Source organism: Haemorhous mexicanus, chromosome 3, assembly GCF_027477595.1.
Source record: "Haemorhous mexicanus isolate bHaeMex1 chromosome 3, bHaeMex1.pri, whole genome shotgun sequence".
In the NCBI taxonomy this organism is placed as follows: Eukaryota; Metazoa; Chordata; class Aves; order Passeriformes; family Fringillidae; genus Haemorhous; species Haemorhous mexicanus.
This window is the reverse complement of record NC_082343.1, coordinates 107,093,348-107,165,436: the sequence shown is the minus strand read 5'-3', so window position 1 is coordinate 107,165,436 and position 72,089 is coordinate 107,093,348. Positions and strand designations below refer to the sequence as shown.

Sequence of the window (72,089 nt, the reverse complement as noted above, 5' to 3'; positions counted from 1 at the left end):
CTCACACTGACATCAGGCTGTTTGTGACCTTGTCCTGCTCAGGGCAGTGTTTGGCTTCTTCTAAGGGAAAGAACCTTCCTTGCCTTTACCCACCAGCTCCTACCCCCTGCAGTCTCCTAGCAAAAATGATGGATTTGGAGATTTCAAAAACTATAGGTGTTAATTTACATTTTGTAATTGCCTAATGTTGTGGCTTTTCTGTTGTGGTGTTGATATTAGTATTAAATCTATTGTTCACTGGTTGCTGATTAAATGTTGTTAATAAATCAATAAACCATTTTTATGGTGAATTGGTTTAACCAAATGAACTGAGCAGTTTTCCCCAGCGTTGTTATTGCCAAGTGTCATTAAGTTACCACTGGTTTGAGGCCACTCATGTCTGTTTACAACTCAGGTCCTCAGCAAAGAGGAGCTTCCCTCTCTTCCCAACATGCAGAGAAGTGGCCTCATTTTCAAATTCAGCTACTTGGGCTTGTCAATATAATAAACTCCTTGTTGTCTGATGTTGAGAAATTCTCCCTAAATACAGGAAGGCTATTTATTAGTTTTTTCTTCCTAATGACACTAAAAATTTAATAATAATGGTGGTATGTTATACAGCAATGATGATTTTATTAAGACAGACAGAAATAATCAGTCTTTTTGACACATATAGTACAAGCAAAGAACTTCTATTCATCAGAGACTACAGAGGAAAAAACTATTCTGTGCTAAATTTACCTTAAATTTTGGTCCACTTAATGTCTTTCATCAATTTCTATTGTCTTAGTTTAACAAATGGAATCATAAATAATGCAATCTACATCAACTGCACTTATTTGCAATTAGATTTTTTTTTGTTCTTTTTTTTATGAATATTTAATAAACTGTGTAACCTTGATGGAAGGACTACAATTTAGGAGGCCATAATGAAAATGTAGAAAGTGTTGCCTTGTGAGCTCAACTTCTGGTTTAAATTAACATCCAGTAAACACTTCTACACAATGTTCATCTCATCAAGTCTAAGATTTTCCTTTTCTAGAAGTGCATGGGCAATTTCAAGATATGCTTTCTACTTCAAAGGGACTGGATGCTTTCTTAAGCTTCTATTGATTATGACCTAAAATTTTAGAGTACATATTTTAGGCTATAGGTTTTAAATTTTTTTTTAATGAAGAAGTTACTGCTATAATATGTATTTAGGATGTGTGATCCCCAAAATAAACATATATACCAGTAGCTATGAGAACAGTGATTCACTTGAAAAGTTTTTGCTTCTTGATAGACAGGAAACACCTACTGAATAGTTTTGTTTGATTTTCTTGTTCGCCACAGTAAACTTATTTTAAAATACAAGATCACAGGAGAATATAACACACTGCTAAACATTTACATTTACCAGTCATTTAAAATACAGTAAAGATAAACTGCAAGACTATTGTCAAATAAAAGAAGTACTTATGAGAGATATTCTTCTGGCAATAAGAAAAAACTTGTGACTGAGCACTATTCAATCAAACTAAGGCTTAATTCTGAAATATGTGTGAGACACAAGTGAAGAGAGGCTCAAAATTAGTTGTAAAATTTCTAGCAAAGGGCCTAGATTCTGGTGTGGGCAACAAAAGAAAGCATTTGTTTTCTGACAGCCTTTCTTTTCTGTACCACACCAATACCATTACAGCTGCAAACACTGGGGTGTAATTGTTGCTTCAAACATAGCTGCTCCATTTGGAATTGGATTATTAAATTACTTGTTTGGTATTTGATCATAGAATAGTTTTGAGCTTGCTGCCATTTCTTCTGTTTTTCTTATCAATGTTGACACAGGAAAATATTTATCTTTGCTAAGAAAATGGAAATTATCTTGTGGAATATAAACATTACTGCTTAATATATGGTTTCAAAGTCTTCGTAAGCAAGCTATTACTCTGTATTTCATTTCAGAGTCAAGACAAAATATAAACAGAAATAAGCATGTTTCCCTGAAGCTGGAGCTGTTTTTAAGAATGTTCTGACTGCAAAGATGGAAACAACACTTCGAGTATTTGCACTGTAACTGTCTTCAATTAGTGTTCGAGCAAAAAAAAAGGGAAGGGAGGAAAACCGATTGACTTGGCTGAGTGCTATTGTATATTTTTCTTCCAATTAAAAATAAATCATAAGTAAAGAAATGATTATTCAAAGGGCAAAGAGAAATAGTACATCTCACAAAGCAATCACATACAGAAGGTGCTTTAAGAGAAGAAGAACAAGTTGATAAAGTTCAAGTTGAAAAAGTCAAGAGCTCTGATTCACTGGTCCTGGGTTACCTCTCACTTTGACTTGGAGTCTGCACACAGAGCTGCTGACTTACACTGCTGTTACTGAAGGATGGTGACAGTGAGGAAGTCCCTGTTGCTGAGCATTTGAAAAAGGAATTTTTACTTCTTTGTCCTGCTAACAAATACAGACCACCGGGGTGCCTTAAGCAGATACTTCATCCAGCTCTCCTGTAGTTAAATGTGATAGTGGCCCTACATGCACAGAATTTGCCTTTCCAGTGTAATTTGGTATTCCATGAAAAAGTCTGAAGGGGTTATTAACTTATTCATTTTATTTCAATGAAAAAAGCTTTCAAAAGAAACTGAAAAGAAACTTTTTCAAAAGAAACTTGAAAAGACAGGTTTTCTAATCTGCAAGCTGTATAAACAAGCCCCACTTTTTCTAGGTTCAGTAAAGCTATATATATCAGAAATATAGTAGTCTATAAAATACTAGTGCTGAAAGATTTGCTTTTCACAAAGCAGAATTTTAGCTGACTTATTACAATTCAGTGGATTTTGTCTTTTTCATAAACACCACTAAACAATGTATACTCATAAGCTGTAAATTGTCATTTTAAAAATTTCCCTCCTTTGGCTGAGACTATGATAGTTTTCAAATAATCAGGTAATGGTTTTTAGGTTAGCTTCTTCTTTTACTGGAAAAATTCTAAAGGGAAAGAAAACAAACAAATACTTGCAACTTACTTCCTTTTAAGTTCTAGCCACATTCCAGTAGCACATTACAAATGATTGACATAATTCAAAGAGTACCAGTAAAATCAGTACATGAGAAATAAATACTGTAGACATTTTAACGTAATGCTGCAAACAGGCAGTCTTTCTTAGCTTTTGTTTCTGCTGCAATCTGGAAAAACTGACATTAGTATCAATGTATGTATGAAGTTTCCTGGCCATGAAGTCAGAAATAGTACAAGCAATAGCTCTTTGATTTTTATAGCATCAGAATAATTATCTATGCCTTCGAGACTAGTCAGAATGGAATCACAAAGGAGTCACTAAGGTTGGAAAGGACCTCTGAGATCATCAAGAGCAGCCACTAGCCCAGCACTGACAGGTGCACCACTTAACCATGCCCTTCAGCCCAGCACGGGCAGAGTGAGCTCTGTCTGAGCCAGCGTGGGCCAGCTCAGCATTATTCAGCTGCAGGAGCTCAGAGAACAAGATGGACTTGATGTCCTGAGCTGGTTCCAGCACACCCACAGCTGAGCTGCTGCTGTGCCTGATCGAGTCCCCCCAGCCAGGGAGCTGTCTGAGCCATGCAGGACAGGGCAGCCCCCAGCCCTGAGCAGAGCTGGCTCAGCCCCTGCTGCACCCTTGGGCTCTCACCCAGGCATTGCACTGGAGAGCCTCCACCACCCTGCAAGACTTCCTGCTTTTCTCACACCCTGTGTGAGAAAGCCAGCAGGAGTGGCACTGATTCACTGATCTTTCCCAGGAGCTGGTTGTGCTCTCACAGTTGTCGACTCCTCAAGAGCCCCCAGGAGCCACAGTGACCATGCTCCTTCTGATGTGCTCTTTCCTGTGGGAGTAGCAAATGCAACACCACTTTATCTAATATTGCCACTGAACACAGCAGTGATTCCCATTAGTTTCAGTCAGTACCTTTGCACCACTGGACAGGCACACTTTGTGAGATGGCCATGGACCTATTAGATTTATTAGACTACTCCATAGCTTTTTCCCAGCCCTTATATTTAGATTTCCTTGCAAAACAAACTAGGACACACTGCTCTCTGGTTACACTCAGGTGTCATCCTCATCCAGATGGCTGGAATGGTCCAGGTTGCAAAGCTGAGCATCAGAGCCAATTGCAAAGCTCTGAGGCATATCTGTCAACTTACCTGACACAGCCTAAGGGCTCGTGGCATTGCTTACAGTGAAAACTATAATTTCTGGACAAAGACTTGAAACCTGGAGGTGAATCTCACTCTTGTTATCACAGGTTGCATTATCATGGTCAATCTCTGCTATTTTTGGTCACTTCAGCACTAAGAGTGGATAGGATGCTGGACAGGCTGAGTGAATATTAATTAGGTAAGTTAAGAAAATCAGATGTCTAATATTTACTTAGAAAATGCAAGTTTCTAAAACAAGTGCACTAAAGCAAGTGACTAGAACATTAGGATGGCATAAAATTACCACAAGATTTACTTTGTAAGTTTTTGTAGGGCACGAACTGGGAACTGCAGTAAAAGCAGTACAGAGAGGACCAGCCAACAAAGTCATGCTGACAGGGCTAATGCAGTAACACTTTTCAAACTACAAACATTTGGAATAAAAATGGCCTATTCCACTCCTTTAAGCACAGCATGTTTTGCTCTACAAATATCTTGAGCTTTGATTTAGCAAAGCATTCAGCCATGTTCTTGCCTCTAAGCACAAGAGTTAAACTCTGCTCGCCACATACTAGATTTATTATGCTGCAGGTCTGGAAACTCATGGCATTTGACCCTGAAATAGAAAACTTCCCTGTGCTCTGGAGAAGTCAATCATCGATCCATCAGTCAAGACATTTTAACATTTTTCTTCTTGTTGTTTTGTTTTGGTTTTTGTTTGTTTGTTTGTTTTTTTGTTTTTGAACTGATTGAGCAAGATGTACTTCTAGGGGTAAAGTAACCTAGTCAGTAAAAATGAGCAACTCTAACAAAATAAAGTCAATTGAATACCAAAGTTATGGCTTGGCAAAAATTATTTTAAACTGGTGAATGCAGCACTCCTCTGCTGTGGCCTGTGCAGATGATGCTACAGATTGCCAGTGTGGTTCAATCAAAGCCAGCAGAGGTTTTTGTGTATAAACCCGGGACCAACGTGGAGGAGAAACCAAACATTTTCCAGGAGGCAAAATGTTTCCTGATCATATACTGCAAAGAGCAAGGAGGAACAGGAATAAAGAAAAATTAACACTATAACCTGAACAAGCCCTAGAAACTTACTCTGGGAAAAGAAGGGAGGATTGGGGGCTAGTCTTGATTAAAAAGAGCCTGTAGTAGTGTACTCTGCTAAGATACCCTATTGATTCATTCACAGTGAGTTCAGATGGAAAGGGACTCAGCATTTCTTTCCCAATTAACATCAAAGAATCATCCTGAGCAATTGGCACAGCCCTAAAGTTCCTGCATTTTTGGTTAAGTGTTTAGATCAAAAGCAATCATTTAAAGACCTCTGACTATGTTCCTGTTCCTTATCCTTCTCTGTCTCTGAACTGACTGCACAAAACCTCTGCATTTAGGTTTATAATCAATAGATTTATATTTAAATCACTTTTGCCCTCCCTAGTCTCATTGCATTTTAATACTTTAAAACCATTAAATTGATCATGGTGGAATCTCTCATCATAAAACACTCATTACTTTAAATACATGTGTTTCATTTAGCATTTTAGAGCAATCTCCATCTGCTGATTTTTCAGTGGTATCTATTTCATTATCTCCATGCCTTTCCCTGCAGCCTATTTTATAACCTTCCAATGTACTTGAAGAACAAAAAATGCCCTAGGTTTTTATTTCACTCCCTTTATTGAAAATAGTGCCATTAGCTGTCCAGATTGTCCTTCACTAAGCCTTTTTACTACAAATTATGAAGCACTTCACTAATAAAATTCACATTATGAATAAATGCTACATTCTATGCCATACCATTACTCTGTTCACAAATCTGGCCTTCTTTTGAAAATCCATAAATCTCTTATTAAACCTCACTGAAAATAATGGCAGGTCCGAATTCCATATTGTTTATTTGCCTTCTAAGATTTGCACTTTCTAAAATTTCTTGAATCAAATACGATAAATAACACAGTTCAGTATCCCAAGTGATGCAAGATTAAAAAGTTGTAGTTGCTCTAGAGCAAGCTGTCCTCTCTACTGAGACTCTCAATACCTGAACACTGTTGATTAGGGCTCTGAGAAGTGAAACAGGTGAGTAAGCAAGACATATTTAGCATAGGAAAATAAAGCCAGCAGTGGGTTTAATACTGTCTGTGTCACCAAAGCAGATTAAATTTGAAGACAGACTGCAGTTGCACATGGTTCTTTTCTTTCCCCTCAGCTCTTCTCATTTGGAAGCACTAATCAAACAGCAAACCCTTTCAAGCATTTTGCACTAGGAGGGGGACAGTTTCATGTACCATAAACAGTATGCCTATCCCCAATTTAATCTTCTGGCCTGTTCCTTTGCTACTTTAAAGAGACATCATAACTGCAAGCATGCCTTTTTCATTTTAAAGGCTTTAACTTGAGTATGAGATTAGTAGTTTGGGGAGTTTTAATCAGTTGAAAACAGAGTTGGGGGAATTAAATCATGTTCATAAATACTGACAGAGAAATCATAGATTATTACACTAGAACTTGACCTTAGAATTAAAAATAAATCTGTGCCAAATGTTGGTGTGAAGACTGAATATAATCTAATTCAACCTGAATATGGTTGATGGACCTGGCATTACCCCACAGGTAACAATTGTGTCTCACAGACCAGGCTAGGAAACTTGTTTTTGCTTTCAAAAGAAAATTGTCCATTTATCACACTGAAAATTCTTTATGGTTTAAACTTTCCAGCTAAGCAAGGTTTTATCATGTTGAATCTGTCTAGACTATCCTTAGTGCTATTGCCGGCACAATCGACATGATTATTTTTCTTATTTATCCTGAAGTTATTTTTAAAATGTTTTCAGTAAGACGGGTCAATTATTTCTGGAACAACATCAGGGACTGCACTGTCTTCTTTGTGGTTCTCCCAGGCTCTCTGCAGTCCTGGAACTGAAGCAGAAATTTGAATGATGGCCCACTCATATTTTTGACAGATGCAGTACATTTGATACATTAAGGAATATTTTGGGATTGGTAGTCTATTTAAGGCACTTGCTATTAAATTGTCATAATTTATCTTTGATAGTCACACAGTGTTATCTACAGTCTGGAAACATGTCCTGGCTTTGGAAAGCTAACCACTGACCTTTTGGCTCTGTCCTTAGCCTAAGACTTCAAGATATTTTCACCATTAAATTGCCAGTTTATCTCCAGTGTTGCAGTGAGATGGGCAGTGTTGGAATGAGATTTCTTCTGCCTCATGTAGCCACTTGAATTTACTCATCTAGTGAAATCCAGTCATCTGGTTCTCTCTAAAACTACCACATAGAGTTCAGAAACTCCAGGGAACAATCAACTGCTTCCCAATGTGCTTGTGCTCACTGTTATGCCAAGTTATCTTGTGGAGGGACCTGCCTAGCTTAGGCTGAACCCCTGACTTTGAAGCACTGTTTTACATGAGATGAATCATTTCCCTAATGGAGAACATCCTCCTGAACTTCAGATGCTACAGCTAAAAATGTAGAGACTTAATTCTATAAAGATACTTGCACTTGCTGTGCTGCAGCACCTCATTTTCCATTGTCTTTGCCTCAAACAGAATTTCCAGCTTTGATGGACACTTACGTTTTTTCTTCTGTGTGTTTGTTTCAGTAGCTAACTGAGAATCAATTTCATCACCTACAAGATGGAGCTTACACAAAGCAGAATGCTGAAGCTCACAAGAAAGTAAAATACTGGCCTGACCATGAGATCTGATGAGCCCATGGAAATTCAACCCTTTCATCCTATAAGACAGAAAAGGTTGGCAACACAGCATTATATATGACTAAGAGTTTGGGTTTTCTGTTAATATTCTACAAAGAAACATTTTAAAATAATATTCTCTCTTTATTTCTTCCTATTAGAAACAAATTTCTGATCATTTGACATGAGTTTATTTCAACCTGACCTCTCCTAAACAAATGGGATTTGTGTTCACATCTGTACACACTAGATTCCTTTGAATGTACTGCATGAACAACAGGCTGACACAGCCCACTTGGATACTTGTGAAAAGTGACTGCAGCTGTTAAAGGACACATTTATCATCCACTAGTCCTGTTGTTTGGATGGTCTTTGCTCTTACATATAATGCAGATTCAACAGGCTAGCATGATAGAAAAATTAGACATCTCTTTTAAGCCCTGCAGAGCACAGGATGAAAATATTTCTATAATTGTAGTGCTGAAATCAGAGGCTTGGAAAATTTAAATACAAGAAAATGTGTAGATGAGTGAGAATTCACACAAATTGGATGCAACATAATTGTATTTAGTGGTAATCTCTATAGACCTTTAGAGGAGAATGTGATGTTACCTATTCCATAGGAATACTAAATATCCAACAATACTTCCAGTCCTAAAATAATATTTTCTCTGAAATCCCCAAACATGCCTTTTCTTCCCCCCATCATCTCACAATATGGAATATTAGTTGTGAGCTGGTGACTCTGCCCTGCCTCTGACTAAATGCTTGTGTCAGTTTGTGTGAAAAAAAGAGCAGCTGTCCTAAAATTAGTATTATTTAGTATTTAACTAAGTCTTTATGAAAAATTCCTCATTTGAGTTCTAGCAGGTATTTGAAACATAAATTAAAATATCTCCCATCTTCCACTCCTTGAACTTCCTCTTCTCTGTATCTTCAGCCAAAAGTCTTGGCAAGCTGATTGGGGGTTTCAGAGGATATTTGTGTGGAGCAAGTCACTACAGGACAGCCCTGCTCCATGTAGTTGTGTTTTGACAAGAGCAAGCTTCTTTCTCGTGCCAGGTAGCACATGGACAAGCACCTTCAGAGCCCTCCATATGTATAACCCCAGGTATGCAAACTGTGCCTGCCACCAGCCCTCAGTCCTGCCTCTCTTGCTGGAATTCCCAACGTGCTTGGCTCAGTGTGCCTGCCCTTGTCCATCACCTTCCTCTTCACCCCTGGACACTAAGAATGAAGCTGTCCCTGGGGCACTCTCCCTTCCTTGCTCATTGCAATGAGGGTATCAGTCTGCAAAGGCCTCTCTAAGACTTTCTGCAATTCCTTTTCTTGCTATTCCCTCCTTTTTTCCTTCCTTTTCTTTGGAAAGACTGAGATGCAGAGTTCAGCATAAATAAAATAAGCTTGTTCTACAGCAAACAAATCAACCAGCCAGTTACTGCCACCAAACAGGTCAGTGTGGTGGTTAATGGTTGGGACAAATACAGCTGTTTGAGAATGGCCTTGCACTGGGCCTGGGGAAGTGCTAAGCAAAATAGCTACAGAGATAGAGGAAAGAAGAAGCACCTGTGCACTCTGGATGACCAGACAAGCATCCCAGATTACAGCATCCAAAGCAGTACAAGTGAAGAGCCCAAGGGTCAAACAAAAAGGAGTCTTCCCAAGCTTCTTTCTGGGAAGAGCCTTTAATAGTTGCACACATATCCAAGGCTGGCTGACTGCTGCTTCTGCCACCCAAGAGGAATGTTTATGGAAAATAAAAGAGGCCAAAGTATAAGGACCAAGGGATGTTCAGGGTCAGTCTGTTAAGCACTAAAATGTTCCTCTGCAGTTCTTCAGAAATGGACCAAAATGGCACTGGTTGCCTTTGACATATGCCTAGGCAGGGTGCTAAAAGAGAACACATATCAAAGATTTCAGATACTTCTTTCAGCAAGGAAATAATTAAGAATACAAAACCTGCACTCTCCTACCCACAAACCTGTGCTCTATGATTGTTATTTCAGTTCAAGCCTCTGTCATTCCTGCCCCTGGCAATCAGATTATATCAGCAAAGAAAATAATGAAAAGGAAAAGGAATGTATAAATAATTGCCATAAATTATATATTGCTTTTTTCTCTACAGAATTATCTGACACAAGACTCAGTACAAGTCCCAGGTTTGCATGTCTTAAAAAAAAGCTTAAATGCATTAAAATTTTCAACAAAGCTTGGACTGTACTCTCAGGCTAGAGATCAACTGATAATGTACAGGAAATGGAAAAGAGGCACCTTTATCAACCAGAGCTTTCCTCTGGGAAGGAATGGTGGGGTTTTATCAATTGTTATTCAGAGCTGTAGATCAGTTTAAGTGCTGTAATTGAAACCATCATGGAATTATCTATCCAAAATGTACGTAAGACAGTCATTTTCTGGGTGGGGATTTCCACATACCGAGAGAAGTATTGGCTCCCAGCAGAGTCTCTTTAGTTTATAGAAGTATCCATCTGACCCAAGATAACTTTGCCTAAACACAGCTGAGCAGTGCCTCTTCAGACCCTGTGAGGTGTGCAGGGCAGCCTATTGGCCCTGGGTCTCATGCATTTCTGCCAGCCCTAAGAGGACATTTTGGAAGAGGAACACACCTCAAACAGTGGCTGCTACCTAAATTTAGGCACCTTTTTTATTTAGGATGAGCAGGGCAGGTTTCCAGGCTCCATTGACAGTATTGGCTGGGTCTAGCATCCCATGAACTCTTCCCTCTTCGTCCATCCCCAAGCCCTCAGCCTTGGAAACAATAACTACTTACCACAGAGTCATCCCTCTTAAAGGGAAAAACAGTCTCCCCCATGGACCTGGTGTCACAATTTCCTCTGGTTTCTCCCTCCCCTGTCACTGGCTTGGCATCCCTCGTGGCCACCCCTCTATCCCTGGAGGCCAGGCCCCTCTGCCCTCTCAGCCCTTAGCTATGCCCCCCACCCCTTCCCCTTTTTAAGCTCCCTGCTCCACGTGGTTTTTCTCTTTCCCCGGGTTTGTCCTTCAGCGACTGTGTTACTCTGCTGGAATAAAACCTTGCAGGAGAGCCTTTCTTGCCTCTGTCACTGAGCCAGCTGGGGTGACTGTTGAGTGGAGGTTTGTCTGCATTGCCTGAATGCTCTCTCAGCTTGCCTTTCAACAGGAGAGGTGTGCTGGGGACAAGAGATAGGCAGCAGCACCTACCACTTTAACACCCACATTTTTAACTGGGTGTCCTCTGACCACACAAGACCAGCTCATGTGCTAGCACTCACACATAAATACCTGAAGTCAGATACAGTATTCCAAAGCTAAATCCCACCCCAATCACATCAAAAATCCAATGTCCATAGCAGGAACTGCATCCTAGATTCGGGTCGTTAATATCTGTGGCTCTTCAGTATTCTTGCTGTAATGCCCTTTTCATTTTGATTGAGTTATTCTGCCTCCATGGCCGGACAGGAAGAGTGTTGAGTTTTAGGGCCCACACTTCAACATGAACACCAACAAGGAAAACAATATTTTTGCAGCTTTTCTAGCTTTCATAACACAGTACTTGAGAATCCCAGAGTCCTTTTTTACCAATTTTTTTAAGAGGCTGACTGAAAGGGGGCAGCTTCTGATTTTATTCCATTTTGAAGAAAAGTGTGCAGCTCAGGGGTCATATTTTGAAGGTAACACCATCACTGTGGACACACATAGCCCAACTGAAATTTTTAAAGCACCTCAGACTCTAATTTCAGATGAAAAATTAGGCTCTTTGTGTCTAAGTGCTTCTGAAAATCCCACTAGGGTCCCATTTGCTGATTCATTGCCTAACTTGCTTGTGAATTCTGCTATGGCTCATTCAAGGTGACATACAACTTTTGAATTCTACTTTTCATCTTGTTCTAGCTCACTTTGATTTTGGTCACTGATCTTTTTCGCCCCTGGCCCCAAACCCAAACTCATCCCTAAGGTCCATCTGGCATGAGTGCATCACAATGTGATGGGGTCTGGATGATTTGTTGACCATTTGCTGTTTTCCTCTGTGTACAGCAAGACCCAAGAGGCTCCTCCTCACAGCCCTACACTCACTTTGCATTTTTGCTATTAAAAATATCCCCACAGTCTTAGTACTCTGCTATGGGTTATTTATATTTGAATTAAACACTTAAAACATCCAGGTGAAACAGGTACCGCAACCTTTCCAGCCAGCTGCTGAACCACAGTTTCACCAGAAAACTAAGGAAAAAAGTTTATTAATATCCAGCATAAATATTTCTTTCAAATATAAACAATCCCTGTTTTCTTCTACCAGTAAGATACTTGGAAAATAATCTATCACTATTTCTTTTCTAACCACTTTTTCCAGACATGGACACAGCCAAAAATACTTTTTTTTCTCTTAAGAAAATAAATCAATTTCCTCATAGCTTTAAGCTGATTTGTTTGTAACAAGCAAAGTTGCTGTATTTTACATATCCCTGATTTAAAACTTGGGGGCAGGGGATAAATGAACGTATAGTAGAAGATGGCACTAATAAATGAGAAATGGTTTAATCCACCAATTAGATACCAATTTCTGCCAGGTCATCTCAGGAGATGCTGGCCTGCTGCCTGCAAGCTACTTCTCAAACACCTTTGACAATACATACAGAATGATGAAGCTTTCAAAAAGAAAATTTCTTCTGAATGTCAGGAGGGACTAATTTCCTCAGTATCCTGAACAATTTTCCAAAGCTGTAAAGTATTTTACAGGAGAATTAGCTCATAGCTGTGCTGTGATTTCCCTAGCCAGTAAATTCAAGATCTATCTCTGCATTTTAAAATGTTTTATAACAGGAAGTGAACTCTATAATTCATAATCCCTTTCTGTCCTTATATGAGTCTAAAATTCAGCTCCTCATCTTTTCTGAGACAGATAAGCAACAGTGAAATCAAAATAAATTTTTTCATTATTTGTAAGAATTGTTGTATCCTTAGAAAGGTTATCTAAAAACAAAAAAGAGCTTGTGGGTTACAAATAGTTTAGAAAAAATAATGCAATCCACATACTCAAAAGACAAGTGATACACCATATAAATGAAAATTCCTGTTGAGAAACTACTTGAGCTGCTGCAGCCAGCTTTAGACACCAACAAAACACTTGCTGATGAAAAAAAACATATCAAAAACTTGCTGGGTTGAAGGACTTGGAAGAAGGAGTACAGATATACTTCAGATAGCTTTTGCCACTGTATCAGTAATGTTGACTTTCTTTCTTTTGTTGGAACTGCATGTGAAACAAGGATCAGAAAAGAATATGTGGCTTCCGTGATGGAAATGATTATTCATTTCATATTAACAGAGTGACAGCTGATTTTGTGGAAAAACAAAAAAGCAAAAGAGTCACAAGAGAAAATATGATCTTTTTTTTAATGAAAACAACTTTCAGAGCAAAAAACCTGATCAAACAGGAAAATGAAACAAAATTTCTGACTTTTGAAAAATAAAAAGCAAAATATATTTCCCGACCAGCTGTGATCAATTCAGGCACACAGATAGTGGTGAATAAAGGAATATATGGCATTACTTTGTGAAATGCATTACTTTCAGGAATGATAGAAAGACCACCTTAGGCCTTTTTAACAGATCTTGAAAAAATATACATTACTATAGCACTTAATATTAGACATAATTTTCTCTTTGTTGTATATTGTCATAGAAGTTCTGTCTTAAAATGTACATTTTACCCTGTTTTCTTTAGGCTTAAAAAAGGATTTGCCAACAATTTTACTGAAGAAAGCTAAAGGAACAGTTAATCTTCTGTAACACATGGCATCTCCCCAGTGGGTCTGCTACTGGGAAAATGCAATGCTACCAAAATAAAACAAATCATAATGGCAAATTTGTGCAATCACACTTCTTATTTTTTCTGCATAAACTTCTTTTTTTTCCTGTACAATTACATCAAAAGACATTTTAGACTTTTAGGGTATTTCAAAGGGAAAGCAGAAAGAAGAACCCAATTTCCTCTGGCAACAAACTTTATGCAAACCCTGTCTACCAACACTTCACCTTACCTCCCCAACAAGAATTCAAACTAGCTGCTCATCAATAATTAAATGCTGCAAGGTGGAATGGCAAGACCTGTTAAAGCCTGACATCATGTTGCTGCCATGTAGTAGGCACATAAACAATTCCCTTCTGCCATGGCCCCAAAATGCTATGAGATTCTTGCAAGAACAAAGTTCCTGGTGTTGCTATTAATATAGAGCTGAGTAGAGCCAAATGGGCAGTGTAGTCAGTATGTGGAACCTATAGAATATGGCCAAAACAAAGTTGAACCTGAAAAATGCTCTTCAGCTTATATAAATTATATAGCTCCAACAACTCTAAAGATTTTACAAACTTATGTCAAATCCCACTTGTCAACCAACTGATCCATAATGCTTACCCACAATCTGTACACTTCCTCTAAAGAGTAAAAATTGTGGATGACATGCAGAGAAAATGCATTAAGCAGTAAATAAAATCTATTGCTTGACAGATATTTTCTTCTTACACATAATATCTAAATAAATAGTAACATAAGAGTCTTATTCTCTCCAGGATTTTCCATGCAAATGAAAGAAAGATATATGTTACTTGGGTTGTTCGGAACATCCAACAGCTCTGCAGTTTGCCAGCAAAGCGCAGCTCATCTAGCGGGTTCAGTGAGCATTAACATTCATTAAAAAGAATAATGAAGTGATATAGCCCTGATTTAGAGGTCTGGCAGGAAGATGGTGGCAAGAGTCAAAGCTGGTCCCAAATGCCCTATCTTACTCCTGACCCAAGCAGGTAGGTGCACGAGCCCAGAGCTCGGTCCTGCTGTTCAAGTCTGCTCCCCAGGAAGAGCAGTGGGGTCAGGCTGAGAGCCACTTCCATCTTCGGGATTTTCACTGTGACTTGAAGTTGTGGCTTGCCATGGACTAGATAAGCTGCTTCCCTGGCACACTGGGGCCAAAGTTCTAAAGACTGGGGAATGAGAGGCTGGAGAGCAGTGCCATGGAAAGGGACCTGGGGGTCCTGGTTGATACAAAGTTGAACATGAGCCAGCAGTTCCCTGGCAGCCAGGAGGGCCATCCCTGCCCTGGGGGCATCAGGGACAGCATGGCCAGCCGGGCAAGGGAGGGGATTGTCCTGCTCTGCTCTGCACTGGGGCAGCCTCACCTCCAGTGCTGGGGGCAGCTCTGGGTGCCACAAGGTCAGAAGGATGTTAAGCTATTGCAGAGTGTCCAAGGAAGGCAACAAAGATGGTGAAGGGCCCTGAGGGGAAGCCGTGTGTGGAGTGGCTGATGTCACTTGGTCTGTCCAGCCTGGAGGAGACTGAGGGCAGACCTCACTGCAGCTACAGCTTCCTTGGAGGGAAAGAGAGGGACAGACACTGACCTCTGCTCTGTGGTGATAGTGCCAAGATCCAAGGGAATGGCGGGAAGTGTCAGGGAAGGTTTAGGTTGGATATTAGAAAAACATTTTTCACCCAGAGGGTGGTTGGGCACTGGAGCAGGTCCCCAGTGAAGAGGCCACAGCACCGAGCCTGACAGAGCTCAAGGAGCATTTGGCCAACACTCTCAGGCACAGGGTGTGACCCTTGGGGATGGGGCTGTGCAGGGCTGGGAGTTGGACTGGATGACCCTGGTGGGTGCCTTCCGACTTGGCAAAGGGTGTGGGCCCTTGATTCTCAGTAAGCAAGGTTCAGCCTGGAGCTGGGCACAGAATCTCTATTACACACCAGGGGATACTTGTAGGCCTAGGATATTGTTGCACCCAATAAAGATTCTTAGATGGCAAGCTAGAAGTCATTTTGCTCTCAGGTGCCCTGAATTTCTGCAGCAAAGTTTGTAAGATTAGCTGGGCCATGAGTGACACCAAAGCTCTCTGCCTTGAAGATGAAGTCACAGGTTCCAGTCCCAGCCCTCTAGCACATTTGTTTATTTTATTCACTGGCTGTTTAATATTTAATATATAAACACTATTTAGGACAAGAACAGGGATTCACAATTTATCATTTTTAGGCAAATCTCCTCATAACGTTATTAAAGACTTCTGATGTTCTTCTGTTTTCTGGCTTTTTTAGTGGCTCTTCATTTCTTTGCTGCACAAAGGGGGAAGTGTCTCACAGATGCCAGGATCATCTCTAGTTTGGATAGTTTCCTGATGAATAGTTTTGAACTTCTTCAGCGTTAAGAGGTTCGTGTGAGGGTGTTGACTGGCCCCAGAGTGAATTACCCCTGGCACCTGATCCAGGTGAACCACAAATTAAGTGATTTCTCTTTCCTGTTAATTAATAAGATGGTCTCATAAAAGTAGGTGATGCTTTTTTTCTCATTTTCACAGATATATCATAGGTATATTTTAAATACCTTTGACTGAGTTTTTCAAGAAACTAGATAGCAAAGCAAAACAAAAGATCTCTGAGCTTGGACTCAGGTAAACCACAGAGATGAAGGAAGGAGAATTTGGTGGGATGAACTTCGGATACCTTTGCAACTTCATCAGCATTTGCAGACCTGAGGATTTCTGATTTTTCCTCCTTAGGTGACATCCTAAATTCTAACTACATGCATTTTTAAAATTCAGTTGAGAAGTCTTCAGTGATCCCATGTTCCTCTGTCTCAGTTTTCATGTTGCATGTAGCACCATTTCCTGCTTCTGGGTGGAGATTTAAGAACAACTACTGAAAATTTGGAAGCTTTTGTTGTTTTAAACATTTCCCAGGATGCAATTTTCTTTAAGCTTGCTGGAGTTTGACTGTTGCTGCTGTTAAGTTAGATCAGCATCAGCAGAGAACCCAATGGGAAACTGGGTATGAAGTTTTCACTCAACCAGGAGAAAAGAAAGATTGAAAATGAAGCAAAGAACAAAGAATGAGAGATAAAAGTGAAGGAAGAAGTGGGGTAGTTTTTGTCTTTCTGAGTCCTAGAAGCTCATATCCACAGCAATAACTTATTATTGCAATGCTTGATTTTTTTTTTAGATGGTAAAAAAAAGTTTCCTGCAAAACTTGACTTTTTATAGTACTGCTTCAAGTGGGGTCCTTAATTTCAGTTGGAAATATAAACACTTATTGCAGTGATTGCATTGGAATGAAAAATTGAAAGGAACATGAGATGGAAAAACACAAAATTTGTGTTAGGAATCCTCAATTGAACTGAGAAAACAAAGTAGCAGAAGAGATCACCTGTTCAGTATCTCAGTCCTTACTGCTGGTAAGATGCTGAAAGGGTCTGAAAGCAAATTTTTCCAATTTATTCCAGCTGGATGATAAAAGTACAGCCTGTATAGAAAGTGTATTTTACTAGTGCTCATTAAAGGAACTGAATTTAAGAATAGTGCTTTGGTCCTGCATTTAAAAAACAAACTTGAGAAATGTTTCCCACATGTAAACTGATAGGATTGTACTTTGAAGAAAAAAATCCCTCCCAAACTAAACCAAAGCTGTCCAGTCCTTTTCTAACCTGAGGTTAGAGGAATATTTTTTGTGCTTCTCTGAGATACATTACATCTAGGATTCTTTCCCCATTTTAAGTAAGGGAGGCTGGAAGACAGTCCATCTGATTTAAGCTATTTTACTGGGAATTTCTGCCATATTTTGTGCATGTTCCAAGTAGCAGTTGAGATATAAATAGCAGAATAAACAAACAGCTGCGCAAGCAGAGTTGAAAAGTCAAAGACCAACAAGATTATCAGTAGTTTCTGCAGTACTTCCAGACTGCTAACATACCAAATGTGATATCGTGTGACAAACAAATTCTTTATTGCCAGCAGCTAGATTTGGCATTTCTTCATTCCCTACTTACTCATTCTGAAGACTTTTTCTCCATATTTTCATCCTGAAAATAGAGAAAATGACATTAAAACCACTGACAATGAAAATCCCATGGTTTTGTTCAAAAATCCTGGCTTATACTTTGAATTTCATTTGCTTTATGGTATATTTATAAGGGCAGTTATATGTTGAGAAATGAAAGTCCAGTGGTAAAATAAAATGTCCCCTCCCTTCCAAATCTACCTTTTTTTAAGTAGTGGGAAGATGTCTTTTATCCAATATTTGTGTGCAAATACTGTTCATGATAAAATAATGAGCAGGCATAAGACTCTCTGTATCCCATATTTGATTATGACTACTCATTTGGCATTTCTTCCTGACTATAAACACTAAGAAATAGACAATCCTGCATAATGAAACAGCTAGAATAACGAGAATGCCAGTCTTTTAATGCTCTCTACAAATGTAAATAAGTTAAAATGTATTTACTGATTGCTGAATAACTACCTGTCTTCACTGGGTTTCAATCTGAGTTTATGTCCTCTAGTTCACAGGAATTTTTTTTTTTATTAAGCTGAGTCAAAGCCTTTTGGTTTTTAATGGGCTATAGTGTATGTGACCAAAATGTTTAGATCTGTTAACATTTTCCAGAGCTCTGGTTCAGAAGATGATTTATGATTCTTACTTACAAGGACCAAAGTCTCTGCTGAAAGTACTGTGAAGAATCACATTCACTTTAATGTCTTGGAATTAAGCATAAAATTGAACTTCTTTCATTTATTTTACTGCCACTTTCAATAGTGTAGTAGCAGCATCTGAATGCATTGCATTGGTGTTCAGTCATTAATGTGCAAAGGAAGTTAAAGTGTATTTTAAAGACTCATTGCCCAAAAGGAATTTTTAAGCTGTTTTGAAATTCTTCATGTTTTGACATTATTTATATGTTTTGACTTATTTATTTCAGTGGGAATGGCCATTTGCCCTTTAAATGTTCCAGTCCTTTTTAGAATCCTGGTAGTTCATTTTCTAACTTGGGTGTAAGTCTCCTCTGATTCAGGTTCTCCTGTCAACATTGAAGTGCTTTTTCACTGTTGTTTTCTTGAGTGACGGTGGCATTTGTGAATCCTGTGAGCATGACTGCAGTTTGAAATTGGAGTTAATCTAGGAACACTTATTCTGCTACTATTAAACCACAGTCTCATGGGATGAGCTGAGAGGAAAGTACAGGATGCCCAAAACATTTACTATATTGGACAAGAAATTGGAGCCCTTTGAGCTCTTTCCAAGTACTTGTGATGTTTGACCTATCCATTAGTCATATTTGGTCCGTGATCTCCGGAGTATCCTTTATAGGAGGTGAGCTAATAACCACAAGAGATGGATAGTCAGCTAAAACACTTTAAGGGATACAGCCTATCAAAACAAGATGGAGTATCTCTATATTAATAGTTTAAGTAATACACTAATATGCCAATTACCAATCTCAACATACTGTAGAGAGGGAATGGGTATCATTATTCCCATCTGAAAAAAATGATATCCAGCTTCCCAAGGTCACCCATGCCATACACAGCAGAGTTAAGAATAAAACAAAGGTCTAAGAAAACATTGCTTGTGATCAGCCAACAACAACAGCCTCTGTAAGAAACTACTTACTATCTAAAGAGTTAAAGGCATGGGGGAAGGAGGGAAGCAGAGCAGTGCAGAGAAGGGACAGAGAAGCAAAATGAGGTGACTTCCCCAAGGAAATTCAGTGACCTGAAATTCAGCGACCTTCCTTCAAGGAAATTCAAACTCAGAATTCGCGTGCACCACTCGCAGTCCTGTTCACGCCCCCACTGGGACATCCATGGAGCAGTGCAGAAGAATGTGTTTTCCTGAGTGTTGATGTTTATGGCACTGAATATCCAGGCCATCAGATGTTTTAGAGGACTGTCCTAAGACAATGTCAGGCAAGAGCTAGAAGATGTTTCCATTACTTTACTTGAGGTCCTGTAAATATTATTTTTCATCCCAGTCTCTTTGTGCTAGTTGCTATTCCCCTCTCATTGTCAAGAGCTTTCCTCTCTCCTCAGAAAATACTGTCAGTGTGTTCTCAGCTTAGTGTCTTTCACATTGCTTCTGAGACTTTTATTACTTAGAAATACCTTTATAAAATTGCAAAACTCCACTCAAAGCTTTTCTTTGCCAGAACACCTTACAGTAGTTAACAAACAGCCTGCCCTTTTTAAATCTTGCTGCAAAAGTAAGTGTTAAAATATTTATGTTCTGTCTGTGCCTAGCTGTGGTCCCCAGATTTATAAACACTTCATACAAGACAATCCAGGTTAAACAATAGAGTATCTATGGACTATTGAAATACAGATATGCATTTGTTCATGTTTCTCTCTCTATAAATCAGTTTAATCTAGAACATGATCTTTGGATGCAGTCAGCCAAATATGAAAAGAGATTTGTGTCAAAAGCACTGACTCAAAATCGTTCCTCAGCCCTTACTGGGCAGGATATGCCACTGAGAAATGAACAGAACTTCAAGAACAAACAGTTTCCTCAGGTAACAAAAACTTGGCAGAAAGAATCAGTATGGGGTCTGGTTAGACCTGTCAGGAGAGCATTCTTTTTTTGTAGAAATGGTAAGATTAACAGTAAATATAGATTATTGCTGGTATGTTACTCCTGGTACTGGAACTAGAAACTAGTAGAATTAAGAGGAAATTAAGTTTTCTTAAATATTTTTAAAATTATTTCAAATATTTAATGCTTTTTACATAGTCATGTGTATTGTGTCGATTTATTCTATTTACAGCAGCTAAGATATCTTCAAGATGATGATTCTAATCATAATGATATATGTACCAGGGTTCTTGTTTTGTAGGCAGAAATTAGGTTAAAATTTGAAAATGCAGAATTTTTTTGTTCTTCAGTGCATAGTTTTGGTCATAAATATTGAAAATAAACACTTTGACTTCTTACTATAAAAATAAAGTTACAAACCCAAAATTATCACGGACCTCTTTCTCTAGACATATGATTGATATTATCAGGCAGAGAAACTTTCTGGTAGCATGGATACATCCTGACTCTAGGATGGCTAAAAGCCATTTATAGAACTTTTCTTCATTTTACAACAGGCACAACAGCATGGAGAATCTGACACCTAGTGTAGACTTTAAATGCTCATATAGAAGTAGAATAAAAATCTTGAGATTTGCTTACTAGAAGATTTTCTCATCTTCCATAATTTAAAATATTTATTACTGTAATCTTTAATTTTGTCTATTCTACCTGAATGTCTGAAGCTTGCATACCTGTATGAGACACAAGATGATGCACCTCATGAAAAAGCAAAGCTTAATACTTTGTCCAAAACAGAAACATGTCATGCCTGGAAAAGGGAGCCTGACACTTTTTCTTCTCAACCTTTAATATCATAACATTCACAGTAATGGGCCACTTTACACAGGGCTTTGATTACCTGGGGTGAGAAGGGGATGAAATAGCTGACATGGATATCACTACACTGAGCTCTTCAGCTATTATCTCTTCCTATCAAATGCAAATCTCCAGCCAGATTAGGATTTCCTATGTCTCCTTTTCTATACATTGCAGTAAATCCTCCAAGACAGTTAAAGGAACCAGAAGTGTAGATTTTATTTCCCTTCACCAATCTTGTGACAAACATTCAGCTCAGCTTAAATCAAGCACTCAAGCTGAGTTGCCTGTTTTGCATGCTGATCTGCCAGTTGTCAGCAGGAAGCTGAATGGAAATCAAAACCAGTATTTCAATATTTGAGCAACTGTTATTGTAAATAATTCCTCTTAGGGAATGACTAGATATTGAAGGTATGAATGCTGTGCCTCTAAAGTGCTTACACTGCTGCTTGTAGACAAATGAAAGACATAACATATCAATGCAACAAACAGGACCGAAATAAGACATAAAATTTTCACAGTTCACATAAATATTTAAAAGTCACCTATAGTGATAATTGTCAATAACAAGGTTAATATCAGCAGCATTTGCAGGAAGAAGCTCTGATAAATTTCAGAGGAAAATGTCACCCTGTGTCTTGTCACTTGCTCAAGTTAATCTGAAGTCCCAAGATGAAACTCAACCTAAAGAATTCCATCTTGTTTCATACAATAAAAGAGTATTTTTTGTGACTATAATTTGGTCTCAGTTGACTTGAAAATTCCTCCAGGCCACCATGAAGTGTTTAAAGTTGATAGTATAAAATACAAAAAAATTGCAACATATGTTTTTCAATTTGATTGTTTTGCATAGTTCATTTTTCCCCATTCCCAGGCACTAACATGAACTTTTCAGGTCTGACAACACAAGGTACCTTTCCAGCTTACAGCACCTACTCCACCACCCTTCGGTCAAAGTTCTTTTGAAAGAACTTTGGTTCTTTTATTATATTTTAAATAAAGAGGAATCTTTAGGAAAATAAGCAAACATAGATAAAATGGGCTCTCTCCCCCATCTGTCTGAATAAGTGCAATTCAAAAGCAAAGCAGTGCTAATAAAATAGGAGAATGAAACACTAAAAAGGACTATTGAAATGTGGAATAGAGAATAATAGCTTTGTTTTTTAAAGTCAGCAAGGGGCTTGCATTTTGAAAGTGTATAATGTCAAATGAGCCAAATAAAATAAGTATTTATCATTGGCTAACCCAGACTGAATCCTGAATGGAAAGCAATTTTCAATTAACTGGTTATGCTGCCCTTACCTGAGGTTATGTTGCATAATCAATCATGAAGAAGTGCTATTTCCCTACTGTTTATGAGCCAATGGTCCCAATACTTATTTTAAAACTAAAATATTATTTTAAAATGGAGGGGACTCAATGGCCAAACTTGACTTCCGCTGCAAAAATTGAATAAAAGAAGTCTGTTTACTCTGGTAATGCAAAATTTCAAAGTATTTTTGAGATAAAGATAAAGACAGGAGGAAATACCATTAAGATGTCCCAGGGCAGGTTTATACTGGATATTAGGAAAAATTTCTTCAATGAAAGGTTAGTCAAGTATTTGAACAGGCTGCCCAGGGAAGCAGGGTCACCACCCCTGGGGATATTTAAAAGATGTGTAGATGTGACACTTAGGGACATGGTTTAGTGGTGGACTTGGCAGTGTCAGGTTAACAGCTGGACTTGAAGGGCTCCAAGAGGGGCTCAGAGGTCTTCTCCACCCTATAGGATTCTGTAAGATGGAAAGGCCCCCAGGGACAGCCATATATAAACCTGCTGTGCAGCACCTTAGACAGGGTGCATGGCTGAGACCAGCAGTGGGTGCAGACTCCACTGATGGAAAAGATGTCCTGGTGCCCCAGTGGATCACCCCACACCCCACAGGGTCTGCTCACACAGAGACAGATGCAGCTGCAGGCACAATATCACACATTCCTGTGCAACACAGACATAGTGTCCCATCCTGCATCCTCTTCCAGAGGGACATACTCCAGCATGATAGAATCAAGATTTTTCAGAAGGGATCCATGATTTGGGGAACCTCTTGAACATAACATATAACTGTGCTGAGCTTGCTCCTTCCCAAATTTAAAGCCTTTACAGTAGTAGGGTCAATGGCAATTTATCACAGAAGGTATGTGTCAGACCTGATTGCTTTTCAGTCTCTTGAGCTTCTTTACTAGTCACCTCCAGAATTTCAGCCTATTGCCTACTTTTCTCTAATTAAACAAACATATTCTGCACTCAGGAGCACAGAATGCAATTTGTGCTGACTTTACAATTGCTTAGGGCAAAGAGGTTTTGTCTCCAAAAAAAGAACTCCCAAAACCTTTGTAATACAAACAAATATTAATAATGCTCAAGTCTTGGAGCAGTCTACACTTCCCATGCCAAAGTATTCAGTTAAAAATTGATATATGCATGAGGCAATGGGAGATGATGTTCATAATAATTTAAAGCACTCTTAAAATTTAGCTTGCTTCAGACAATAAATATAATGGATAATGGTATTCTTTTGATTTAATAATTACATAATAAATTACATATTAATTATGTAATAATTACATAATAACTGTATTACAAATAATGACTGTATTTGTAAAATATCAGAGAGGAATTCTGTTTTCCACAAATATAAATATTCCAAATAAGTTGAAAGGAACTGCCCATGTACTTACTAGTAAGCGCATGCACAAGGATCTGAGGAACAATTGCATAGTTGGAGGCATTATTTTCAGAAGGCAGTAAAGATTATTTTAAATACAGCCACTGAATCACCCTAGAATTTCAAGCATTTTATAAAAGCTAGTTAATTATACTTCTTGTTTACTGAACTCTTAATCAGAAGAACTCAACATCTTTTGCAGTAATTAATTAATTTCTCTTCTGACACCACAGTGAGGCAGGAAAATATTATGGTTCCCTCTTATAATTTGAGCAGTGCCTCTTTTCAGTGACGCTGCAGTCTGTACTGCCTCCAGCAGCTGCCTCAGCAGCACACTGAACACTACTCACTTGCTGTGTGCTTTTTGCAGGTGTTGGAACTGTTTTCAAGCAGTGATATGTAAGAAAGTCAGAAACAGCACCTGACAGTGATGACTTTGAATCACTGAGATAAGCAGTAGGAGAATATTTTTGTTAAAAAATGGTAACCAACTTGTAAGACCCAACTTGTAAGGCACTTCTGCAGTGTTTTTTGCAACATCTTTATTAAAGGCAGCTTCAGACACTTAGCAGTTGCTGTTAACCGAGTTCATTGACACCAAGTGAACAGAAGGGTGGTGCTAACAGACACAAGAAGTGTTACAAAGGGAACTGAGCCTTGTGAAATAGAGAAAGCAATTCGCCAGGCAGTGCTAATGGGTGAAAGACATGCCTACATCCCAGTATGTCCTGTGGTTGAAACCCTCCTGCTAACTAATGCTGTGCTAATTAAATAAGAAGCAGGAAGTTTAGTGCAGTGGTTATTATGCATCAGACAGCACTTATCTCAAAACTCATGCAAGAATTTCAAAGCACTGGTGAAAGTGTAGTTGGTATTCAAGGACGTACACAGGAAATGCACAGTGTGCTGTGTTGGGCATTTGTGACAGAACAGGAATAGACATTTTCCTCTTAACCCTGCCTGCAGGAATCAGAGGCTTGAGCTGCACACCTCAGTAGTTTTGGTTACTGGGTGTTGTTCTTCAGCTGCTGGGCAGCATGTTAGTGATGTGTCTGATGTAACTCACAGGCACTGCGCCTGCTGCATCCACTCACACCTGCTGCAACATCTTCAGGCAGGACTTAGGGACTGCTTTACAAAACCACCTGGATGACACTGCTAATATGTTTCATTCCCCATTTGTCCTGGGCAGTTTTCTACAGCTACCACTAAGGAATGCCAGCAGAATTTGGGAGATGAAAGGAAAAGCAACCCCTACATTCCTGATATTCCTGAAAATACTAGTCGATCACTTGCTTATCTTCTGCTGTTAGCTGTCACTACAGCTTCTCTTAGGCAACTTTGCAGGGAAAGGGCAGAAATTTTGACTTGTCTCACCTCATAAAATAGCAGGTCCTTGTCTTCTAACATCTGTCTAAGGTCACAGACAGGTAATATTTGATAAGAGTTAGCTAGTAATCCTCTCAGAGATAAGGATTCCCTCCTGCAACTGGCTCCTACAGGGGTTTCAGTGGCAGAAGAGGATCTCATCTGCTTTGCCTCTCCTATTTTCCCATCTTCCAAGAATGGAGCCATAAAAATAGCTTTGGATGCTTACAAAAATCCTTTGAACATTTCTGGGAGCCAATGGCTGATAAGATCCAAGACTCTATGAAGAAGAGAGGAAGTGTTTCCTGGGGTGATGTCAATCAAATTCCTTTAGAAATAGAGGCTTTGGCTCACGGCCAGCATGGGACAGTCTCTATTGATGGCCCACTTAGATGGGGTTCATTGTTCAAAGCTGTCACATACCTTTCTCCACTCTTTTTTCATTCAAACCAACTCTGAACAATTGATACACTTTTCTTGCAAATACAGAATGGCATCTATTGAGGCATCATTGATGAATGTAAGGGACTTCTTTCTCCTCACATCCAAAGGTGTATATAAAGTCATGATAGAAAAGATTGTTCTATATATATTGTAAAAAATAATAAAAACAGTTGGGGGAAAAAAGATCTATAAGACTGTTTTGGAGCTTGACCCTCACCAAGTTCAGTCCTAGCTCTGCTGCAGAGTTTCTTTTAGGTCATGAAGAATTCCACAGCTCATATTGAATGAAGAATTTTCTAAAAACTCTTCCATCAGGCCATTTACATTAATTTCAGAGAAATAATTTAAAAGGTTCTTAAGAGTAGAAGATTATTCTATGTGCATTTACTAAATCAATTAAATACACTATACTCATGCAAAAATAGATATATAAATGTTGTATATATGTATAGGATATGCAAATACATAATAAATATAATAAATAAAAATCACTCCTCTATTTCATGTTGGGTATTCCAGTCAGAACACTTTAATACTCTGCCTTTCTCAAACTCTCCACTTTGAATTCAAAGAGGAGAAATGGAATAGCATTTCTTTTCAATTGTAAAGCTTATTCAGCACCTTTGGTTCCAGAGATGGGATTGGTACTTTGTCAGAGCAGTAATTTAATGCAGACCCACATGCAGAAGCTCAGACTAAAAATGCTTCATCAACAATGCAGTGTTCCCTCCTCCTGCAGTGTAACTGCTCTACAATTTACTGAAACCTGAAGGTGATTCACTGGGAAGAGAGAAAAAATCATCTTGTCTTGACAGTTATTCTTAACCATAAAAATATAGGGACAGATCCAAAGAGATCTTAAGGACCCAAAACAGTCATTTGAAGAACTGAGCTATAAAGATAAAAAAGTACTGCACTGTAGTCACTTAAACTGGAATTATCTACATCACCTCTGTGGCAACAAGGACTTGTAAGTGCATTGAAAGCCTGCAATAGGCCTAACTGTGTATTCTTTGAACTTGACTAACTATATTAAATATTCAGATCCTCCTTCTATAACTCACCTGGTAGTGTTGTAGAGAAAACTAGCTTTTAATTAAAAATAAAATAATACTTAATACACAAAATCAATACTATTATTAAATACTTGTATTTAACCTGACATGCTGTGTAGTCTCTTTTTCAAACAGTAAGATTCATGATTTAGCACAATCTTCACAGAATTTACTGTTTCTACATCATCTGAGCACCTTGCTCCAGAATTCTTAGAGAAATGTGTGTGCATGCATAGATGTCAGCCTGTAATTAATTGATAAGGGTTATTTTGGTAGGATGAATCAAAAAATGCAACCTTGGAGGAAGATATATATGGCTATTTCAGGGCCTTAATAAAGAAAAGGTGCTTTACTTTGTATTTGCTCCACAACAGACATGCATAGCAGAAGAGCTGCCCAAACAATTGTGAGAAACTCAGTTGTGGAAAACTTCTGTTTCCCTCACCACTCTCCTAATGCTCTCCCTGCCTGAACATATCTGTAGCTGGACATAAGCTCTGTTTATGACATGGCCTCTCAACAAGTTTTCCACAAGGAGACCTTGTTCCTGTGTTTAAAGCCTCTCACTGGGTGTGCATGTCTAGGCATAAGATTGTTAAATACATGGCTGAAGAGATTTTGTGTCTGGTTCACATTGCTGCTCTTGAGGAGGCTTGACCTCATCAGTGATTCGATTCACCTTTTGTGCAGGCCTTTCCAAGGTCCTTCCAGCCTCAATCCCTTGCCTGACTCTTCTGTCCATCAAAGATGCTGCCCTCCAAGACACCTTTTTTAGGAGATTCCTCAGCATCCATGCTGAAAACACCATGGAGGCATGAAGCCAACTTATTCCATCACCACTCATTCTGTGAAGTGGACGCACAGAGTTTGGAAGACACTTTATTCAGGGCCAGAAACACATGGCTTTGGGAAGGAGAGCAATTCTTCAGCTCCTCCTGTGCCTGGATCTCTGGGTTGGGAGGGCAGCCACTCTATCTGGAACAGGTTGGTGCAGGCAATGTTGTCCAAGCCTTCTCTTCCCTCTACAGTGCAAGGAACACCTCTGGGGCAAGACTTAGCACTTTATGGAAATACTGATTTTCTGGGACAAGAGCTTAACAGGAAAAGGCCCAAAATGAGCACTCTGCTGGAAATGTGTTATCTATCAAGTAGAACCTACTCACAAAAGTCAGTATTTTCCAAGGTTACATAGCACAGCAGATGCTTATCTGCACCTTCAGTTGAAAAGACAGATTAGGGGCTTATGAAAAGGAGAGTGACAGAACCATTGTGAGAGCTCCAAACACAGGCAGTTCCTCTGTTAACAGTGCCCTAACAAAATCCACTTTGAGTCTCGCTGAAGTTTGGTCCTGCATTTGTAGTCTGAGAGAGTATTCAAAACACCTCATACAGCCTGTGTACCCACTTGAATCTGTTTGCAGCCATCAGCCAAATTAGTACCATAAAGTTGTTTTTTTTTTTCTGTGAGTTCTGGTTTTGAATCGTAACAGAAATGTGTGCAATTCCAGAGTGTCACTGAAGAGTGTCAAGAGGGCCAGTTTTGGCCAGATTGTTTCCAGGATGAGCCTGTTGTTTGCTGAAAAGAGTGACAATGCTGTCTGAGGATCTGGTTTTCTTTCCAGGATCTTCAGGCCACCTAAACTGCTATCACCACCAGTAATTAGAAAACTGGTTTGCAGGACACTGGATGCAGTGGATTGCATAGAATTGGTTGGCAGTGGGAGGAAAGAGTAGGAACAGCAGACTGAGAGGCTACAACACAATTCAGGACTGTAGCAGGACTGTGGACAAGCCAATACAAACTGGTCAAGTGCTCGTCACCTCTGACACCTTCAAGATGCCTATGTGATCCTACTGTCCCACTGAAGCATCCTCTTTATTGTGGTTTTTTTGCTGCCTGTTGACAAGTTTGCAACAGAAAAATGAGTTTCAGGTGAGGGCTGGCCTGGGAGCTAATTTTTGAATCCACTGTGGCTGAAGGAAAAGTCAGACTTGGCTTGCCTGCTTCCTAGGGGAGCACTGGAAGCATCAGGCTACTAGTTACAGTTAAATATTGCAGAAAGACTGCAGCCAGCTTCCCCCATTTTCCTGTCTAATCCACAAAGCTGTGGCTGAACTGTCAGAAAGACTCCAATACAGTTCACACAGTTTCAGGGTGTCCCACTAACTGAACTTCAAGCATTTGGGAAAGACAGGCAGGTCCATATTAGCTTCAAGGCAGACAAAATGTGGCTGGATATGAAATCACTGTAAACCCCCTCAGATCACACAACACTACACAGCTACTACTAGAGGGAAGTATCAGGGGAAGTTCAGTATCCTAGATACATACATGGGGAAAACTTAATCACCATTAAGCCTATGGCAGAAGACAGTTTTAATGGTTTAATTACAGTTAGCACAGCAGCTTTATTGATAAATCACACACAGTTCACAAAACAGATTAAAGAAAAATGCTCTGCGAGTCACTGACCCTCCTGAAAATCCCATACTGTGATCCTTCATTTTTAGTACTGTCTTTATTGTCCCTAATAGAAAAGATTTGCTTTCATAAATGTTCCAGAATTTGGCTCAGGATAACACTGTTGTAGACAAAATAACAAGGTTGGGTTTACCTCAGCAGTGAAATTAAAGATGGACAATTCACTAAAAACACGGGAAAATATACAAAGAAAGTAAAGACAACATTTTATTTGTGCTGAGGTAGCTTGCCTTATTGCAAAATAGTCAGCTGAGATATTTGCAGTTTGTATAATGGCATTTTCCAGTTTTATTGAGATATTAAACAGTAGGAACAAGGAAATAGCAAGCAGCATCATTTACATGTCAGAGCACATCCAGATTACACTGAGGCAGCAGCAAATGGCAGCAGTTACAGTTTGAGCAGCTGCAAGAACCCAGAAGCTCCATCAGTCACATGAGAACTGAGTCATGCAAGCACCAGGAAAGTGATGCTAAAAAGGGGGATTTGAGATTTCATATGAGCCCTCTCCTGACAAGGGAGAAGGATGCTTGCCAGTAGTGAAAGGTGCATCATTAGATGGAGAGGTGGGTATTGGCACCAGGTTCTACTGGTGAATGGATCATACCCATCACTGCTGCCCTCCTCACACAATCTATGGATTGTGATCTTGGCCATCAAAGATGGGCTACACTGCTCTGCTGGCCACTGGAATGGGAAGGTGCTGCTGGGTCTGTTCAGGTGCTGAGGAAGATTTTGCCTCAGTTTATGATCAAGTTTATGATTCAGTCACAGGTGGGCCTAAAAGAGACTAAAGATGCTCTATGACAAAACAAACTCAAAACAAACACACTTTCAAAATGGACATCTGACATCTAAAGAATGAAAAACCCAATGTATCTTGCAGCTTACTGGAGAAAGAGGAGAAAACTGAAATTAAAATAAACAAAAAAAGCACTATATTTTACCTCCTTGCTTATTGTTACGCTTTGTGGAAAGGAAATGATACAGCTTATATTAATTTAGTAGAATTAGCATCCACAGTGGCTCAGTAGTAGGACAAGCATATGCAATTACATCTGACTACAGAATAGGAGCACACAATCCTTTTTTCATCTTTTCTTCAACTCTAAGAAAGAGCTGCAATTTTAATTTTTTAAATTTTTTTTGGTGCTAGTGTATTTTTGCTGTTTAGAAATCTAAATAAATGGTTTTAAATGAGCCATCATGTAACTTTTCTCAGACTAAGCGACAGAGAATAAATATTTACATGCTCTTTAGCTTTCTGGTAGTAATTCTGGATAAGACAGATGGAGTTACTTTCAAAATTTAGATGTAAGCATTGTTATGGGTCTAAAACCTCCTCTTTTCTTTCTCTACTCCTTAAAAATATCTCTTCATTCAGGTGCATTCCATAAACAAATTCAAAAATTGCTTATTCATGTAAATATGCATATCAAACAGCTCATAAGATGATTACTATAGAACAGCTACTGGGTTTTGTTTGCAAATTATAGTGATAAATTAAGATGAATTCTTAAAAAGAGATATTGCCATTCCCTATGGCTAATTCTAAAATAAATAAAATAAGTGCTGGATCAATTTTTGAAAGGTTAAATAGTCAAACAATTTTGATCATGTTTGAAAATCCACACTTAGACTCCTGCTTAGGAAAGTGAATTGGAAATTTCCCTAAACTTAGAGCAATTACTGATTGTTCTTAGACTACTACTAATATAGAAGTAGTACTTTCTGGTATCTTTGAACAGATGCTTTTGATCCATATCTGAATGAAGACATTCTTTGATGAGAAGCAGTGAAGCAAAGATGTAACATGGCCAGATTTTAAACCTGATCATTTATTCCACTTATTAGTAACTCTTATCCTACAATATCCATTTCTCTGAAAGCAATGACACTTTGAGAATTCAGACATCTTTTAAAGCTCTGGATGTAGTCAGTGGGAATTACCTGAAGGATTCCAAAGGAAAGGGGTGCTGGTGAGTGTAACAAAGTGCTGAGTAACTTGTCAACCTACCCTAAAGCATCCAGTCCATCACCATCCTTGCAGGACAGGCCTTTGGGAATTACTAGTACCTCACTCCAGATTTCAAGATCAAAAGTAGCATCAGTATCCACACACACACACACACAGAGTAGCTGATGTCATTATTTGTTTTGTTATTGCACTCAATATTGGGGAAAAGAAAAAAACAGTTAGAAATTATGTAAGTTGCCAAGTTGGCAGAACACTACTCATAGGTGCACTGCCATCTTCTGGGAGATTTAATCCAATTTTCAGTCAGATGCATTTGTCACTTAGTCCAGTCTCTATCCAGTGAGTGAAGATGTTGATTTCCAGTTAGCCACCAGTACAGCTTTTGTATTTTGATTTTATGATCTCTTGCTTGAGTCAGCACCTAGAAATAATCACAGGCACAAACTAGAGTTATGAGCACTAACACACCAGACTGCTTAGAAAAATCTGTCTCATGGCCACAGAAGTCAAAAGATCACTGTAAAATATTATTTTCAAACAAAGTGCTTAGAATTTTTAACTAGTGGATCTCCTATCCAACAAACCAAAGGCAAACATTAGAAAGTACTCACATCCAGTCAGAGATTCATTATGACTTTGAGACATATTAGCCAATCACAAAATAATTGAAGTTATTTTTCTTGATGATACACAGTGACCCTCTGGAAAAGGGTGCTAATGTACATTCTTGGACATATCAGTTTTAAATCAGCTTCATGAAGTGATGTGTGCCTCTAAAAATATTTTAATTCTGCTAATAAAAAGTCTGGATGTCTCAGATGAAAAGCAAACACTCCAGTCTTTTGAAACATTTTTTTTTCTCAAAATAATTCTGTTCTTTTTTTTAGAGAATGTAGAAAAACACTGCCTAAAATCTCTTGCAGAAATCACATTAATCTGTAAAATCTTTAAAGATATTGTATACCAATTCTCCCATTTACTAGGCAGGCTGTCAGCCCTGCAGTGCAGATGTAAGGAAATAGAGAAAAGAAAATTTTACTCCATCCTATCAGGCAAGTCAGTGCTATTAAGTGAAAGCCTGTTTAACAAACATAAAATATCCATTTTACTGAGTTTCAAAACCCTTTAGTAACAATATATCTTGCTGCTTATATTGATAAGCAATGGACACACCAGTTACCATCAGTAATGCCAAAGAAAAACAAAAAATGTATTACGGTCTGATTTGTTTACAATCACCAAACTCACCAGGTTTCTTAACTCATACTCCTATCTCCTTTAGCCAAAGGCTGGCTGTTTGTCAGGGGAGGAGTTAGAAGGACTGCCACTAGCCACTGCTGAATCTCATACCTGCTCTTGAGGCTAACGAGCCATTCCCAGGGCAGTTTAGCAGTCACTGCACTCAGACTCAGCCACTCCAACAGGAATTGCACTCATAAAAACAGTTCTTGAAGGAAGCGCCTTGTCTTGAAGTGAAATGAAAGGTAGCAGCCAGTACAGCTGACAAATGCTGGTAAGCTCAGGACAGGATGCAAAGATCTCAGAGGGGTCAGTGACTCCTCCTCTGCCACCACCTCATCACAGCTCAGGCTCTGACCAGGAACAAGGTTTCATTTGTTTAGTGGCTGTCTGCTGCCAGCTGCTTTTTCCATGTCTTCCCTAACTCTGACCTCTAGAGAAGCTCAGCTGGGGTCTCTGCCCTGTGTTTTGAGGGCAACAGTTAATTACAACCAATTAGGCTACAGTGATGGTGTCTAATGAAAGCGTCCCAGTCACAAACCTTCAGACTTTCTGCAACCAAGAATATCTGTGATGCTCAGAGATGTCAACTAGAGATATGTTCCAACCACTGCTTAGTCAGCAACTTACTTTGACCATTTTGTTCCTAAAAATGGGAGTCTCTGGAAAACTCACAAAGATGTGTTAACTAATGGATCCAAATAGCAAACTCTTGTAAAATACCTTCTTATTCTCTACTATTATCTACGCAGTCAAAAGAACCTTGCAGAGAATGGCAGTCACTAGGCATAAAGAGAAGTTCACTGATAATATCAGGAATCAAATCCAACATCAGTGTTTCCAAGGAAAGCTTATGCACACAAATAGGAATTCACTGAAAGAGGCATGTTTCCCTGAACAGCTATTCTGTGCCATAAATACCCTCCAGAAAATTCAGAACCAACAGTTACAGTTGAGAAGTACCAAAGTTTGTTTTGGGAATGGAAGAGGACTGGGAGGAGTGGATTGTGATGCACAGAAATGAAATTATGATCTAAGTGTCCATGCTCACTCATGTCAAATAAAAATTAGACAATTCAATTGGAAACTGGGACCAGATGCGTTTCCAAGATCCAAGCAGGTTTCCAGGGCTGCAGATGAATGGAAATAATTTGTTGACCAGATAAAATCAATCCATTGTTTTGTCAAAGCCAGCTGTCAAAAAGTAACAAAGTAAACAAAAACTGGATTTTTCTAATGCTGATAGAGCGCTGCTATCCACACTCTCTCAGGAAAGAAAAAAAAAAAAAAAACCCAAACAAAAAAACACCCAGAAAAAAAAAAGATTAAAAGGATTTAGAGACAAATTTCATTAAAAGAGGGATATAGAAGAGTAGTAGATCTGGTTTTGTTTCCCAGACAGTATTACAGTAAGCCATAACGCCCTTCCCCTGGAAGGCCAATGTGTCCTGTGGGACAGCTTTAATATTCTCCTCTGTTGAGAGAAAATGTAGGAACCAAGATGGCCTAGGGCACTGGACCTTTCCAAAACCAAATTTACAAACACTTCCCATCCACAGGGATCAGAAACAAAAGGACTGGAGTGGTTTGACCAAAGCTATGACCACTCGGGCTCCTCATCCCTCTTAGTTTCATCTGTAAATCTGTGATGGTCTTTGTACCAACAGTAAAATTCAAGCAGTTTTTCTACTGTACATGGCAGCTAACAAGAAAAGTTCTGAAAAGACTGCAGTTTGTAAAATAATTACAAATTGATTTTCTTGTTCAGGGGCAATTAACTCCTGACATCAGTCTTTGGTTCCAGTCTACACGTGCCACTCCAAAGAGTTTACAGGGGAAGAAGTGCTTGAACAACTCTCTCCATCACCTCACTCCAGGACCTCTGCCCTTGCACCTTGCCCTCCTCTCAGCTTCAGCCTGGCAGAGGCTTTGTCCAAATCTCCTCTGGCTGGGAACTACACAGCTGCCTTTGTTGACCAGTGACCTCCAAAAACAAACACGCAGCTCATTCCCAGCCTGGGAGGAGAAGTCCTTCCCCCTCGTCCTGCCACAGGGCTCAGACTGGGCTGTAGATTCTGGTTTTCTTTCAGCCCAAGGCCATTTGAAGTCCATAGACTTGTGTTGCTGAGAGCAGGACATCTGTCTGTCTCTCACAGCCAGCACAGCTTCAGCTTTCTAGTGTGCTAGAATATTTTTTATGGAAGGGTCAGAAAAATATAAAGATGTTTTCCTACAAAGTATTCTTAAGTATTCTAATGCCTATAGTATTTATTAAAGATGCACATTCATTTGGTACACAATGAAAATTCTAGGGTTTAAGAAATATTTGAGCAACACCTGCCTCAATATGTCAAGAGATGAAAATGAAGCATCAAAAATCATTAGACACTTAAGCAAAAGAAGCAGTATATTTTTTGCTGGCATTTGATATTATTCTGCAAATGGCTTTCCAATATTCATTAAAGAAAAAGTTTTATGACTGAATGGGAATAGATGCTATAAAAATAGTTGTTTCTTTACACCTTCAGAAATTGGAATTGTTATTTTAAATGTTTACAAAGGCATGGACTGGAATACAGTTTCAGTTTCTAGTGAATTAATCTAGAACAAAAATGATTGCTCACATTCCCACAGGAAGAAATCCTTATGTTTCACCCATGCTCCCTTTCCTGCACGATTAATGGATACTTCTGAACCACCAACAGATGACCTCCAGTAACCATTCACAAGGGGCTAAAGTCATAAATAGATACAGACTTAAAAACATTTATCTAAAAGAAAAACAACTCTCAAATCAGCTGAGTGACATGATAGGTTTGCTTGGAACATATTAAGATATAAGGATTGATTCTTCCCACAACTTAGAGCCTATGCAATTTTCTCAGATAATCCATGCAAGAAAAGCAATAAAAGATCTAACAACTAAGAAAAACAAATCAGATACAGTTATAAATATCTAAGCTGGTAATGAATACAAGCTGGTTATATTTCACTGAGAGCAAAAAATAAAACTGCAGAGAAGCTTTATCATGACTTTCAAACAGTAGTGCAGAGTGCATTATTAAGCTCAGATCTCAACATTAACAGAAAACTCATTTGTATCAGAATCAACAATGTCTATATAATATAAACATCTATTAATAATAACCAACTACACCAAAGGCATGGATAAATATAGCAAAAGACTATAAATAAAAACGACTGCATATAACTGCTCAAATAGGCAATGCTGGAAGTTAAATCTTATTAATGCCTCAATGAAATGACAGTTACCTTCTATCACCACAACATTCTCTAAAAGTTAGGAGGCACCTGGAATTGCCTGTTGTGGGTACTAGCTGCCCTCTGAAGAGGCAATCTATCCCCAGAAGCTGTATTCCAAACAGATCCATTTTTTTCAGTTTTTCCCTTAATTCTATGATTGTTGTGGTGACAAATCAGAGTTCAAAGGTTTGCACTGCCCCATTAATTCACTTTGAGCTTTATCCTGTTACCTGTAACTCACATATCAGGGCTGCTGGCTCTTCTCTCCTTTATCAAAGTGAGGCAGGAAGTGGATCTGCACGGGCAGGTGCTATGAGTGCTGCCTTAATTTGGTTTGACAGAGAAGGGGTAATGAGTTAGGGAAGGTTTGGGGACCTATTAGAAATATCTTCCTCTCCAATTAAGGAGCCATGTATGTATTCCAGCTCAACTGGAAATGAACAGAGCAAGAAAACTGGCCAGGCTCAGAGAGGTACAACAGCATTTACAGTGTGATTCACAGATTAAATACTGGCTGGTGGGACACAGAGATGGAATTTATTTCACTGATGCTTGTGGAAGGAGCCAAACAGGTAGGCAAAGGACAGAAGAGTAAGTGTGTCATGTCCCTGACTTTCTTCTATTCATCTTTCATATTCAAACTTTAGAGGCTGCTTGAATTTAAACCATGGATCTTGAAGCTTTCTAGTACTTAGGATAATTAGGTGGCACAGGTGACATCAGATGTTAAATGCAATCATCATTTATACAGTGAATGATGAAGGTCTGCAAACCACAGATGTCTGGCATCTATTCAGGAATTAATTGAAGTATTTTGTTGAAAATCACAGGAGACTCGGTGCAAAGTTTAATGATTATGTAGCTGCCACTCTTCAAGCACACTCATGGACTGGCTGATGAACATGTCAAACAGTGTAAGATACATGAATTTACACAAAACATAACAAAGAAAATTAGGTCCTTACTTTAAAATTAAAGCGGTTATATTCCACAACCTTGAAACTAGATTTGAAGTCAGTTCTATGCTTAGAAGTAATCTAAAAAGTAATAATTTCCTCTAAGGAAAGAATTGAACTCCTAAGTATAAAATGTGGCTTGTATTTCTGCTATCAGCACACTGAACCAAACTGTATCTGAAAAATAAAGAAAGTATGGAAAAAAAACCTGTCCGTCCTGACGAAGGAAAAAGAGATTTCACAGAACTAAAAGAAGTCAAGGGGTTAAAGGACAAGGGTTCAAAACACTTGAGGGGAAAAAAATGTAAACTGATGTATTCAAAAGAGCCCAGGGAAATTAGACTTTTGTATTCAAATACTGTCAGAAAACAAATTTTTCTGTTGCCATGGAAATTGAAACAAAACCAAAACCCATTCACATTCACAATGGAAGGGCAGGATTTGGACATTTCCTCTGGAAGAAAGCTTCCAGGGAGAAAAAAAAAAAGAAAACGACTAATTAAGAGCCTTAAAAATACATTGCTTCTGGCAGATGAAACATACAGGTGAGGCTCAGGATTTCCTTTCAGTAGTCCAGCTTATCTCTATTTACATAATTAAAATGTTAATAGCTATATGATAACAAATAAACTATAAAAAATTTCTCAGTACTACATGCAAATATGTGCACGATAAATCAAACAGATCAAAAAGAAGGGGATTGCACTTTGACTATTAAAATCAGAGAGGAAATAGGATTATTAGTGATTCTTTACAACTGTGCTGAGGGCAAGACAAATCATGTGTGTGTAGTGCTCACATACAAAAAATCATCTTTACCAAGAAAAATGGGGCAAATACATCAAAGACTGGTAGTAGCTGTAGAATTTGCTCTCATGGCAGATTGTCCCTGTGTCTCACTCATGCTCCCAAGGACATTTTACTGTAAAAAATATTTCACTTTTTATTGACATATATACCCAGTTTTATCCTCAAAAGTCCTTCTTCCTTTTCCATGGGAAAATTCTGGCCCATACCACATGAACCCCTCCCTTTGAGTCAAGACAGATCACAACAGCAATGCAATGTACAAGGCAGGGTCCCATTATCCTTGGCACAGCTCAAGTTCTGAGGCTAGGGACACTTCTGGACCCAGGTAGGTAGCCCAGTCATGTCCTTACTGAAGCCACAGAGTCAGAACCTCAGTGGATCACATTTTCCTACCCCCAATAAACTTAAAAATTATTCAAGTCATAGGTCAGACTCAATGGTCCTGGTCAGAGGTCTTTTCCAACCTCACTGATTTTGTGATTCTGTAATTTGGACTGCTGCCGCAAGTATGGAGTCACGGAAAAGAGAGCTGGGTCTCCATCAAAAAGACAGTGATCAGGGCCTTTTCAACTGCTCAGGCTCTCACCTCCCTTCTCCCACTCAGCAGAGAATAATTATTGTTATTCTAAACCTGGGTCATTGAAGCAATCTGCTGTACTTTTACACAGATTTGGATCAGCATGACTGAGATAGTGAGCAGCTGGAGCTGGGGCTGAGCAAGGGGCCCCAGGCAAACAGGAGGAGGAATTCTTGAGCCACTCCTACCACCAGCCTTTCATCTTCATTCTCCTTGGCTTGAGCTTTGTGCCCTGAACAGTACAGGGAAAAAACACAAACCTATAGTTTTCTTGCAAAAGGCTTTCATATACAACAAGACTACTCTAACTGCCCAAGCCTTCTCTTCCCTAGACTAAACAGCATGAATATTAAGCAATAATATTATAACATTCCCTCTTGAGCTGACACATCCATTTAAGAACACAACAGTTTACCAGCCATTAAGCAGTTACTGGTTGGTGCAAGTTTATTTTCTGAAGAGTACTTTATTCAAAACATACTTGCTAATTATTGCAGAAGAACACACATACCCATTCGTAATAATTACTTAAAAGAAACAATGAATTTCTCTCCGATCAGCCTTCAGTTAGATTCCCATCAAAGGAATCATATGAACAGATGGGGTCCAACAGGCTTTTCATGTGTTTTCTTTTTTTATGCTTTGTAATGAAGCTCTCCCTCATAAACTTGTTAAAATGGACTAATTTCCTTTACCAGGATGTGATTTTCTGGTAACTGCTTTTCATTTTCTGCCTTGAACAAAGCAGATAATTAATTTCTCTTTACCAATAACCTGAGTGATTGGTAAAGTGTCACGCACATCAATGGATCCATGACAGCAATCATGGAAGTGACAAAGATTTTCCTTTTTTTTTCTCTGACTTCTCCAAGGAAAATAAGCATTTTCCAAAGAATACAGCTAAAACCGGATGAGAACAATTTTTTTGTGAATAGAAAATTCATTGAAAAAAGCTGTGACAGAGTGAGAAACTTTATATCTGAATCCAGCCCACAGTTGGTGGGAATATTCTACAAAACAAACAAACTGAACAAAAACAAAACAAAAAAGGCAGGAGGGATTTTGGAACAGTGCATATTTCATTGTGAAATTTTCTGAGAGCTTCTTGTTTCCAATGATGCTGAAATCTTGCATTTCAACATATTCTAAAAAATAATTTTTTCATTGTGAAACTTTTTTTTTAATGTCAAACCAGTCTAAGTTTAATTAGATGCAAAAGAATTAACTCCTCCAAATCAAATGAAGCATTGAGACAAAGACAAAAAGTTCAAAGGGTCTTAAATTACAGATTTTTTTAAAATTAGTTGGTTCAGCAACCAAGTAAAAAAAAAATTCTATTGTTTGGTGTAATCAATTATACTATTTTTTATATAACTATGACAGGACAGCACAGGGGACAATTACTTTTCTTCTCCCTCAAACTAGTATGTCTTCCTTTTTTCTCATGGACATTTCATTAAAGACAGTTCATGTTAAATAACTTGGGCAAAGCAAAAATCAGTTCTTCCAATAAGCCCTCAACTTTTTCCACTTCCCACACCTAAGTCACCATTTTCCCAGTGATGAGGACTTCACTGCCCCATGCTGTAGCACCACACACCCCTGCTAGGGACAGAGCGCACAGACTGAGGGATCACTGCCACCCCACGTAGCTCAAATGTCAGAAAGACAGGCAGAAGACGTGACAGAGACCAGAAGTACAGGGTGACAGAATGGCTGGCACAGGATCACATGGAACTTCAGGCAGGGCTGCAGTTTTGTAGCCCTGAGCTGTTTCACTGTGGGAAGTGATCCTTGGTCCAGCCCGGATCTGTCCCGATGCTCCGACCCCGCTGCATCGCAATGCTGCTGTGTCCCTTCCTGGGGGAAGCAGGATTGGCTGCTGATCCCTTCAGTACTCCTGTTCCCAAATGACCACAACAAAATGCTTAGTGTCCTCTTCCCCAGCAATTAAGCTGCCTTCACACTGCCAAAGATAACTTTTAATTAAGGTGTCAAAAGCTGACAAGATTGATCACAGAGGTGGCTTCTCCATGCTGAGCTGTCTCAGACTCCAAATTCCTCTTTCAACTATACCTTTCAACCACTTAATTAACAAGTGGTTCATCACCCGACTTGCCAAGAAAAAAGAATTTCAATCTCCACAAAAGGAGTCAGAGAGAGAAAAGAGTCAGCAATTTTTTTTTTTTTTACTTTTCCTCATGTTTATGTTCAAATGTCTATATAGCTTCTTTTTTGATGATTTCATCAAACAATGATCACTTTTATAACTGTGGAATTATTTGGCCATGAGAGTTACTATTCAAATATTTTTGCTTGCCTTTTTGCACCACCAAGAAGCCAAGCATTCTTCTTCTCTTTTTCATCTTCATCCGAAAATAAACAATCATTCAGCCCATGTAAGGCCTATTCCAGTTTTGTTTTTTTTTTTTTGGTGAAGTAGATTTTTGATGGGGAAGTCATCTGCATTTTAAAGGAATGGGACACTGAAATTATATGCAGAAAAACAGATTTTAGCAATACAAAGCACTTCTTCTGACCTTATCCCCTTCACCCTTTTTTTTTAGTTTGCTGAATAGCTGGGAACATTGGATGGATTGTAAAGGCTGGCACATGCTGCAAAGGGAGTGTTTGTTGCCAAAGCCCACTTGGATGCAAAGAAGTACAGAAGCTAAAGGAAAACAAAGACCACAGAGTGAGCTAGACCGTTCCCTTCCCAAGACAAATTTATCTCCCAGGTTACATTCCACAGTGGTTTATCCATTCCATAATGACCACAAGAAGGGAGACAGCACTTTGCAAAAGCTATGCTAAGACACACAGCCCTTTTACTTCCAAGCACAAGTGCAGGCTGGGCAGAGACTGGATTTAGAATAACCCCAAGGGGAAGGACTTGGGGGCGTTGATGGATGAGAAGCTCAGCGTGACTCTGCAATGTGCCCTTGCAGCCCAAAAAGCCAATGGCACCTTGGGCTGCATCCAAAGCACTGTGGGCAGCAGAGAGGGAGGGGAGCTCTGCTTCCCTCTCATGAGACCCCACCTGCAGCTGCACCCAGCTCTGAGGTCCCCAGCAGAGGAAGGACATGGACCTGCTGCAGCAGGTCCTGAAAAGTCTACAAGGATCATCAGAGGGCTGCAACACCTCTCCTATGAAGACAGAGAGAGAGCTGGAGCAAAGCTTGGAGCAAAGAAGGTTCAAAGGTGACCTTAACTGTGGCTTTGAGTAGACAAAGGGGAACTGCAAAAGAGCTGGAGAGGGACATTTTACCTGGGCATGTAGTAAGAGGACCAGTGAGAATGACTTTAAACTGGCAGAGGGTAGATTTAGATTTGATGTAAGGAAAAAAATCTTTACCGTGAGGGTGGTGAAACACTAGCACAATTTGGCCAGAGAACTTGTGGATGTCTCATCTCTGGAAATGTTCAAGGAGAAATTGGATGGGGCTTTGAGCAACCTGGCTTAGTGGAAGTTGTCTCTGCCCATGGCAGGGAGTGAGAACTGGATGATCTTTAAGGTCTCTTCCAACCCAAACCATTGTTTGATTCTCTACAGGAGTTGAAGAAAGAAAAACCTTCAAGACATGGAAGATAAGATTTTCCAAAAAGCATCTTTGCAGCACGGCCTCTCTACAGACATGGCTCTTGCCATCAGCCCCACTTTACTACTTCAGCAACCTTACAGTTGCTCTCATGACATCTCTTGTCTGTTTTCAGGTCTCAGGAAGCATTTTAACACTTGCAAAAAGGGGCACTGGACTGAGAAGGACATTGTGGAGAGGGCACAGAAGGCTGCAGTCAGTGCCACCTGAGCAGCAGAAATCCACTGGTGCAGAGATCTCTTCTTCCCACCCATCACCTGGAGCAGGGAGCACACAACAGCTGTGTGGCACATCCTGCACACAGATCCCCTAGCCCAGCCTCCAGATTCCTTCAGTGCTTATTTTCATAGGGGCTCTCCGTGGCCCTAAAGGCTCTTGGAACTCTGAAGTTTGTTATGCCATTCCCATTCTTGCCCAGTCATTACTCCTATGACAAGGTAGAAGCATTTTTCTCCAAGGCAGGAAAGCCAGGGCAAAAGAACTTTGAGCCACTTCTCCAGCCTCAGGTCAGTATTTGCTTTCAAGGAACACGTGTGTTTTATAAACCCTTTCCAGGTACCATAAATCCTCCTGGGATTAATTGACACATTAAATGGAGAACACAGATGTCTTCAGCAGGTGACTAGACAATAAAACAGGCCAACAAAACCCAGCAATTCTGCTGCAAGTGCCTTTGGCAAAGCCCCACAGTCCCACTTGCCTGTTCTCCCTGGATACCTCTGGAATGCAGCAGCTCCTGGGCAGATGAGCAGAGGTTACCTTTGCTGACAGGCAGCTAAAAGCCTGCACAATAATGCTCTGACAGCTGCCCAGTCAGTCTGTATAAGGCTAGATATATAAAATTCCAGAAGCACTAGACTCCCATTTAGAGGCAGCCTAAGAGCCAAGAGTACATTACTGCACCAGAATATGCAAGTAGAACAGAACCAAATTAACATCTGGATTTTTATTAACCTTTCATTTACTGCCAGAACTTTAGTTTTGTGGCTTGAGATACATTAAATGTGCCACACTTATGTGTAAATTTTTATGTTGCTTAGGAATGCTTCTGATGAATTTTTAAATTCACTGTTAAGACTGAAATGCTGAAATCTAACTTTTCCTTCACAGTTGCCTAAAAGAAATCTACAGACAAAGATTGTCTATTTATTTTGATTCTTCAGTCAATAAAAAAAAGCCAATGCAAAAGTGTGTGATGCCAAAGGCAAAAGCATAGAATATAAAAATAAATTATAAAAACTCCACACACACATACCACCCCTCCATCCTACCCACCAGCCAGCTTTCTATACCTCTAACTGGAGCTAATTTAATCTTTAAAATACCCAGCAAGGAAAACCAGTGTGGTGCTTTGGGTAGCTGTGTTTTTGCCTTTAAAAAAACTCCTGGAACAACAGGAAAAATACTGTCCCAAGGGAAGTGAGGTGTTTACAACAGTCATGTTCCTCTTTAACCACCTTAAGTTCAATGTGCCCTTCATTTCATTCAATTCTCTCCATCACCACAGAACAGCAAGACTGTTATTCCATCCCTCCTGTAAATATTTAGAGAAATAAGAAAAGAAGTGTTTTGCTTTCCACAGAAGGGAATTATAAAGCCATGCTGTCTGACACCAGGATCATTCTGGTTCATAAGGAATTCGCTCAATGAGAATTCAACCAGCTTTTTGGCACCTGGAATTATTTATTCAGCACTTTTTTTCCCAAAGATACACAATCCAAACATGTAAGATTGCAACTGTGTAAACTGAAGAAATGAATACTTAGTTGGGTACTTGAGTTACACTGCCTAGAATAAAATTACCTCTCAGAACCTAAACCACTCTTCAAATACTTTATTTTAAAAAATACCTAAAGTTCCAAAGTACAAAATTCGGGAGCAGGGAGAATCTCTTTCTATGAAATGCATGTCATTTGATGCTGTCAAAAAAAAAAATTAAACCAGAGCAACTACTCTGAGCTCTTTCATGCTTATAGTTTCCAGGTTTCTAGGAAATGGGGTAGAAGCTGCAAGGATGATTTATGGCACATGCAACGCTTCAGAAAGATCCAAAGTCCAGTCTGCCTGAAAGGCAGCAACAGCATCACATCTAGAGACTGGCTCAGAGAAAAGCACACACTGTAGCTGTAACTCAAAGCCTGTGGGAAGACAATACATTATTCCACCTCGTGGAATGGGTTCAAGGCTAAATTCAGAATTCTGTTTTACCTGTGATTCAGTAAAAGCCCTTGGATTAACATAACACAAAGTAGCCTTCAAATGGCTGCTGTTAAATGTCTGACCCTTCAACTTCTTCCTCTTTTCTGCTTTCTCTCCCAGGTCTCATGGAGGTATAGGAGCGTGGGAACACCAAATTCAGGGATACTATTTTATCTCCCCAAAGACTATTTCATACAGACCTCATTATTTTCCTGCACAACCACATTCCTCTCTAGGGACAACTGGCTCCACACCGGGCCCCAGGAAGGTTCTGCTGAGCAGCCCTCGAGGCTGCAGGGGTCCCTGAGCATGAATGGTCAGTGTTAAACAGGAAAAGGAAGGAAGGGAAGCCTTTATACCACTGCTTGTGCATGGTCCCTTGCTCCTTCTCACCACTGATGCAGCTGCAACAATAAAACAGCAGTGGCAGCTAAACAGTATTTCTGCAATTTCCCCACCCAAGCCAAGATTTTTTTTTTCCATCTTTAGTGCTGTAATTCCAGGACTTGGCTCCATTATTCTATTTGTATTAATGCACAGCAGCAGATTTTACAACACATGACAAAGTAAGAATATTTTATACAGCTTACAAGCCAAGAAATAATGCAAATTTGGTTTATAAAAGTACTGTCAGCATATTGCACCTGCCTCTTTGCCAGCACCAGTTTGCTCCCTCTCAAATTTTATTGTGTGTTTTTTAAAATTACTACAGGAGGCTGCAGTAATTTCCTTCAGGAGGAAATTCCACTTGCAGGTCATTACTGACTCTTAACGGACAGTTAGCTTTTTTGGGGAGTCCAAATGAGATCACAGATCACATGAAACCACACAGCATTGGCTCTCCCTCACTTAATGTACCCCCACCACCATCAGCCCTCATCCTGGGAACCCAAATCCTTGGCTAAAGGATCTGTTGGGGATGCTGCAAAGTCTGTCTTTCCCAATGGCATATGTGATTTGGAGAAAACTGATGGATGTGTGGATTAAAGAACCCTTGAGCTACAGTCCTTGACCTGATAAAAACAGAAGCAAAGGCTTCTCTATGCAATACATTCATTAAAAATATATGAGATGTAGGTGTTTTCTCAGCAAAAGTGTCATACCTTATCTGATGTTATATACCTAAATGAGCTCTGTCCACAGGGCAGATACAATTACATATAAATTATATCCATCCCCAAGGAGCTCTGCCTTGACTCCTTACCTACCTGTAACAGCCATCAGCCCGTTCCACAGCGAATTTCCACTCTGCACCACCTGAGTTGTGCCAGTGAGCTTGGAGGGCATTGCTCTGAGTTAAAGTCAGTAAAATCTTGTAACTTGTCTAGAGACACACAGTGACCTTTTGTTTTGCTAGACTGTGCTTGGACCATAGGCTCACCAGAAAAAATTAACTACAACTATGCACAAAATTGAAAGAGAAGGTCTCAGCAAGCCGTGACATTTTGCTGTGCTCGGAAGAGATGCTGCAATTCTTGTGCAGCTGGAAAGTGCTGAGATGGTTTTAATGGCATCTGCTGTCTCTTGATTGACAGAGCATAAACATTTCAGAAATACAGGCAACAGCACTGCAGCCACACAGCACCAGACAGCATTATTTACTGACTGTGACCAAGCTACTGCTATCAGTCACAAACTGCACATCCAACTCAGGGTTATTGTGATTTCATTTGAGAAATGTCCTCTTCTGGATGAAGAAGTATTAGCAGCTTCACAAACACTGTCAGCTAATCAAAAAATATTAGAGAAGCTCTCCACAGCTTAGTGGTTTTTTGTCACTTGCTCTAGATGTTAGGAATTCGGGGAAATGAATAAATGTATTGATACACAGCAGCCTGTCAGGAGCCCTTGGCACGCTGTGCAGCCATGGACTGCATCTGCCAGTCAAATCTGCCTGAGACTCTCAGCAGTCCCTGACAGCAACTCATTCACATGGGAATCAACAAGAAGTCTGCTTTTGAACGGTAATATCTGGCGTTATCACAGAATCAGCTGAGCTGGAAGGGACGCACAAAGAGAGAGAAGCCCAACTCCTGTCCCTGCACAGGACACCCCGGTTATCACACCCTGTGTCCAAAAGCACTGTCCAAATGCTTCTTGAGTTCTGTCAGGATTGGTGCTGTGACCACTTCCCTGGGGAGCCTGTTCAGTGCCCAACCATGCTCTGGGTGAAAAACCTTTTCTGATATCCAACCTAAACCTGCCCTGACATCGCTTCAGGCCATTCCCCCCGGTCCTGTCACTGTCACCAGAGTGAAGAGATCAGGGTCTGCCCCTCCTCTTCCCTTCAGAAGCCGGTTGTTGACTGCAAATTTCTACCTAAGCCATACATAGTATTTCATTTACAGGCCTGACATAAATGTGATGTTTATTTACCCCACACTTAGGTTCCACAATCTGAGCAACACCCTGACTCTTCTTACAAAAAGCAGTGCCTCTGCTTACCAATTAATTACATCCTGCTAAGTTCTGCTTGCTGCTGCCTGGGTGGATTGAACATGCCTTCCTGGATTCAGAAAGACCCTCATTTTTGGACATAAACAGACTGCTGGATTACAGGCTGGTTGGGAAAGGGGGCCAGGGTAGGAGCAGGAGGGAACAGAAGGGAAAAGGAAGGAAAGGGGAGAAAAGCACTGGTGAAAAAACCAAAAAAATAGGAAAGAGGTGAAAAAATAAGGACTCTGTCAACTCTGTTTTTCCTTTCTTCTGAGGTCCTCTCATGCTTCTCCACCACTCCTATTGACTGATTGCTTCCTGCCTTCTCCCATTTCTCTTTTCTAATTCCTTTACATTGAGTTTTTTTCCCTCTACTAACATACCCCAAGAAGCAGTGACAATGCCAGAGCCTGCCCCCAGCAAGGCAGGAGCTGTGGGCAGTGGGTGATACCCCTGCCAGCTGGAAGCCTCTCAAAGAGAGCTGCAATGCAGTGCAGTGCTGCCTTCCCTTTATACACTAGGGAAAGCCAGGCAAAAGTGGATGCTCCTGTGGAAATACTGGATATCAAAAGGGAAGAGTTTGGCATCAAAACAAAGAAAGCAACAACATGCCAGTATATTGTTTTGTATAAAAATGAACAAATCTCTCCCATACCAAAAGGGAAGCAAGTCTAAATGGAAATCTTCTCTGTGCTTTGGTGTCTGAAATAGAGCAGCTGTGTGGTGAGAATTTAGGAAGCATTTTTAAAGCAAATAAATGTAGTTCAGGAAAAAGAAAAACAGTATCCAATATACTCCTGTTGACATTGATATCACAAATCAACAATATGCCACTGTGGACCAAGGAAGAAGACAAATTCAATAAGAAACAGCCCCCTGGAATGTGCAGTACCTCAGCCTGTGCTCTCATCTGCTTCCTTCTGGCACTGTCTAGCACCAGTGCATGTCACAGCACAGCAGTTCTGCCTTGAGAGGAATATTTTAGGCATGAAGCACAGCTCACATCCTGCTCACAGTCACACCTGTGTGAAACTAAGGTTCTGGATTTATTCCAGCAAGGGGTAAGGATACAAGAAAGCCATTTTTAAGACACAATTGATTCGAAAAAGGTCAGGATCTCATCACAGAAATCAAAACAGTGTACACTAAATGATATATGGATATGTACTTCACCTTCTGATGTGTTCCCAAAGATATCTCACTTTGCTGCAAGCTGCATCAATGCATAAAGTTAGAGCACTTAAAAAGTGTAACAGCCTTAAGACTGATTCATGAGATCAATCAAAAGCTTATCCATTTTAGGACAAATTGCCAGTCATAAAATTTAATCCACAAAGTTGTATATTCTGTGATCCTTGAGTAGTGCCTGATACACAAAAGTAAATTTTTCAGTAGCACTTTTTCAACTATTTAATACAATTTCTTGCAGGTTTTGTAGCATTACAGTATTTTCATTGCTTTTCATCTTCAGTGGCAATGTAAGATATATGAATATAAATATATCTTTACATGGACACCACCAAGAGATTTTCTTTGGACAGTAACTTTTTTGCTGTTATTCTGCTGGTTCCCATTAGATTCACATGAACATACATATTTAGTATTTTGCATCACTGCATCTTTTTAATGCTAATTGTTCAGCAAGAACAAATCACGTTCAGGCTAACTTTGCCTTTTGTTATTCCTACAAGAACTATGGGAAGAATTATCTTTAATTGTCTGTGAAGCATCACATACACTTACAACAGTCAGCAAGTAACAAACCAAATTTTGAGGTTCCTCCAAAGCTCAAAATATTTTCTTTAAGTTCCACATAACTATACTGATGCACAGCAGTCCTGAGAGACAAATCTTTACAATGTATGGGTTGATCCTGTTTTCTTGTTTCGCCATCTCAGGAAGAGGTTAGAGTTCTGCGCCTCAGCAAATTTAAGTGCACCTCAATTACTTACTTAATGCATTTTGCAATAGAAAATCTGGCAGATACATGAAAAATCAAGTTCCTGCAGTGGCCAAAATCAAGTCATTTTCTGGCATCTTACTCAGTTCTGAAGTCAATTCCTATGGAGCTTGATCTTCTTGAATAGAAGTTCAGTACAGGCTTCTATATTTGATCCAGTAATATTTAAAAAAATAAAATAGTCAAACCTCTTTTCAAGGCAAATATTGACATCACAGTGTCTTCGATTCTCCATTGCCCAGCATCTGATTTAGTCACTAGACAAATGAAAGAAAATGAGTGTTCAAAACACTATGGACTACATGGTCCACATGACACTCTAAGGTCCTTGAGCTTCTCAGCACTGCTTGAAACAGAGCAGAGCTAGCTGGCTGCTTAAGAAATCCCTGGAGAGGAGGGGAATGCACAGAGCTGCAGGACTCTGCCAAGCAATGAGCACTGCTCCAGCACACAGCATACACCAGGAAAGCTGCCACCACCAGCAGATGAGCTTTAGAAAAATGAGCTGAAATAGTTGCAATACAGATGCCCAGGTGCAATTCCCACCCTACATCTCTGATGGGCAACACATGGCAGAGAAGAGCACGTCCTCACATCTCCACTGCTCGGCACTTGGAGCAGAGACAGCCCTGGACAGAGACCCAGCACAGCGCCGAGCTGCTGCTCCCACTGCTCCTACCACTGAGGCAGCAGCCCCCAGCAAGGGGCAGCTGTGCTGGCTCTGGGGAGCAGGGGCTTCTGAAGACCACCACAGATGCTTGCTTTGGTGCCCACAAATCAGTCCCTGGGGAAGCCACTGGGGTGGTCTTAACCACAGCAGGATCCCCCTCAGGCACCAGAATTGCTCAGGGTCACAACAGCAGGAGAGGTGGCTAAATGGAACAAAAAGCTCCTGTCCTGCTTACACTTCATCCTGGGACTTATGACTAAAAACCTTTAGGACCTGATAGAGCTTGGCCATGGCTGGATCCTAGGAAAAATACAGGCACAATGGGAATAATTTATTTTAACAAACTAAAAATGTATTGTGCTTTTGGAAAGAAATTAATAAATATTATGCTTCCATGGAGTAAAAACAATATGTACCAATATATTTTCTGCCCCAACTTAAGAAATGGGTTCCCAACTCTAAAATTACATACATGTGTTAGTGAACACAGTTTTACATGTACAGGATTCCTTCATTTATCTAATGTATTTGCAGGTGAAAACTTCACTAACTTATGCAATAGTTCTTACACATTTTTAATACATCTCAACCTGAAGAGCAGCAAATTATAAAAGCTAATTTAATTTAAAAGCTAATCTGTGCAAGATATAAGACTGCTGCAGGGGAAAAAACAATGAACAAATCAAACAATACCCACAAAACAAAAAACAACCCCACTTATCTCACATGTAAAACTCTTTTCCCAGCTTTTTGTCCCCAAATGCATAACACTAGTTGTGTAAAAACTAAACCACTGTATGAGGCATATTTTAAAGCCTCATATAAACAATGAAGCTTTTATGGCATCCTCAGAGCAAAGAATGTCCAAATATGGCTGAGAGTTAAGTACCCTGAGAATCAACTGCTCTTAATGAATTCACTGAAGTTTGTCAGTCCACATTTACCAAGAGAAATAAAGAGAAACGAACATAATTCAACTCATTTTCCTGTACCATTCTCTAAAGATACTGTGTTATAAACATCCTCCATATCTTGGATACTGGAGGCATCTGTTGACTCTTGGTCGCTGACTACAATTCCTACTGAAGAAAGGCTAGAAATGAAGGAGTGCATCTTTTTTGCATAAATATCCCTAATGTTAAAATAGGGTAGGTCATTGCTTTTCTCCTTGCGATCATTGCTGCACTGGTCTCTATCAATAGCTTTTTGCTTTTGGTAGTACTTAGAAAACTTATTGAAAATGATGGTGATTGGAAGTGCTACCACCAGAATCCCACAGATAATGCAGAGGGTGCCGAGCAGCTTTCCAGCAAGAGTGACCGGGTAAGTGTCCCCATAACCAACAGTGGTCATGCTGATGGTTGCCCACCACCAGCAAATAGGGATGCTCTGCAGTTCTGATGAGTCATCATCTTTCTCCACGGAGTAGACAAGCACTGAAAAGATAGAAATCCCAACTGACAGAAACAAAAGCAGAAGCCCAACTTCTTGGTAACTGTGTCTCAAAGTGGCGCCCAAAGACCGCAGTCCTACGGAGTGCCTGGCCAGTTTCAGGATGCGAAATATCCTCATTAACCGCAGGATCTGAACCACCTTCCCCATGTTCTCAATATCTTCACTCTCTTCTTCCTTCGTGTCCACAGCCAGCGTGGCATAAAATGGGATAATAGAGACAAAATCAATGATGTTCAGTGGTTTCTTCCAGAACTTCTTCTGACTTGGAGCAGTGAAGAGCCTGATCACTAGCTCAGCAGTAAACCAGATGATGCATGTAATCTCCACAGCTTCCAGCACAGGGTCTCCAATCTCCCTGTCATTGGCATCCAGCCTTTGAAATTCTGGCATGCTATGAATGCACATGGCCACAATTGATGCCAGAACAACACTCAGGGATGACACGGCAATTAACTTGGCAGACAAGCAGTATGCAGGATTTTCCATCCTGACCCAGATCTTCTTTCTTATTTCACCAAAACACAGATTATCAAACTTTTCGAGCTCTTTGTCAAATATGGATGACTCTTCATTGGAGGAGTCCATACTGTCGTTGCTCTTCTGATCCCAGTCTTTTTCAGGACCTTCCTCTTTCCGTTCTTGGTACCGATTGCTGCAGCAGGAATCAATAAACAGCTCATTTATCCCCCAGTACTCTATTTCCTGGCAGAAGGAAAAGACACAAAGTTCTTCCATAACGTGAAGTTTGCCCGTATAGTAAAAGTTCAGAACATACCGGAACAAGGAAGGATTCCTGTCAAAGTAATATTCCTTGTCTGCCACACTATAATCATCACACAGTTCTAGAATAGCCTCTTCTGAATGGCATTTGAGAAGTTTTCCAAGTCTGGTATGGGGAAATCGGAGCAAGGTGCTTTGATCCACTGATTGCTTAAAGCCACCCACATTCAAATTGATAAGTTCTGCATCTTTGCCAGGTCTGCGGAAAAATTCACCATAAACCATTTTGGACAGACGAGTTCCACTGCTGTTGCCCAATGAGATTACACAGAACCTGAAAGGAACATAAGATATTGTTAGAGCATTTAATTCAGTTTTGCTCTGTGAAATGATGTAAAAAAACAAATAAAAAAAGAAATAAAATTATGAATACCCTTATTCAGCATTTCACAGGTGTAGTTTTAAATTAGTTTGGTTTACAGCTTTAGCAAATTTGAAAGCAGTAGGTTCTGGTTTAGGTCTCCTTTCTACCAGGGTGAAGGAAGACTGCCAAATTCATCTGCAAATCAGTCTCTGGTTTACTAATACACTGAATAGTCACGAAATCCATGTACTTCAATTATGAAAAAAATCTTTAAAGAGAAAACTTGTCAATCAATCAAAACATTTAGGATAAAATTTTTGAGCAGGTTTCTCTCAATTACAGTTTCAGCTGAGTTGTAATTATTTATATGATGTTGCAATTTATAATCCACTAGTTCCAATATTATCTGCTTGAATGTGGACAGCAATTACTTTTGCTGACAATTCATTTACTTCTAGGGTAATCCACATTTCAGTGTTCTGTGCTCTTGAAAACATATCACAACTGCTTTTTGAAGATTTTCTGACTTCAGAACGCTGTTATACATATTTGGGTATCTGCACTCCCTCAGGTATTTGTCTATCTGTCTTCCTACTCACCTGAAGTGTCACAACCCTCTTACAACCTTGGTCAGTTCCAGAAGCAATTCCTATTCTGCCACAGCATAGCTACAACCCCTACAGTAATGCTGAGGAGTTGGAAATGTCATCTCTGGAAACGGAGCTTTCAGAGATGGAACTTCCACAGTAATTCTTCCTCAGCAACTAACTATGGACACCTGCAGATGGACAGAAGGGCATTTAAATGTTTCTGTATTTTACTATAAATTCAGCTGAAAATGAATTCAAAAGCTAGTTAAAGTTACTAGTGAGCAAGTTAACTTTTAAAGAACGGCTTTCTTGCTTTCCTTCCAAGGAGAAGCTGTTGTAAAGCCAAAACTGGCAGTTCTTACACTTGCCATCAGATTATATGTAACTTAAGATCATGAGGAGAGCAAATGTTTTTGATCTCTGACACTTAAACATTCATTGATGTACACTAAACTAATTTATTTCAATTTAGGATGGAAATCAATTCATTTTAAATGTGATGTGATAGTATCAAAATTCTCCTGTCCCAAGAGATGATACCTTATGGTGTCATGCTCAGCATGTAGAGCTGGGGGAAGAAGAGGGAAAGAGAGGTGACACTCAGAGTGGTGGTGTTTGTCTCCCCAAGTCACCATTAAATGGGATGGAGCCCTGCCTTCCTGGGGATGGCTGGACACGTGCCTGCCCATGGAAAGGGGCCAATGAATTCTTTGTTTTGCTTCACTTTTGCTTTACCCATTAAATGCTTTTTATCTCAACCCACAAGTTTTCTCCTTTTACCTCTCTGGTTCCCTGCCCCATCCCACAGGGGGTGGGTCAGCATGGGGTTGAGCTGCCAGTTGAGATTAAATCATGACAACATTGAAAAGATTTTGCACCTTTAGATTTAGTTTGAATGCAGGTATTTGCTAGCTAATAGAGTGGTTGTAAGACACATTTGCTCCAGGCATTTCCCAAGGCTTCAGTTTTTAGGAATCATTAAGAGGTCAAATAAGACCATTGATCTCTCCTCACAGAAGAAGGCCAGCAAGACTCATCTGATAAACATCACCACACTTCACTCATGATCTAGAGCCAATCTCTGTTTTATAGCACTATAAATAATTTTAAAAAGCCATAAATCTGGACTGGGGTGACTGGAAGTCAAAGTATATTAAGACCCAAGAAACCTCTAGTTATTGATTCATTTTAGTCAATAAAATCTTCACTTCTAGCAACTCATTAACATGAGAACCCTGGCCATGTAAGTGAGCACTATAAAAACCAGGCAAGATCTCAGATCATAGAGTCACAGACCAATAGAATGGTGAGATCAGAAGGAACCTTAGAGATCATCTCATTCCCACCCTCTCTGACAGGGCCAGGGACACCTTCCACTAGACCAGGTTGCTCAGAGGTCCATCCACTCCAACCTTGAACAATTCTGGATGAAGCAGGATGAAACATCCACAGCTTCTCTGGGCAACCTGTGCCAGTGTCTCACCAGGCCCACAGCAAAGAACTCCTTCCTAATATCCAATCTAAATCTACCCTCCTTCAGCTTAAAGCCATTACCTTCCTGTCTGGGGGCACTTCTGATCATGACAAATAATGACAAATACAAAGCGAGTTTTACTCAGAAATAACTAGGGCAAGAACTTAGTGCTCAGCAAATTCTTAGTACACTAGACTGACTTACAGTTGAGACAGCAATATAAAACCAAATTGATGATGCAGATTATATTCATAATGGCACCTTCATGAAATTGCTCTGTATAATAAATTCAGTGGGCAATATCTTACTGCTTTATTTTGAAGGTACTGTAGTCATAATTTGTGCAAGATACAGAGAGAAAGTGGATCTTGCTCAGTAAGATGGACCAGAACCTGCTTAATGTTACTACTATTAAGGGATTTTTACACTACAGAAAGAATGTACAGGAAAGATTCATAATAACTGTGTCAAGAGGAGCTTGATCACCTGGAGAATGTGTTGTTTGACTTGCAGAGACTCTGACTCCAGAGCCATGGACCAGGACATTGTTCAGCCAGTTACCATCAGAACAACTTTAACAAGTGACTCAAGCCACAGGGCAATGACCACAGAGGGCAACTTCTGTCTCAGCACAACGTGCTCTCTACTCAAGGAAACCCTTCACTCACTCAGGAAACTTTTCTTCCTCAAGGGTAAAACTGCTCAGCTGGAAATGGTATTTTCCTGGAGTGCCAAGGCCTGTGTCATGAACATCCTAAGAACACAGAACTACCACAAACTTTGCAAATCTCAACTTGAAGTGCAACATTAACCTCTCTGACCTTCTTCAAATATAGATAACATAATAAACTGGAAACCATTCCAAATCACACAATTCTTGCCCTGGAGAGAGTATAAGAGAACAAATAAACACATAACAGATGTTAGTTACTTGTTTGCTTTAATTCCTTCAGCTGTTTCAAGGAGCTACTGGCTAAGAATTCATATAGAATAGAAAATGAAAAGAGACACAGAAGAAAGATGGTAACTGGAAGAATGAACATTATTTTCCAAGATAACGAAAAAAACCCCCAACAAATAGAAGTTCCAAATGTTAAGCTTCAGGGCTAAATAAAAGCCAGTCATAAGGAAAGCTGTGTGAAAAGGATACCAACTTTAGAATAAAAAACAGAATGACAGGATCTTCCCAGTCCCATTTGGAGATGGGCTCTAGCCAGTGCTTCTGCAGTCACACATTGTTGGTGAGGCCACAGGCCCATTGTCTTGGAAGGGGAGTTGCAAATTTCTGGGCTTTTAGCACGCTGTGAAATCCCTAAAGCTCTCAAAAGAGGAGTCACGGAGACAGTTTGCAGATACAGTCCCTTGGAGACAGCTATGCCACAGATGTGTAACACATCCCAAAGTGCTGTGGTTTCCAACCTCCTCTGGAACAAACCACTGAGAGATTTTTAGTGACCACATGGATCCCCATACTACACATTTATTTGTCAGCAAAGTTCCTCTTTCTCAGTTATGTTTTGCATAGTATCTACACAAAGTCCTCGTTCTCTGTGAGGTCCCACAAGCTTCCGAACATTTTTTTTGATGTGTTGAATTTTTAGCACGGTACAACCTTGACTACTGGTAACTCCAAACTGGGGCAGTTTCATCTTTTGTAAGCATTAATCTGTGATTATCCAGGCACAAGAGAAAGGAAGTTGAACTGGTTTACAATGGTTGTGCTCTGCTACTTAAAACACTCAAGGAGAGCACATGCCTACAGATTTTCTACCAACTTCCTTCATGGCTATGTTGTCTTAGCCTCACCTCCTCCTTCCTGCACAGTTACACTCCATAAACCTCTCAAGATTAAGTTCACATTTTAGCAGGGTTTCCTCTAGGTTGAAGGACATGAATTAAAGGGCCTAGTCCTGCTCACAGCGAAGTCACAAGGGATGTAACACTGATGTGAACCTGAAAGGACACGCAAATCCTGGTAACTCTACTAAGTATTTCCAGAGCTCAAAGACATTTTTTTCCCCAAGGAATATGATGATCTTGGTAGATTTCCATTTTAGGGTTCCAAACTCAGGAAATTCAGCTGTGAGTAAATTCCCTCTAAAGAATCTGACTTTGACACTCAGCCATGCCCAGGAAGCAGATTTTGTCTCCTAATGATGCAGACAAACACCTGGGCTGTTATGTCTGCTAATTTCCCGACAGTTAAGAGCTTCTACCAATCATCCAAGCTACACACGTGCAGGTTTTGACACCCAAGTACTTCTAAAATGCTGTGGATAACAAACCATATCAACCTTCAGCTCAGGATCAACATTTCACTGATTTTTTAAGTGTTTGAATTTCTCCACTCATCATAGGGCAAATACTTGTCTAATGCACCACCTAGAAGTGCTGTCTACATTTTCTGACTCACTGAGCAGAGAAAAACATTTAAATGCATGTATAATTTACTTGATCAATCACAATTAGGGATTTGGACTGAAATCCAGTTACCATGACTTAAGTTGTTGTCTGTCAGCTGGGCAGTAACAACTGCTTTAGCACACTTAATTAAGCCTGGAAAAATATAAGGTACTATTGGCACAGCCTCTTTCACTGTGATATAAGCTGCAACACTCAACTAGTTGTAATACTTGAAACAGTTAAGTTAATTGTAAAGTCATTCACAGACTATGAACTTTAAAAAGTCATCTAGCACAAACAGCAAGACTACCTGAAGAAACCACTTTGAGGTTACAGACACTCTGTGAGGCAAAGAGGATAAATTAATCTGCTAAATTATTTTCTCAGCTGTAATTTTTTTTTTTTGTATTCCAATGGCAGTATCATCCTTTATCCAGATTATTGCATTAAAATGCCATGAAAATAATAGAGTTATGCAACTACATTTCTTTTAAAATTGATTCAGTACAACCTCCCAGAAGACCTCAGGTAAATAAAGTTTGAGTTTAATTTTGTTCTGATGCTGCTCCCATGTAAGCCTACTTGGGTATCTTCACCCCAGTACAATTCTACTGTCACCAGGCTGTTCCAGAAACTGAGCGTGTGCCAAATGTTTGTGCAACTTTGCAATACAATGAAGATCAGAAAGAGATGCTCATCATTTGCAAACAACTATAGCTGTTAGAAGCACTACTGACATTCAAATGTAAAATTACTCAAATATTCTTACCATTTTATTTAAATATTCATACCTGTCGAAAAAAAAGGTCTTCAAATATATGGGCTTAAAAAAAAATCACCTCCTCCAAAAGACTGATAAGGAAGAAATAAAGCTGTTACAACTGAGAGTAAAATAACACAAGCAAGAATAGAAGAAGCATCTCCAGCCCACGGTTCCCACCACTCAGGCAGGCACAGGTTTTTGGGGGTGAATCCCCAGAGGTGGGGTCCACCTCTGCCATGACTAGATAAGCAGCCTATAAGAGTAGTGCTATAAGGTGTGTAACTTTCATGGGACTCATACAACGTAAAATGAATCCTCCCAAAGTGAAATTCTGCTATTTCCACTACGAGGATGAGAGGATATGCCAAGGGTTGGATATGAGAAAGGGGCAAGGGAAAACACACCAGCTGCAGCCTGCACATGACAGAAGCTTCTTGGGAATGCAGTATGTGATCTGAACTCCTTTCTCATACACATAAAGAACAAGTAGCAACACCTAATACCACCCAGTTATCAGAATGTCACCTTGCAAAATGATTAAAGTAAAAAAAAAAAATTTATTCTCTCTCTGACTTGAAAAGGCCCTGGAGATAACACACATTATGAGAGTTAACAAGGCTTGCCCCTTGCAACATTCCCAAAGGCTCTGCAATTTATATTCTGTTCATATAAATTAAAAGATCATTATCCGCAGCTAAGTGGAAGTGACAGATTAAAATGTGCTGGCTTGAAAACCAACCTGTAAATCCCCACCACTGAAGCACAGTTAGAATGCTGCAGTTACCAAACCTGTTCCAGGGACATCTGACCACACTAAGCACTTCCTTGTGTTCTATCGGCCCAAGGGCTGAAGTTCACAGAAATATTTGAGAAGACACCAAAGGCATTGTTAGAAGGAGGTCAGCAATGCTGTGGTTGATGGCAAAATAAATTGTTTCTCTCCAGGTTATTTTGGCAATAATCTTGCTTGACAGGTCATATTAATGGCACCCATCAAGAGCACAGCCTCAAAACACAAAGTACTATCTGAAGTGGACATTGCAACTGGTAGGTCTAGGTATCTCTGTAACAAGCACAATTTGTATGGATCCCTTCCCCAGATTATTTTTTTGTACCCCATTTTCCACTGAGTTCTCCATTTTTTTCCTTTCAAGTTCTCCTCCAGTGATCACAATGAACATAAGATCCTATTGTTACACTTACTGGGGTAATTTGTGGTACCACTAGTTGTCAAAAATATTTGATACATGATCCCAACGTCAAACACTTCCATATAGGAAAAAATTATGCAGACTAAAAATATATCAAAATACTTCTTAAAAATAATTCTGCATTCTCCATCATTGATTAGTCTAGAATCTAAGAAGATCCTCGGTGAAACTGTAATTCACTTATAAATGTTGTTTGATTTTGAAAGGTTACCTACCTAAGCAAGGAAAATAATGCAGATACCCAGACAGAGAGAGCAGTGTCCCTGAAGTCACACAGCAGATCAGCTCCCCACAAACAAGCCCACATCCCCCTCTCACCATTACCTCCTTCACACTCTCCCCAAAAGCTATCACACACCACTACAGGTACTGGTACCCTGAGACATGTGGGCCCAGAGCCAGCAGTCAAATGCATTCTGACAGTTCAGCTAATAAAAAACAACAAAACCAACAATATTTATTTCTAGCATAGAAAATCTAAATGCCATTTCTCTATTTACAGTGCAGTTTCAATGTCCATGGTTGTACTGAGGGGCTGTGATGGCAGAGGTGAGAAACTGCCCCATCTATCCCAACACAACTCCTCCAGGTCTAACTTAAAGGGATGAACAATTAGACATCTTTTCTCTAATACACAAGTCTATGAACTATTGAAGACTTTCCTGAGTTTTTAAGGAGAGAGTTAATGGTTCACAAGCACAGTGGCAAATTATACACACACAGAGCTATAACTCTTCCACATTTAGAAAAGGAATGCTGACCTTGGTGCAAGTCAGAATATTCTTATCTCACGTGGAAGGGGTACAGAGTGTTCTCATTGCCAGGAAGATTGATCTGATACTCAAAATCTTCTGTTTGTTTGTCCATCCTACATTTTCTGACTGCAAAGTAAAACTAGTTATCCTCATTTCTCACTTTGGAGTCTGAGGACCTGTCCTCCTATTCCTAGGACAGATGGCAGAGCTGCTGATCATTTCTGCTCTCAGATTATCTCTTCCCACTCCTAAATTCTTTACTTTTTTTTTTTTTTTTGGAAGTAAGGTAATATTTTTAAAGGACACAAATCCAATCACAACAGTCAATTTCACTGGGTGAAAAAGTTGTTCTGAACAACCTAAAATCTATGCACCACATAAAGTAGGACTTCTCCTCCTCAAACTAGGAAGAGACAATAACAAACACCAGGATTATGCTGCAACACATTACAGCAGTAAAAACTGTAAGGAGACCCTAAACCAGTCCTGTCTGTGCTACCAGCAACACCTTCACTAGCAGCAGCCACAGGAGCAGCAGAGCTAAAAGGGAAATTCAGCTGCACTCACCTGGCTACCCATTTTAATTCCATTATCCCTTTATTCTGTAAAGTCCTGGCTTTGGGATAAGGTGCTTGAACAAAAAAATTCTCTCGCTGCAACACTGCTCTGGGTGTACCTCAGCCCATTTGTTGGAGTCTTTTTAATTTATTTAGAAATAAGATGTTTACATTAGTAACATACCACTGAATATAGAAAACAGGCTCAGAATAGACCCTGAAGAGTAATATAATTCAGCTTCTCCCCCTCCTCAAGGCAGGATCAGCTACTTCTAGACCAATTTTGGCAGATGTTTATTTCATGTCCCACGATAAAGCCTCTCCAGAGAGGTTGTGGAATCTGGTCCTGTGCTTGAATGCCCTTGTTCTCCCAAAATTATTTTCCTATCATCTACTTAAGCACACTGTGCTGCAGTCTGGGCCCATGGATGTGTACATGTCCAGCAGATTTGGAATGGGATGGAGTCACTGAGGATGGACAGCAGAAACAGACTATCTACAAATTTTCCACAAGTCAGGTCCTTCCTTTGCTATATATTTAATTTTACTTGCCAGTCTAAGTAGATAAAGTTACATTGTATTTATTTTTTAATGTTTTTAAAATATTCTATTAATTTCAGAGATAAACAAAGGTTTTCTTGACCACAGTGAAGTTCTCCAAGATATTCAGAGTCTCTCAGGCAACAAGAACACAAGCAATTGTTATTGTGACTATTCTGAGTGAAACCTTCAACTGAAAATCTGTAAAATCACTTGTGTTTGCAGCATGTTAATCTCACTAAAGCAGTCAGTACTGTTCAATATAAATTCTCTTGACCCCAGACAACTCTGAAGCAGAGCTCCAAATCTCACTTACATGTAAGTTCTGCAGTCTGCTGTGATCCAACATTCACTTTCAAAGCATCCAAGTAACTTTTACAATGTGCTAATATGCATGACTTGAGGCCACAGGCTAAGGAAGGATACGTGGAGGCAGCTGGAAAAAATATCTGCAAGGGACATAGGGTTCAGAGCCACACTGCAAACCTCATCCACACTGAGGCCTCCAGAAGCCTCCATTTCTTGGAGCACTCAGATTTTGGTACTTGCTCACTGCTCCTACGCTGGACATCGTTTGGTTACACCACTCCTCTTGACTTTCCAGGTAGCACAGCAAATTAATTTGTAGTGAAAAGATCCTTTGGTGGTCCTCTTGTCCCACCCAGTGTCAAAGCTGGTTCAGTGAAAGAAGGCTGTTCAGGGCCAATTGGTTTTTTTTAACTTCTCCAAAATTTCCCAAACTCTCTGGTGACCTGGTCCAGCCGGACCCCTCTTATGGGGAAAGTATTTCTCCTAAAGCCTAGTTAGACACTCATCTGCTCCAATCTGGGTTCAGTGACTCCTTCTGGGGACCTGCTCTAGCACCTCCTGTGCTACAGCCTTGCTGACAAAGCCCAGGTGGCACCTGGTCCTCACTGTGAGGGCACAGTGCTCACTTGAGCTCTGCATGCTGCCTACCCCAATGCCCGTGTCCTTCTCTAGAGAGCTGCTTTCCATTCAGTCAGCCCCCAAAACGCTGGATGGGGCTACTTCATCTCAGGTGGAGCTTCTCCAGGATGCTGACAGCCCTTTTAACAGCATCCCATCAGTCAAACAGTGTATTATTAGTCATCTCAGTCCTTAAAATCAAAGGTGCTTTCCCTGTTTAATTCAGCCAGGCTGTGCCCACAAAGTATTCAGCAAGAAAGGACATTTGCCAGAAAATGTGTGAAGCAAGTACATGACAGGCTAAGACATAGAACTGCATCACTGCACCACTGTTCAACTGAATATTCACAGAAGCTGAGGCATTTCATTGCACACAAAAAGGAACAGCCAGCAAGTCAGTTTTTTAACAAAATAAGTATCAGTCCTAACCAGTGCAACTCATTTCAGCAGTTGTCAGTATTATTACCCATTATTTTTTCAGGAAGTGTTAAGTAGACACCATCACCTGGATTTACATCTGCAAAGTAATATCACACATTGGCACAATTTGTAAGGTACTGGGGGTGCTGTGTGTGTGGGCTGGATTCTGGCTAGTACATGTGTTTGCACAGCCCATAACAATACAGCCCTTTAATCAACTCAAAGGCAGACCTTATAAAATTACTCTGGTGCCATTTTCTCTATTGTCTTCCAATGGCAGAAAGTTTGGAACAGATATAAAGCCAAACCAGATTAGAAGAAATTTCAGAAGTCACAGTCCAGCCCTTTCTCTTGTTACTTCTCCCACCTTTTTTTTACAAATATATTTTTCTAACTTTTAAGATGATCCACATAAATGTCCAAAGAGGGAAAAATGAAGGTGTGTGGCTGCATAAATCCTAATCCCACAAAATTAAAAGATGTTTTGTGGAAGACTTTAACAAGACAAGGGATTTCTTAGGTTTTTGCCTGGGCTAAACTTCAGCTAGATAGATTCATAAACTCCCACAACAAGCCCCCAGGATTTTGAAGGCACCACACACCAAGAGGTCCAGAGGAATATCTGAGATCCTACCTACATGTCTCCCAAGAAAGAATTGGAGTTAATTAAGCATATGCAGTGCATTGGAAGAAACTAAGAGCAAAACAGATTTGGGTGTTGTTGGTAGTTTCCCTTTATAAGCTGCTGCTGGAAGCAAAGCACCACTGAACATCACTGTAAGCAAAAACTTGTTTGGCCTTAAGGGCAGTGTTAATCTAAAGCTCTCTAGAAGGAAAAGAAGATACTTGAAATTATACTTTTTCTTTCTGTCTGCTTTTGAATGAGATACTTCAGTATGTGCTCAGTAAAACTCTGGAGAGAAAAATGACAACTTCTGCCTCTCACTTCATTTGTGAGGCAGTTTTACTACAGCCCTCAGACTTAGTATCTGAATATATAAACCCTTGATATCAGCTGAAATCAGTAATACTTATCTAAGAGAACATGTCTGATTGCCTAAGACCCGAGTCTCAGGACCAGGAGCTTTTACAGGTGTCAGCTGAAACTCAGACCAAATTTTCCAGAGTCCAAAGTTTTCAGACAGAGTTGAGTATTTACAAACAAAAGGAGATTTTTCAAGTCACGTTGGACTTCTTTCAAGCAAATGAATAAAACTGTGCTTGGGTATTGCCTCAAACCAGGGCTTTTGCTCAGCTCCAAGGATAAGTGATAGCCTAAGAAGACTGAAACACATCCCCTGCCTATAGGAGTTACAGAAGACCTCAGAAAAGACTGGCTTCATGGTCAGGAAATGGATGGAGCATCCCAGAGAGCCAGGAACAAGCACTTCCCCAGCAGCAAGTGCCTGCAGATTAAGCCTTTCTCACTTTCAAGGTTCACAGGTTTCAATGAGAATCCACAATAACTCTTATTTGAGCACCAAACATGCTATGAGCTAATTTTCCCTTTGTTTTGTTCTTTTCTGTCATTGCAACAAATTAATCAAAGTAAATGGGAAAAACTTTTCTCTGCCTGGCCTAACATCCAGCAAACTAAAACAAAATCATGACTCCATGAAAAGAACAGCTTACAATGAGAACATAAACACCATTACTGTTTCCAGACTAATAGCACTGAGCTAAAACACCACCAAGAACTCATTCTATCCCCCTTGTCCAGCTCAAGCTGTTACCAATTTCATGGGTGAATTAAAAGAGCAGTATTGATCTATGCTGGCTGCCCTTTTCAGAGCAAACATTGCACTGGACAGGAAGACACACAGATCTTCTCAGCTTAAGAAGAATATACAAGGCAGCATCATTTTCAGCAGCTTATTCAAGGGAAAAGGTGTCTGCCCCTAAAATGTCATGCTGAAACCATCATTCAATGCTTGTCACTAGCTACAGCTAAAGCATGGAGGGCTGATTTACATTTGTGCTGCAGTAATGAGTGAGCTGTTTTCAAAATGAAAACCTAACTTATGGCTCTATTTGCTCTTCTCTCAACGGGCAATAAATGGAGTTCATAAAATTACCAAGGAGCTTTGGAATCGTAACCCAATTAAATCAGCAGTAACTGACTGAAATAACTGAAGAATTTTATATATATATATATATATATATATATATATATGATAAAGCCTTCAATAAAAAGGAGTCTTCTTTGCCCCATATCCAGTCTTCCACATACACAGTCTTCCACCACCCCTGTTTTAAACGTACTGATTGATAACAATTGTCCACAAAATTAATATTGTATATTTATAATTGCATCTCACAAACTATGAGGGCGATTCCTCTCTCACTGAAGCCAGGAGTGAGAAGCCCCTTGCTCCCTGTAACACACACCACCATGGGAGCAAAAAGGTTTTAGAGCTGAAGCCTCCACAGCAGTTAACACCAGGGGAAGCAGCAACAGCTCTTGTCTGCTCAAGGAGAGAGGGGGTAGAAAAGAAGCAAAGAGCATGGCAGAGCAATCAGAAGTGCTTCCAATTTTTATGAAACTAAACAGGCTATGTTGTAACTCCTCCATGCAAATCAAAGCTGTTATAGATTTTTCCTGAGTTGATTATCTGCCTCCCACAGGTAACATGCCTGTACTTATTTGAACATCAACAGTCAATTTGTTAGGCTAAAACAAAAAAACAGAGAATATGAAACTGTATATGGGGCACAAAATTGCCAATAGTAAGATTGATGTACAAGATAGTTTTTGTCCATAAATCTCACAGCACTTTATTAAGTGCTGTGAGGCAGATGCCTTGAGCTCCATGCTTTGGAAGCTGCACCTGAGACTTGAGATGTGACCTTCTCAATGTCATGTAGCAGGTCAATGTGCTCTACTTCAACATTCCCAAGTCCATGAAGTCTGCCATTGCTTTGAGGAGAAGACAAGCAATCCTCTGCACAAGTTGAGCCCTGAGCCTGTCATTAGAGTAGCACTGAGCTAGAATGATTAAACACGTGAAAGAATCAACCAGTTTTTAAGATACCAGCTGGCATCTAAACTGCTTGCCCAAGGTGATGAACAAAGGACAAAAATGTAAAAAAGGAAGAAAAAGGAGGAAGCAAAATTCTGCCTCAGATCATAAATAACCTGTCCTCCTTAAACCATCCACACTCCATTTTATCCATGTGGCCTTTGCTGGTTTTTACTGACAGACTGGTAAGACTAAAAAAACTCAAAAAAATGGGAAAAAAGAGAAGTTAATTTCTTAGCCTTTACCCTGTTCAGAGCATACACAGCTCCAGCTGCACAGGTGCACCCCAACAACTCACAGGGCCAGAAGGGAAACTGCATCTCTTGCTGCTGGCACAGGTGAGGATGGTGCCAGGCTGCCCATCTGCCACCATCTGCCCATGGATTGGTTCTGGGTTCACAGTCCAGCAGCTCTGCCTGTCCAAGATCAACCTTTAAGACAAAAACCTGCCTGGAGGAGATGGCAACAGACACTGAGCAAGCCAAAGTCAGGCTGATGTCTGCAGCCAGGGCAGGTGGCTGCTCTGAACCCAAGGGAGTCTGAAGGGCTGAGCTGTAGTGGCCTCTCCTGGAGCCCCCTCCCAGAAATTCCTCAGCAGCTATGAGAGCTGGTACACCAAGACCCCTCACCTCAGTCCCCACTCACCTGTCAGAGATGGGAAGGCAAAATGGGTAAGACACCTTAGTGTGAAGGGCAAGAAGATGACCTGGAGAGTTCGTGGATAAAAGAAAGGAGAAGAGAAATTCATGCTATGACTAGGGAGATCAGGAATACCCAGAGGACAGACAGCAGGGACAGAAACAATTTAGAGAGGGCAAAATGAGTGAACCCCTCCACACCTTTATACCAACATTACCAGCACACAGAGACCAACATGTTTACTCCAGACTTACCTGAGGTCTTTACTCAAAATGCACAAAATCGAGGTCTCAGGCTTTACCTGTAACACAGCAAATGGCCCCAAATGTGCAGCAAAACAAGCAGAACAAGAACAGTGACCACAATGGGACCTTCTAATACGAATCATAAAGCTCATCTTGCCAGAAAACAAATGTCTCTTGAAAATTACTGTGGAATGAGCTCCCTCAGAAACTAAGGACCAACACAGTCAACATGATCTCCCTCTGCAAGAGAGATAAATATTCTAGAAGTCATCTCCTTTAAAACAGAATGAAAAAACAAAAGAAAACCATTACAAGCAACTGTCACATACAGAACACCCTTGCAAGAAAAACGAGCCAGTTATCCACAAATGACAGATGACAGCAGTTTGACACACTGCTGTTAGGACGTCAGGTACAACATGAATGAGACAAGACGAGCAGAACACATTCACATAAAATGGAAAGTACAGTAATAAGGAAAGAAGCATCAGTAAAATATGGGAAAATGAAAAGGACCAGAAGGAAATGAGGTATAAAAAAGAAAAAATGGTAAAGAATGGAGCAACATACTGAGGTAGCATACTGAAGCAGACGATCCCCTGGCATTAACTGGTGCAGAACCATTGCCTGGAACAGGTCAAGGACAGTTTCAGTCAGCTGGGGATTTGGTCCTCCACACAGAACCAGGCAACGTCAATGACAGCATCCTGCCTGGTTTCCTTGGGGTGCCTTCCCCCTCAGAAAGTGAAGAGGCAACACAGGAAGAAAGTAAGATGATGCCATAAATTAAAAGGCAAGGCTTAACAGAAATAAAAAAATAGATGAAGAACAAGAAATAAAAACAAAGGGATGGGGCAAAGGCAAGATAAAAAGAAAATATACACAGATTAGTGGAGTACATTTTATTTATTCATGATCTCTGTTTTATTATGTGTCCTTGGCAGATGTCCCACAACTGAAAATTTGCAAGGCAGATATTGATGCGAGTTTAGAGACTTGAGCCTTGTTTCTAGTCATTAGCCTTGGGCAGATCTTTTTAATATATGTGCCCCAACAGGAAGTAAACAAGTTCCTTAAATCAAGACTCTTTGGACAGGAGACATGCTGCAAACAAATGGGCTTAGACAGGGGCTCCAGGAGGTAGGACCAAAAGCACGGTCTCGACCTGGTTTCAAGTAACCAGGCTGAAGGTCAGGCTGCTCATACAGATATTGCCTGACAGGATACAGACTGCTCTGACCAACTCACACCAGACCCTGCCTTGCACACACCCTCCCTGCTAATCAGCACTTATTTCACCTGAGAGATGTGGGCTCAGCCTGCCCGGCTGGCAGGACAGGGATGCCAGCAGCCACGGCAGTGGTGGCAGCGGTCTCTGGAGCCATCCCAGCAGCAAGGCAGGACAGGGCAGGACAGGGCAGGACACATGTCCAACACCAGCCTGGCCAGGGCCCAGCCAGAACAAAAGGCACACCTCTGGCAGAGGCACTGGTGCTGAGTGCAGAAAGCTCAGTGCCTCACTCCCCAGGCAGGTTTAAGGTGCCTCTGCAGCTCGGCTCAGTCACTGCAGAACTTGTTTTGCACTGAGGCTGAGTGGTCTTGGCACTGAGTGTGAGCAGTTGATTTTATCCTGCCTGTGGCTGTAATTGCACAGCTGAGGTGATACTGGTGGCCAAACACCAATTTATCATCTTTTCAGGTTTAAGGTGGTTTTATTCTTCTTGCCCTGGGAAAGTTGCTAAGTCCTAGAGAGGTTGAGCAAAGAACTGCTCCTCCTTCAGGACCTCTCTGTTTCTACAAAGGACATTCTAGTGAAACACCTGACCTCACCTGTCCCAGGAACAATTCCAGGGGTCACACTGCAGTTTGTATCAGCTCAGCTGAAAGCTGATTATTGATTTTCTTTTGCCCTCACTCACAAATAGGAAGTTGAAAGGCTGCTACAACTTCTGTGGGTTGCCTTAGTGCTGAGACAGGTAACAAGACATAGACCTTTACAGACAAGGAAGAAGGTCTCTAAAAAAAGAGCTTTAATGTGCTCTGCTATGAATACATATAGATTTACTCTTTTTTTAATTGCAAGACCCTCTCAAATCTGTCCAGACAGTATAAAGTAGACCTAACAGACAAGTAAAGAACCATGATTTAGGAAATCTGATATTATTTCTAGACTTTCCCCATACTTTAATTCCTGAAATTGAAATATAATCTAATGATACTGTGCCTCTTTTTAAAGAAAACTGTTTTGAAATTTACAGCTAAGAAGCAGCCTTGTAAAAACTAGGTATGACTACTGTCAATTAAAGTTCTTTTATCATCATTTAGCTACCTAGCTATATTTAATTAATTTACGCAATTTCAGAACATAAAATCATTTTTGTCTACGCACAGTGCTATCTCAGTAGAAATTCAGATACAGAAACTAAAAGGTTTCTTCCTTACAAGCCTTATAATTGCTTATAATTCCCCCAAATGACTACTGCTGCAATGGGCAGCTTCCCCCCAGCAGCAGATATTAAATACATCATGCAAAGTTGAAAAGTCACCTCTACTTCATGGCTTAGGATATGAACTCAGATCAATTCCTACCAACACTGTAGTTTATTTAACCCTAACTGATTCGAAGAGAGAAAGACTTTGGGAAATGCTGCAATTTTGACTGAAGAAAGTAAGAATGAGTGGTCCAGGACCTGTCTCTGAAAATGAGATCTGCCCAAGGTATCCCAAGTCAGACACCCAGAACTTGACTCATACACCCCCTCTGAAACTCCTGGCTCCCCTACAAAAGGCATGCCTGCTCCCTCCGTCCCCTCAGGACGGCAGCTTGAGTGCCTTGTGCCATCTATTGGCCTAGACCAGTGACAGGCGCCCGGAGGAGAACTTTAATTCTGGGAAAGCAACTGTGTTAAAAGGAATCTGTCGGCAGATCTGTAAATTCCGCTAATGGAATCAATACACTGCCGCTGCTCAGATCTTGAGGTCTACCTTGCCCAGCAGACACCCTGAGTTCAGCTCCCAGAATAACCAGCAGCTGTGCTTTGCATTAGGCAGATGAAAAATAGTACATAGCGATCTCGCAGGCAAGAAAATCTAGAAAATAAGCAGAGAGAATTTTCGCTGTCCTACACATGAACATTAAAAAGCCATTCATAAAAAGAGAAAGTTCCTTCAAAATCCATTTAGTTCTAAAATCTCGTTGACTATCCCCAACTTAGTAAAGTCTACTTTAAACCAGACGCGCAAAGTGAGGAAACTTCTTCCACGTTTCCTTAGCCACAGAAGCTACTGTAGCCATTCACGGCTGCTTAAATCTAACTTACTTTTCAACCTGAACGAGTTTCTAACAGACAAGGCAATGCTGTGCAATGCGAAAGGATTCAGAGGCATCGCTATTGATCCTCTCCCGCGGAGGCCATTACAAAGCAGCCGCGGAGATCGGGCACGACGCGTCCCCTCCAAGGGACAGAGCGGTGCCCGCGCCCCCGCTCCGAAGCCGCCTCCCCGCAGAGGGGCTGCACGTCCCGAGCCGGAGCTTCGGGGCAAGACTTCGGCGGGGCAGCGAACGCGCCGAGGCTCCCCCTCCCCAGGTGGCTTCCTGTGCACTCTTCCTCCTCCTCCTCCTCCTCTTCCTCCCCCGACTGTCTGCCCCGCAAAACGCAAGGAGAAGACACCGCGCCGGACTCCGCGCTGTCCCCTCCGAGCCGCAGCCGCTCCCCCGGGGCCGCCCCGCCGCAGCCGGGGCAGCGCTGCCTACCTGGAGCCGCGGCCGCCGCCGGCCGGCCCAATGCGCTCCGCCAGCTCCGCGGGGCCGCCCGAGATGGGAGGGGAAGGCGGGCGGCGGCAGGCGGGCTCAGCCGAGTCCCCTCCCCGGCCCCGGGCATCCCCCGGCCCCGCTCCCGTCGCGGCGCGCAGCGGGTCGGGCGGTGCTGCGCCCCTGGGGTCCCGCAGCTCCCTCGGGGGCCCCGCTCCGCTCCCCGTGGTTCCGCACCGCGCCCGAGCGGTGCCGCTTTGCCTCCGGGGGGTCCCGGTCCGCTCACGCCCGGGCGGTCGGTGCTCCCCACAAGTCCCGCTCCACGCCCCGGGGATCCTGCTCTGTGGCGGAGTTCCACCCCCACGGTTTCCTCTTCTCTCCCGGAGCGTTCCCGCACTTCGCCCGTCGGTCCCGCACAGCACCCCCGGCGTCTCGCCCCGCGCCCGGGGACGACCCGCTCGGTTCCCCGGGGCAGTCCCGCACCCGCCCGGACCCCGCGCCCGGAACACGCGTGCGGACCCGGCTGCGCCGCTACCCCGCGTCGCCACCTACCAGGCACGCCCAGGCAGTCCCCGCTCTCCCGCGGCTCGGGCGAGGCGCGGAGGGGGCCGCCCGTGCCGAGGGGCGATGCTGCCGAGGCGGAGGAGCTGGGCCGGCCGCTTCCCGCCCGGGGCTGCGGCGGCGGCGCGGAGCGAGTGCCGGCCCTGCCGCCCGTGCCGCGCTCTGGGCTGCGGGGCTCGCCCCGTCCCGCTTTTGAGCGGCGGCGGGGCCGGCACTGCGCGCTGAGCTGTCAGCGCCGAGGGATTGATCTGCCATCGATTCCCAGCCCGTGTGCTGAAGTGGCACATACGCGGCTTGATTAGCTGGCGCTGCAGCCTGAGATGCGGAGTGTCCTCCGCACGCTGCAGGGGGAAGTAATTTGTTTTCCGTGTTATGCCCCGAGTAGTTGTCTGCTTGTGTCAGGGCTCAGTTCTGCCCGAGTTAAAGTCAGAGGGCAATGGGAAGCCAGGCCAGCTGCCAGTGTAACTCGAAAGCACAGCTGCGACAGCGTTCCACGATTAAACATTTTGTCTGTTTCAGTGGTGTCGTTTTGCAAATTGCCGATAATGATCGGGGAGGTTTATTCCTTCTTTACAAATTTTGACACGATATGAAGTATTTTCTGCACTTTTGCCAAACTTTTCGAAACTTTTCACACTTTTTTTTTATCTGCATCAAGAAAAAGTGCTCTAAAACATCATCATCATCATCATCATCACCACTAACTGTAGGAGTAGGGGGAAAAAATCTGTTTCATAACTGTTTCTGACAATTATTTTCCTCATCAATTTTAGCTTGAAAAAAATCATGCACAAATATTGCATACAATTCTCCTCTGTTTTGGGGGGAGATTTTGTGGTGGTGAGTGCTTTTAGAATTCATTATATATTTTAAGGAAAATAATTCAACAACCTGTTTTATAGAGGCAATACAAATACTTACTCTGCAGATGTGTTCTTGTTGTGGTAATATTTTTTTAGTCTTATAAGAGTCCTCAGTTGTGAAGACTAAGGAGAGGGGGGATCCTAAGAGAATACATTTCTCTCTGATTGTGTTTACTGTTATTCCCTTAAGATACAATTGCTCTGCAGAGAGGATTCATTTTATTACGTGTTATGGTGTATAATAGCATTAATAAATTAAAATTTTATCACATTTCTTTTTCATTAATCACAGAAGTTTTAATCACTGAAGAATATGTCTTGTCCAGATATTACATCAACCCTTCAATGTTGTGCACAGCAATATGCATTTATGCTACACATCTTTTTCAAAAACCATAATTAAGCAGGAGTACAGAATGAGATTTAGTTACAGAAAGTTCGTGAGAAAGCCATTTCCTGAGTGCAAAGTGAGTTCCTCAGAACTGTTCAAACACAGAAATGTGAACAGAATACTTCCTGAAGACGAATGAGGTCATCTTAGTGGGTCATTTAGAGATTTCAGCATAACATTTGAAAGATCCTGCAGAAATATTGTTACTGACTTTTGGAAATGATACTGCAGCACTGCAGCCCATCAGATGGTTACACAACCTCAAGTCATCACAGGCAAGAATGTGAGATGCTGGAAATTGCCCAGGAAGGTGAGCTGCAGCTGCCTGGGCAGCAAGGACACACATGTTTCTAACACACAGGGACATGTGTAGTGGCAGAGGGGGAATAGGTAGGTTTATTGCCTGTGTCAACACGGCTGGTGACACTGGTGACTCTGTCCTCAGTGCCTGTTGTGGGCACTGGATGTGTCCCATGGTGCTGGTCTGCCTGGCAGGGAGGGCAGAACATGCTGTCTTGGCTGCTCATCAAGTCTGTCGAGCTGCAATCTGCATTATCATAACTTAGAGCTCCTTACATCAGCATCATCCTGCACTGCTCTTTTCTAAACAACAGACCCAGTCCCCTGAGGGCAGCACATTTAGAAAAGCCAGTTCTTTCCTCCCAGTGTTCTGCAGACCCAGGCATCTTCTCTATTTTATCTGCATCAAGAAATACCACAAAACATAGGAATTGCATTTATTTTTGTATTTGATGCATCATGGTTTCTTTTTCTTTTCTTTTAAGCAGTGTCTGAGCACTGAGATGTCTGAGGAAACATCTTCCCTTTTAAAGCAGTTTCTCACGTGCTTCCTCTAAAGCACAGCAACTCCCCTGAGCTGTGATCATGCTTTTACATGGAGGCCTGACTTGTAGGTTTTTGGCAGGTTTTAGCAACTTCATTTTAAAATATGCCCTGGAATTTGCTTGACTCAATCATCTGGAGAAGGAGAGATTACTATCTTCCTGATGCAGAAAAACTTATTGGCAGCTGTTTAGGGTGGGCATGAGCTGAGTTCCTGGCAGTGAGAAAAAGAATTGAAAGGAAATCTAAGCTATAACACCATCATCTTCATTGCCCTGCAGTGGTTTATAATATTGCAAAATGGTGTTAACTGTTGCTGACCAGCTTAAAAGGATTGTGAGACAAAGACTGTTAAGTAAGTGGCATTCATAGGGCTGGCTCGTAGTATCATCTGCTCTAGCCAAGGGTCAACCAGAAATATTATTCAAGAACAAATAATTACAAAATGTCCAGATTAGTCTTTTAAAATATTAACTCCTTCAAAGTTGCTGGTAATAAGTTAACTCAAAGAAAACTGTTGTTTTAAATTTCTGTTAAGATTTTCGCCAGTGGAGTGAATGGAGTGAGGAGTGAACATATGGCTACATCGGAAGGGATTGTGACCCCCCATAAAATAGCTTACATCCTTTTTATGGCTCTTTAAAGCACGCAGTGAGCCTACCCAAAATCAAGCTGCCACTGGCTAATCTAAACTGGAAACAGCAGTGCCCTGACTGAGCACTGTTGTGCATGTGTTTGTTGTGTTTGTGTAACATTTCCATCCCTAGGGACTGGCCATTATCCCCCCTTATTTGGTTTTT

At 40.7% G+C, this 72,089-nt stretch overlaps 1 protein-coding gene across 2 annotated transcripts; it reads right to left on the bottom strand.

Moving 5' to 3' along the window:
* Positions 1 to 49,127: 49,127 nt before the first annotated feature.
* KCNS3 (potassium voltage-gated channel modifier subfamily S member 3) lies at positions 49,128 to 69,304 on the bottom strand. 2 transcript variants are annotated; one of them, XM_059842924.1, is made up of 2 exons: positions 69,184 to 69,304; positions 49,128 to 51,306 (listed from the first exon to the last, which is right to left on the bottom strand). In XM_059842924.1, exon 2 carries the CDS (start codon positions 51,255 to 51,257, stop codon positions 49,776 to 49,778), a length of 1,482 nt encoding a protein of 493 aa, XP_059698907.1. In that variant the 5' UTR covers positions 51,258 to 51,306; positions 69,184 to 69,304; the 3' UTR covers positions 49,128 to 49,775. The 2 variants fall into 2 exon arrangements, with proteins under 2 accessions (XP_059698907.1, XP_059698906.1); XM_059842923.1 differs by lacking the exon at positions 69,184 to 69,304 and adding an exon at positions 68,635 to 68,698.
* Between the last annotated feature and the right edge of the window lie 2,785 nt (positions 69,305 to 72,089).

Excerpts from the sequence above, each read along its gene's own strand:
- KCNS3 (XM_059842924.1), bottom strand. The coding sequence starts at position 51,257 with ATGGTTTATGGTGAATTTTTCCGCAGACCTGGCAAAGATGCAGAACTT.